This window comes from Piliocolobus tephrosceles, chromosome 11, assembly GCF_002776525.5.
Source record: "Piliocolobus tephrosceles isolate RC106 chromosome 11, ASM277652v3, whole genome shotgun sequence".
Taxonomy (NCBI): Eukaryota; Metazoa; Chordata; class Mammalia; order Primates; family Cercopithecidae; genus Piliocolobus; species Piliocolobus tephrosceles.
In genome coordinates, this window is record NC_045444.1 from 68,830,784 (window position 1) to 68,902,493 (window position 71,710).

The window sequence follows — 71,710 nt, forward strand, 5'->3', positions numbered from 1 at the left end:
TCTATCTACATTCACTTGTTTCCACATTCACTCAGTCTTCAGTATCTCAGTGATATGCCTTTACAGTGCTCTTGTCAAAATCCTAAAAGTAATCTCAGATTCCTTTATTTGCCTCACTCTCCATAACCAGCTCATCAGCAAGTCCTATAGATGCCACCTCCAAAATATATCCTGACTTTTCCTCCTCCCTCCAGCTCCCCCAGCACTACCCTGTTTGTAGCCCTCACCCTCTCTTGCCTGTTTTACTGCACAGTCTCCTAGCTGGACACTGTAGTTGCACACTTCCTTTTCCACAATTATTCACAGAGCAAAAGTGAGCTTTATATATAAATTCAATGTCACTCTCCAGATGAACAGTCCCTCAGTGGCATCCCATTGTACTTAGAATAACATGAAGCCTTCCCCATGATCGCCAGCAGTCTTAATGATGTAACCCCTGCAGATTCCTCAGGCTCATCTGGGATTGCTCCTCTCTGCCTGCTACCACCAGCCACACTGACTGGTCTTTTTCTTCTGTTGACTACTCAAAATCACTCTTCACATCTGGGCCTTTGTACTTTCTGTTCCATCTGCCAAAAATACTGTCACATATGTGACTGGCTCTTTCTTGTCATTGAAATCTCAGTTCAAATCTTCCCTATATAAGCCAGTTCTTGAAAATCTTGCTGCTCTTATTTACCACAGTCTCATTTGGGTGATTACGTGCATGGTGGTTCTCAAAAATAAGATGGCAAACACACAAAGAAGAACCAGTGTTGGAGAAAATGTGTTCAGCTCAGGACCTGTGTGAGTTGGAAATGGAATGCCCACCAGGCAGCTGAATAGATGGAACTGATCGCCAGGAAAGATAAATGGTTGGATATGCAGTTATCAGTGCCCAGGTAGTAGCTGAAAACATGAAAATAGCTAGATTTGCCTCAGGAAATGAGAGGTGAAAAATTATAAAAGAGCTCAGAATAGGACACTATGAAATGTTGCCCATTTATTTTATTTATTTATTTGTTTGTTTATTTATTTATTTATATTTTTTTGAGACAGAGTCTCACTCTGTTACCCAGGCTGGAGTGCAATAGTGCGATCTCAGCTCACTACAACCTCTGCCTCCCGGGTTCAAGCGATTCTCCTGCCTCAGCCTCCCGAGTAGCTGGAATTACAGGCCCACACCACCATGCCTGGTTAATTTTTGTATTTTTAGTAGAGATGGGGTTTCACCATGTTTGTCAGGCTGGTCTCAATCCCCTGACCTTGTGATCCGCCCACCTAAGCCTCCCAAAGTGCTGCGATTACAAGCATGAGCCACTGCACCCAGCCAAAATGTTTCCCATTTAATTGATGGGTATAGGAAAAGAAACCACAAGAGCCCGGGAAATAAAATGGAATAAAAAAACCAGTGAAGAAGAATGAAGACAGAAAGCAAGGAAAAAGAAGTTTCCAGAAGAATGAAGTGATAAACTCCAATAGGAATTTTTAAATGTGGAAAAAAATGAAAGTGTTCATTGCTTTTGGAACTGAGAGGTCACTGATGACTTGGGCTAGAGCTTCAAGGCCAATTGCAACAAATTGAAGAGAAGAAGAAATGACAGTCCATGGTATATTTATCAAATGCCTGTCTTCACCAGATTATAATCCCCACAAGGACACAGCCCGATCTTTCCAGTATTTCATGTTTCCCTGAGCTCAGGAAAGTGCTGGACGGATGGTGGGCACTCCTGTCCGCAATGTTTTTGACCAATGAATGAATGAATGGGAGAGGGTGGTGAGGTAGAGGGAAAAAGAAGAGGGGAGATGAGAAAGAAAAAAAAAGGAGATGAAGAAAGAAAGGGAAGAAAGAAAAGAAAGGGAAACAAAGATACAGCAGTATCTAATTGTATCAAACATACAGGAGGACCTAATTATTTTCAGGGTGGGAACATCTTGAGCACAAGTACACCTAGAGGCAGAAGTAATCCAATGGGGAGGGTTTTAAGACACAGAAAAGAGAAAGACAAATAGAATGAGAAACTTCTGTGAGAGGGTAGGAGATGGAATCAGGAACTAGTAGAAGGATGAATTTCATATTGGTAGTTCAATGGAAATTTAGTTTCAGTAAGCCTGAATGCCACTGATAAGCCACAAATAATCTACAAAGGTGATTTAAATTAATTCTGATACTATCATTTGATTATTAATTGATTTAATAATGAAATTATATAAAATGGCTGTTTATATCCAATTTTATATTCTTGACTGCATCCTTAAAAGTTATAATATAACCATTCCGTGGTTATAATTTGTAATTTTTCCATCAGAATTTTCAGAACAACTTTCCACTTTTGCCATAAAACTTTACTTCTGAAGGTCAGGTAGAAATGAGATAAAGAATAAGGAAAAATATGCTTAATTTTCACATAGCATAAATGGCTGAATCTCATGTATTTTTTAAAAAGGTTGTTCTGGTTTGTCAATATCAAAACCAATAGAGGGTGAAAGGAGAAACAGAAATAAGATCTGTTGTTTGTTATAAAAACGATTCCAGGCTAAGTTTTAATCCATGGCTATATTTTAATCCATGTCCTGTGAGGAAGGTAAATCTCTCTCCACCTCCAAAAGAGAAAAAAAATAACAACGGAATAGTCATTAAACTCTATTGCAGTGCTGTACTGCTGTTGCCAAATTTCTTGTTTACTAAAATTGAACTGTCATAACATTTGTCCTGTACACTCCTACCTTGAGATCTTGAGGACAAGGCTCTACTGATTTCTTTGTGCTTTTTTAAGCTTAATTTTGGCCTCAGCCCCAAACCCAAGGAAACAAATTTGAGTTTTACCTAATTTGAAGCTTTGTTGAAGATAGGCAGTATTATGTTTCAAAAATTAGGTTCCTAACTAGGACCTAACATCAGATTCTTCACCTCTGTTTCTTAGGATGTTTGTCAGATCTGACCTTAGAGATAATCATTTTGTAAGAGGACATTTGCAGCTCAGGAAATAGGGATAGCTGGACTACACACCACTAGTCATGGATAAAGCTAGACAAATTATCCATGAGGTGACTTTTTAAAGTGGCTGATGACCAAAAAAATTAGGGAGTCCCATTTGATTCTTCTAAAATAAGTTTGAGTCTAGCTTCTTCTCTGTCTCAATTGTACCCACTTTCCCTAATTCAAAAGATAGCTATCGTGGCCATTGATAACCAGAACCCATGTTTCCATCTTGCTTTGGGGTCTTTGTATTGCTCATTAAAGTCTCTTACACTGAAGATAGGCATTATAACCAAAAGGGAAGTTTGCTTTGGTCTACTTGGTTAATTTGCAGAGCTAGTAAAAAGGTATAACTAGAGACAACTTTGAAACACGTGCCTTAGATAGGATTTTGGGGCTGTTTGGGGTGGTTTTTTTTTTAAGGGTAGATTCCTGTCATGAGCAATTGAAAGTTCTGTAGTAAACACTGTTGGCCATTCCACCAGTACCCATGTCCCCTCCTCCTTGACCGAATCACACTCCTCTCTGCACCACCTTAGAGCCCCTCAGTGCCCACCGTGTCCTGTCCTAGCACTGTGTGGTGCTTACAGCTCCATGCAGGGGCAGCCTGCTATGCCTCTGCCTGATGCACCTGCCAAGGGGGGGCGCTGCTGCACATCTCTTCACTCCTATCCTCCCTCCCTGCCCTGCAATACAACTGAAGTGCAGGAGGCTTCCACACCCTAGGATTCCTTTGGGCCAAGAGAGATGGGAGCCATTGGATGAATGTTTCACGTTTCACTCCACCCTCAACATAGCCCTGAACTCAGTCTCTCCTAGACTCAGGCAAATTCTTTTTTTCCTCTACCCCAAGAATTCTGTCTTTTGAATCTTTGAAACCTCATTTTTTTTTTTTTTTTTTTTTGAAGATGGAGTTTTGCTCTTGTTGCCCAGGCTGGAGTGCAATGGCGCGACCTTGGCTCACTGCAACCTCTATCTCCCAGGTTCAAACAATTCTCTGCCTCAGCCTCCCAAGTAGCTAGGGTTACAGGCACCCACCACCATGCCTAATTTTTTTGTATTTTTAGTAGGGATAGGGTTTCACCACGTTGGCCAGGCTGGTCTCAAACTCCTGACCTCAGGTGATTTGCCTGCCTCGGCCTCCCAAAGTGCTGGGATTTCAGGCATGAGCCACCGTACCTGGCCAAAACCCCATTTTTCTCTAATTCTTTTTTCTTAGTGAGTTTTCCTAGTTAGGTTGTTGTGGTTTTTCTAGGGAGGAGAAAAATGAAGGAAAAAAAAAAGTGAGGAATGCTTACAAAAGCTTGATTCCTGTGGTTAATTCCAGAAAGGTGTGGCACTGATAATGAGTGACACAATCAAAAACTACATTCATTCATTCATTCATTCATTCATTCATTTAGAGACCAGGTCTCACTCTGTCACCCAGGCTGGAGTGCAGTGGTGCAATTCTATTTCACTGCAGCCTCGAACTCCCAGGCTCAAGCAATCTTCTCACCTAGCCTCCCAAGTAGCAGGGACTACAGGCAGGAACCATTACACCAGACTATTTTTTTTGTAGAGATTGGGTCTCACTGTGTTACCCAGGCTATTAAGCAATCCTCCCATCTGAGTTTCCAAAAGTGCTGAGATTACGGGCATGAGGTGCCACAGTGGGCCCAAACCATCTTTTAATTATACTTGTTTAATACATTGAAGGAAACAGAGACCTGCAACAATACTTCTTTAAAATATCCTTTAAATTCTTTTACATTCTTAAAGTGCCTCCTAGTATTCTCTCCTTCAACTTCTCTGCCCAGCCTGTACTTTCAAAATTCAAAACCTCCTCTCTTCAGTCTTTGTAACATTCTCATGTTAACTTTTTTCTTAAAGTCCCTTTCCTCCACTTTCTGCCCTCATGGCACTGACTCTATGCCCCTTCTCCAGATCTCAACCATAAACAACAATAACACTTCTGGAAGTTTTCTAGGAGTGAAAATGCCTTAGGAGGTGTCAAATGACTCAGGATTCGTATTATAGCAGTGGTTCTCGAAGTGTGGTCCCAGAGCAGCATCCATAAGCACTAGAACTTAGCAGTAGAAATTCTAGGGCCCTGCCTCAGACTCCTGAATCAGAAACTCTAGGAGTGGAGCCCAGCTCTCTGGTTTCACAAGCCCTTCAGGTGATCCTGAAGTAGTAACCATTATAGTAACCATTGCCACGTGGTTCTCATTCAGCCCTCACTGTATATCAGAATCACCGGAGGAGCATTTAGCCTTACAGATTCTTGAGCCCTAACCCCAGGGATTCCATTTCTATTGGACTGTGCTGGGGCCCAGTGTTCCAAGGTGATTTTGCTCCTCCGCCAGGGTGATGAAACACTGCACTATCCTTAAATAAGAACTACATAAAACCAACATTTTCTCTATTGTGGAGGGTTAGGGAGAGGGGTAGAAGATGGTGTGGGTTTCCTGGTTTTCCTGGTTTGGATTATTTAGATATCTTTATAACCTTAATTCTAAAATAGTCATTACCCTGCGTATAAAGCAAGACTGCATGTCCAATTTTTAAAAATTTGGTTCATTAAAATATATAAATGGTCTTTAGAATTTTGGAGCCACACGTGGTAGAACTGCTTAAAGTAAGCAGAACTATTCCAAGCATCATGGACACCGAGATTGGCGACTGGGTACCTGAGGTTCGTTGATGGCTGGCTGGGTGCCTTCCACCCTTCACAAATTTAGCAACCCTTTAGGCTGGTGCCCTGGGCAACTGGCCTTCTCACACCTTCCCCTCTGCCCCCAGTCCTTTGGAACACGACTACAATTCTGCTAATGTCTTCAGACAAAGGCATCATTTTATTTAGCTTTTATTAATAGCAGCAAGTGTTAGAGACTCTGTAGACTGAATCCTGTGGGGAGAAAAGTTAGAGACCGGGTGTGGATTTAAGCATCACCACCACCTCATCAGGCCACGTTTCCATGTTCTTTCCATAAGAACCAAAATAGACAATGGAAAATGCACCAATTACAATTTTCCAAATGGAAATGAGACACTGCTTTGGGGGTTCATAGTGAAGTTTATATTTAAATAACATGCACAATCACACAAACCTCTCTTTTTTGGCTTAATCGGCCTCCATTTACCACCAGCTGATTTGACTCAGGGATTTTTCTTTCAATTTAATTCATCATATGGCGTGTGGTTGTAAGTAGTACAACCTTCCTCTGTTAAGAAAATTAAGGTTGACCAATATATTCAAGTTTCAATATTTCCATCTTGTTTGCATGAACTACCTTGATTTTCTCCTAACAATAAAATTAGCCAAAAATCCAGTGTTATCTGGTTACCACAGGAACAATCACCAAGCTCCAGTTCAGCAAAAATTACCAAAAGCATATGGTATTTATAAGACACTTGAGTGCCAGCTTGTCTCCATGCCCAGCAACAATAAAATGTGAATATCTATTCTGTGCTTGCAGAATGGTAAGTGAGCATAAAGGAAAGACACAAGACAGGCACTATGATTCTCCTCCAAGTAACAGTGCATCTGTTCTTTTGCTCATGATATTCTAAACTGTGCTGGGAATGGCTACTCACTGTGAAAAAACTACCGAGAATTCCACAATATCTTGAATCTTGTCTGAAGTTATCTGCAAAATTCAGACAAAATAAAAGTTGAAGGAAATACAAGAGACAATTTGAGGACTCGTCCAAGTCAGACACTACTATTGTATTTCCTAATGTGTAGGTGTCATTAAGTTGTGTTATTAGACATTCAGTAGTGGAGTGCTCAAGGAGGTGAAACCTGGACTTTTCTCTCACAAACTATTGATGTGCAGAGTCTGAAGCAGCTGGAGAGATAAATTTGCATGAGGACATCCCAACCTCTTCTGAGCTTTGAAGTGATTGACACCTATCAGAGGAAGAGGACTGGACTGAAGGACCAGGAACAGGAAAGGACAAAGCTCCTGACATTAAAACACACACGGTGGTGGTAGAAAAGCCGGGCGAGGAACGTAGCCTCTGCACCTCAGAGGCTCACCAAATGGAGAGGGGGCGTCTGGGCCACGGTGGTGGGCAGATCCCAATCCCTGGCCTGGCCCAAAGATGCAACTTTGTGAGAAGGCATCTTGGCTAGGATAGTACCCAAGGTGGATATTTTTAGCCCTCACACATGCAGGAACCACCACAGTTAGGGCAGGGGCATTCATTAGGCTTGGTAAGAACCATGCAGGATGTTTAGCACTTAGACCACCTTCTAAAGCACAACCAAAGGACCTGCAAACTCTAAGCGAGCACTTACAGCTTCCCAAGTATCTGCTGGGACCCTATCTCTGATGTGGGCATGCAGTGGCCCTCTGAGGTGATTCCAGCCTGTGTAGGTGCCCCTTGGACCCTACTCATGCAGTGAGTCCAGAGCCACCTGGACTGACTCTTTGGACTGGAGCAAACAACCAGGGGATGGAAGCACATTCTTTTGATAGACAAACTGAGAGCTTAAGCTACTTAATTGACTTTTAAAAGGAGTCTCTATTAAGCAATAATTTTGTTTGGTTTTCTCAAATGGACCAAAAGTACATAGGAAACTCAAAGATTTAGTGCCCACTTACTCCCTTTTTGAGCCAGTATCATTAATGAAATTACAACTAGGAGGAGTCACGAGGTAGTAAAATTTGAGGTTTAAAATATAATGGGCTTTTAAAGATTCTCTCTTGAAGACAGATGAGAACACTCCTAGAACGTGAAACAAGAACTTTAGCCTCAGCCCTTCACCATTTTCTGATTAGTCTGTGAATTAGTCAGATAAATTAAGCCAAAGTTAAAACTAGACTTTATGCTTAAAAATTACATTAAAAAAGAAACATTACATGAAGGTTCTCAAGGAAATGATGTCAATTTTAGTGGAATTTAACTGCAAAAAGCAGAACCCAGAGGAGACGATGCTTGAGTCCATCTTAAAAGTTATATGTAAACCAGCCAGTTTAAGAAAGGGCAGAATTGCTAGACCCTGCTGGGCAGCTCAAGAGAATGCCCTGGAATTTTTATCACAGACAATCAGAAATATTGTGGGCCCACAAAAAGATCTTAGAAATGTTGATTATGTATTTTATTATAAAAATAAAACCTATGGATTGTAGTTGATAGCTTAAAAGATATGAAGTATAGGCATAGCAAAACTCACACAAACAGGAAACTGATGGAACTGTTACCAGTGGCCAGGTGGTGTGTTCAGTGCTCTCACTTGACTGTAGTGGTTCTGGTTAGGCAGGTAATGACTCCCCTTAAAGATGGGAAAGCTGAGATCTGACATATTTGATGCTGGATTTATGACTAGCACCTGAGGTTGCTCTCCCACCATAAAGTGATTATATGCCCCATCTTTGTTACCCCTTCCAAAGATAAGCATATTTAGGTCCCCAGGAATGTTCATGGGATATTCATGTATGTAGTATGGGAATTAATTTATTGGCACAAGTTGTGAAATTGGATGCTGGGCTCTCAGATCCCTCTATTTTTTACTGTTTTTTGTTCAGTTGAGTTTTTTTTTTTTTTTTTTTTTTGGTTCTTACAATTTTTGATTCTTTTTCATTTTTGAGGCAGGGACTTGCTCCGTCACCCAGGCTGGAGTGCACAGCTCACTGCAGCCTTGTCCTCCTGGGCACCATCAATCCTCCCACCTCAGCCTCCCCAGCTAGCTGTGACTACAGGTGTGTGCCATCACACTGGCTAATTTTTTTTGTAGAGCTGGGGTTTCACCATATTGCCCAGGCCATTCTCGAACTTCTGGGCTCGAGCAATCTGCCCACTTTAACTCTCAAAGTGCTGGGATTAGAAGTATGAGCCACTGCACTCGGCATTTTTTATTCTTTTGATACATTTTCTCCCTCTATATCCTCAAATCATATGCAGACTACCAAATGTACTTTTTGAAACAGTTGGTTGCAAAAAAGATATTTTCATGTTTTAGCATTTTTGACCTCAGATTTTTTATGCAATTGTGATCATTATATACACAACTTTGAGTTCTCCTTTATTCTACTGTAGGCATTTTTTACATCTTTAAACACTCTTCACAAAAATACTTACTAGTTGATGCTATTTTATCAAGTGGCTAAGTCACTTAACCAATCCTGTCATGTGATATGAAGCTAAATTTAAGTATAAAAGTTAACCTTACTTTAGCCCTTGAGGTCTAGAAACTAATCAGCAGATACCACTCTCAGAGTTAGTACCTAAAAGGCTATTGCAATCAGTAAATTACATAGCATGTCACACTTGATCAATTTTTTACCATATTAACAGTGATTACACGTTTCTCAAGTTTCACAAGGAAATCAAATAATTGACCACAGCTGGCAGTATTTTATTTTACATGGAACACTACAGCTGGAGGAATTCCAGCCTAACCTTGAACAGGGCTTTAATTGACTGCAAGCATTTAAGGGCGATGTCTTGTGCTGACTGATTTTCTCTTCTTTGCTAACCTTTCATTTTGTATCTGAATATTTTCAGGAGTACTCACAGGAGTTACACAGCTTTCATTGAGGCCCACGGAAAACCCAGGAGCCCAGCAAGCTTTGTTCCAAGAATGAAAATAATAATAATAATAATAATAATAATAATAATAATAACCTCCTAAACATGTAGGATCTAACATAGACATTTCTACTCAGCAATGTTTTGAAACTCACTTGATCCCCTCAGTTTCACAGCTGTTTCAAATCGATAAGCAGTAACAGTAACTTAGAGAACATGTTCTGAATACCAGTCATTCTTGCCACAGGATTTTTATAAGCAAGGATGAAATAAAGAGAAGAGCAAAAGAGAAATAAAAACTTTTCCTGCCACTTAGGTTTACAACCTCTTACTGACAATCACCACATTTTACCCGAATCAATTGATTAAACACAGAAGTGCTCTATGAGTATGTGATCATGTGATATGCAGCTTTATCAGTATCTTGTTATCCATTCTGCAGGAATGTCACTATGTAGTTGCAACAGTTTTGACATTTGAAAGAGATGTAAAATCCATTCACAAAATTTGTATCAGTATGTGTGATTTAGACTTTAATTTTCCTAAAGATGTTTCCTTTTCATTGAGTACTGTTAGAAAAAGGAAGAAAAATGGCCAGAGAAGCATTTTCTAGGATTGTCCTTGACTAAAAATAGAAACACAGAAGCAAAGAATCGAATCTTATTACAGCTGCATTTTGCTTGGCAGGACAAAGAATGCTGCTGTCTACAGTGAAAGCACTTTAAGGTTGACACTTGAAATAACAAAAATAATCCTTAAAAAATTAAATAGCTACAATATGTCATATCCCAATCTTAAAAATACAATTAAGGATCAATTGGAATCACCTGGAAGAAAATGTTTTCCCTTCTAATAAATAGCTGTGTGTATATAATGTACACTTCCTGTAAGCGCTGGTGTTCTACAGTATAATGTTAATTTTAAAACTTTGGTCAACATTTTAAAGTTTGCATACATTTTAATAACATCATAATGACTATAAATTATTTTGAATTTTAAGATGTAGACTTAAAAGGTCTTTTCTTGGGGAACAACTTTTTAAATTATTCTATTTTTAGCAACATTCAAGTTTTTACTTTCAGTATTTTCAAAATCTTACTTTTAAGAAAACATTGACCAGCAACTTTAAATACATTTCCAGCTTCTATGAGCCATTTTCCATGGCCTTTCCTGGGTGAACGCAGACATTACTGTTGCACACACTATGCCACCGGAGATCAACTTTAGGGGTATAAAATGTCCCATAGGTATATTATCCCACAAATTATTTCAATAACGTCTAGAACCAAGATGTCATTTGGAGCTTAGAAGAGTTTATACATTGTTTTAGTGGCAAAGCACATGTCAAAATTGTAAGCTATTAGTAACAAGAGAATAACTCTACACAATTTTAAAAGCAAGTAACTTAAGGTTATGTTACCACGGCACATCTAACCGTCAACAAATACAGCCTTTATTTTATTTTTTTAACTCGGCCTAAATGCTTCCAGTCCTTTCCTTCCACGGGTGTCAAATGGAGCTGTTGTGTAGGCAAAGTGTCTTTTGTCCCATCACGTGTGGGAATTTAGTAACCTTTTCACCATGACAATTAGGAATAACAAAGAGGTATCTATTCATTCTGTATAAATTCTTAGCATTAATAGTTGGCCCAGGACTGGTAAAATTATTAGACTGGTTCATATCTGGTTTATTGTGTTTCTGCCTTGGTAAAATAAGCATTCAGCTAGGGTTCTCATGCTTAAGGCTAGACACCAATTAATAGGGCAAAAGGTAACAGGGCAATTTAACTTTTAGTTAAGTGTTTTTCCATTAATTGGGCCACACATTCTTACAAGCACAAGTGCACACAGTTTGGTCCTGAGAAGATTTGCAAGCATTTTGTGTGTCTTTTGTTAGTTCCAATATACAGCTTATCCTTGATTTAGCAGACTACAGTTATACAAGACTTTCCTTAATTGCTTTTCAAGTATAGTTGGGAGAAACAGCAGGCAGCCTTTAAGCAAAGGTTTTGTGGCCCAAAATGGTAGCTTCAAGTGCCTCCTTCCCAGTGTTTATTGTTGACAATTCAATTAGCATGCCAAAGCAGCTGTGTGCTGTAGCAGGCAGGGTCAACCAGACTGCACAGAAACTAATTTTACTAACAGAGGGGCAAAATTAGCTGTGCTGCATTTATCTTATGCATTTACTAAAGAGCACAACAGACAGGAGAAATCTAGCCAGTTCTCCCTAATTTAAATTAATCCTGTGGAAAGTCACACATGTAAGGCATTTTTGTTCCGTGAGTGGCCGATGAAAAGCTATTCATTTTCTCACTCTTCAAGCTTTAATAAAAGCCACACTTGGCAACAGTGAGATAAAGACCTCATATTCATGGGAAGTTTTATTTTAGTGAAAAGTGATTTGTTTTTGACATGGAGTCTCGCTCTGTCACCCAGGCTGGGTGCAGTGGCACAATCTCGGCTCACTGCAACCTCCGCCTCCCGGGTCAAGTAATTCTCCTGTCCTAGCCTTCCCAGTAGCTGGGACTACAGGTGCGTGCTACCAGGCCCAGTTAATTTTTGTATTTTTTGGTAGAGACAGGGTTTCATAATGTTGGCCAGGCTGGTTTCGAACTCCTGGCCTCAAGCCATCCGCCCACCTTGGCCTCCCAAAATGCTGGGATTACAGGCATGAACCACTGCGCCCAGCCTAAAAGTGTATTTCTTAACCAAAGAAAGCCAAACAGAATAAGGCTCATATAAGGGTATTTTATGAATAATGCAGTCAACAAAGATATTTTGGGGAACCCCAAGCATACTGAATGATTTAGTCTCTCCTGGTAGTTCAAATGTGATTGGTGAGTGACAACCCGTGGTACAGTGACATGTAGGTAAGCTGAAGGGACTCAAGGGCCAGATGGGAGAAGCTCCTTAGGGTCAGATCTGGCTCTGTGGGTGATTTGGGGGCAGCTCTCAAGCAGATGCTCCACGTTCTGCTGATGCAGCTATGCTCACTCTGGAGCCACGTGCCACTGGTTCCTGGGGTACGTGTTAGAGCTCTGAGGTGACTACTGGTTCTCCAAGTGTTCAGCCATGAGATTGACCACAGCAGCATGCATGACGACCGGACCCTTAGAAGTGGGGAGGGAAGGCACTTCTGATTCCCTTTTCAACACTGTTGACTTCTCAGGTGCTAACATTTAATATATATATTTTTTGAGACGGGGTCTCACTCTGTCACCCAGGCTGGAGTGGAATGATGTAATCAATAGTTCACTGTAGCCCTGACCTCCCAGGTTCAAGCCATCCCTGCACCTCAGCCTCCTGAGTAGCTGGGACTACAGTTATGCACCATCATGCCTGTTTGTTTTGTTTTGTTTTGATTTTTGTAGAAATGGGATCTCACTATGTTGCCCAGGCTGTTCTTGAACTCTTGGCCTCAAGTGATCCTCTCATCTCCGCCTCCAAAAATGCTGAGATTACAGGCATGAGCCACCATACCAGGTCTAACACTTACTTTTTAATAACTAAGGTTAGATTTTGGACATCATCTTTGGCTGATGGCTACAGAAATTCTGAGTTGGAGGCAGAGACGATAAAGGATGTAACCTCACAAGGAAATAGCTTGAGGTGGCTATCTACCTGACCTATTCAATTTTCATGCCTAAAATTCTATAAACAGGCAGAATTTGAAAATTGCTTTATTTTTCTATTGTAGCACTATTGGCAAGGTTTCCTGAATCATTTTAACAGGTTCAACTTGCCTGCTGCCTAGAGAGAGGCAACTTATTAAAACAGGGGAATTGCAGCCGGGCACGGTGGCTCACACCTGTAATCCCAGCACTTTGGGAGGCCAAGGCAGGAGGATCACAAGGTCAAGAGATCAAGACCATCCTGGCCAACATGATGAAACCCCATCTCTACTAAAAATACAAAAATTAGCTAGGTGTGGTGGTGTACGCCTGTAATCCCAGCTACTCAGGAGGCAGGAGAATCGCTTGAACCTGGGAGGCAGAGGTTGCAGTGAGCTGAGATCATGCCACTGCACTCCAGCCTGGGGACAGAGCGAGACTCCGTCTCAAAAAAAAAAAAAAAAAAAAAAAAAACCCAGGGGAATTGCAATAGAGAAAGAGTTTAAATCATGCAGAGCTGGCTGTGTGGGAGATGGAGTTTTATTATTACTCAAATCAATTTCCCCGAAAAATTGGGGATTGGGGTTTTAAAGAATAATTTGGTGGGTAGGGAGTTGGAAAGTGCAAAGTGCTGATTGGTCAGGTTAGAGATGAAATCAGGGAGTTGAAGCTGTCCTCTTGTGATGAGTCAATTCCTGGGTGGGGACCATAAGATCAGATGAGCCAGCTTATCCCTCTAAGTGGTATCAGCTGATCCATCAAGTACAGGGTCTCCAAAATATCTCAAGCACTGATCTTAATATTTACAATAGTGATATTATCCTCAGTAGCAATTTGGGGAAGTTTCGATGCTTGCAGCCTCTAGCTGCATGACTCCTAAACCATAATTTCTAATCTTGTGGCTAATTTGTTAGTCCTGCTACGGCAATCTAGTCCCCAGGCAGAAAGGGGGGTTGTTTTGGGAAAGGGCTGTTATAATCTTTGTTTCAAAGTTAAACTATAAACTAAGTTCCTCCTAAAGTTAGTTCGGCCTAGGCCCAGGAATGAACAAGGACAGCTTGGAGGTTAGAAGCAAGATGGAGTTGGTTAGGTCAGATCTCTTTCACTGTCATAATTTTCTCAGTTATAATTTTTGCAAAGGCAGTTTCATCATCATCCTTGCCCCTTTTCCAACCTTTCTTTAAAATGTTTTTATCTTACCATTAATTTGTACTTCTTTAGGGTTTAGCATTCTAGTGCTAAGCAACCCAAAATTGTTATTTTCACCCCTAAATTTCTTATGTTGGCTTGCCTGTTGGGCTTATATTTTTATTATTTTCTGTACATTTCTCACTCCTACCTTTTTTTTTTTTTTTCTTTTTTTCTGGATTAGACTTCTAGTCAAATACTACCAGACTTCAAAATAAACATTTCAGGAATTTTGCATATGAGAGGGTAGAGGACAGAAGTCCCACGCAAAGATGAACTCCCCAAACTTTTAGATTAGCAGCTCTCATAAAGAAAACAGAGAATTAGAAGAAATGAGTTCTGAAATAAGATGGAAACTCGGTTATACAAAATCCACTCATGGAAAACTTCATATAGAGTTGAATGTTGAGATGACTGGCCTTCTTCATGTTGCAAAGTGACAGATGACATCTCCTAAGAAGCTTTGCAGCCTCATGATCTCCTTCTTAATTCCAAATTACTTAAATACCATGTATTCTCTAAAAGCCTAATGAAAACTTTGTTTTACAATAACACAATTTTTACTGTGTTTTTCTCTACTCATTACGTATAGTGATTGGTATATTCCCTAGGAAAAGGCAAGAATTTTTTGGAATATTAGCATAACAAATGACTTCTTTCTTATGGTATGTTATCTCTATTTCACAGCTTTTCAAAATGGTCTCTAATGCTTACACCATACACACGTAAGGATTTGTCAGGATCCCATATCCCCAGATCATGCTTAATTATAGCTGACACTTAGAAATTTGGTATACTTGAAAGAAATGAAAACACCCGATTAGCCAAGACTTCTCTTACTTGCTTATTTGCAAAAATATATTTTTAACTCTGGGAAAACATCTCCTAACTGAAACCTCTTAAAGTCAAGGTCTGAATCCACAGGCAAACATAATGTTGGCCATATTTCATATATGCTTTAAAAGTCTGGTGTCTTCATCAATTAGAATGATTCAGTGGTGGTCATTTAATTATTTCTCCCAGGCCACTGAGAAATGTAAACAAAGTCAGATAACAAAGTTAAAGTCTGATTTATTAAGATGGTATACATATTTCACATACCTAACTCATTCCTGCACACTTGAGCGGGATTAAGTGATGCAGAATCATGGCTAAATCCATAATCTTGCTTTTACATCACCTTCAAGCAGAGGTCAACACTGACATATTTACACATATATAAAGCCATATCCATTATATTATTAAATGCCCTCCTAAATATTCCTAATAGAACTTTTTATGGTGATTGCAACTCCCTGGAGACACTTCTACCCAGCCCTCAATATATTTTTACTAAGAATCCTGTAGTTCCACATGAAAGTAACTTTTCAATTTAGCACTTCTACTTAATCCAATTTAAAGGCTTTGTCCTGTCTCAATTAACTTACGGAATGGGAGACCAGTAATAAGAACAGCAATAGGAACTTTATATAGTTTTAAAATATGTTACATTTACCAAATACATGTTGGTGACTCTCAAATTTTTACATACAGCTCTCCCCTAAGTTACAGACTCATATCTACTCAACATTTTCCTGCTGAGTAACTAGCAAGTATCTCAAACATATCACAACCAAATTAGACTTTCTTATCCACTCCTGACCCAATTTTTCCCTTTTTCTAGGCTTTCCTCCCCCTAGATGATAGTGGCACTACCATCAACCCAGTGGCTCAAGTCTGAAAAGTTGCTCAAGTCATCTTTGAATCTTTTCCCAGTTCCCTACATCCAATTCATCAGCTAGTCCAATGATTTCAAAGTCTAATAGGTATCTTAAATCTGTCCACTTTGCTCTATAACACGCTGCCACCAGCCTGACCCAAACCACCATCTTCTCTCACCTTTACTACAAGAGCCTCCTTTCTCTGATCATGACTTAACCCCAGATCAATTCTTCCTATGGAGCCTGAGTAATCTTTTAATAACATAAATCTGAGCATGTCATTCTCTTGCTTAGAACACTCCAATGGTTTTACATAGAACTTTGCTATAACCCAACTCCCTAATATGGCTACATGGCCCTCCACTTTTGTTCCCGCTAATTTCTACACCTTTACCTCCTATCTCTCTCTCTGCATTCCCCAACTACTCCATGCTCAATCCTCTGATTGGCAAGGCAATTTCCAGCTTCAGAATTTTCAAATGGTCCTTCAACCCACCTGAACTGCTGTCCCCACATCAAGCATGGCAGGCTCCTTCTTATCCTGTGAAAATCAGCTGAAATCTTCCTCCTCCTAGAAGTCTTCCCCACCTACTAAGTGTGAATCCAGATTTTGTGAACCCTGAAGCCTATACAACTTGGTAGAAACATTTTTATAGAAAAATAATGTATAAAGGCCTTAAATGTGCACATTTTGCAAAAACACATAATCATGGAAATACTCAGGGCCTTACAAGAGATCGGTACAAGTGAAGAACCCTTAAGCTTTGCCTCATGAAATTTACAATGATTCTAACTCTGCAACTACCCTTATTAAGCAGGTTTTCTCCTCCTCCCACCTCTATCTCTGATATTCTTTATTGTATCTTATTAAGAGTAATGGCAAAAACTGCAATTGCTGTTGCACCAACCTAATATTTATCTTTCTTAGCACTTCTCACAGTTTGTCACCTGTGTGCCATCTGCCTCTTGTATTTGTCACCTGTGTGCTGTTTGGCTCTGCCTTTGTGTACATTGCAGCAGGGTAGATACTGCCAATCCACCCACCACCATAGCTGGCATTTGACACAGTAGCATTCAGTTAAGACTTGTCATTGAATGAATAACAACGTGTCCTTTGAGATTAATTGTGCTAGATAAATGCAATTAACTAACATTTTAAAGTTCTCGCATCATTCAAAGCAGCTTTTTGTCTTTCCCTTTCTATGTTAAGCAGCTGACAAGGTGACACAATTTTTGGTGCAGGGGAAACTATTGTTATACCCTACCTACTCCAAGCCTCAGGAATTTTTAAAGCCACAACCTAATTTCAGAGACAAATAAGCAGTTGTTCATGAGGGTTCAGCCTAGTTACCTGGTCAAAATCACCATGCTCAGTGTTTAGACGAAGAGCTCTGCTTCAACCTGGCTTCTGGCCGTGGTGACGCTAGACTGGGGCTAGGGTGCCAGCATCCACCCCGGAGCCCAAGACGTTTCCTGGGCTCAGGCCTGCCCTCTCTGGATATATTAGTGCACCTGTTCCCTCTTATCTGATTTTTTTTAGTCAGCCTTTTCTCATCACTGCAAGATGTTTCCCCCACTTTCTGGGCTGTGGCTCTGAAAAGCGGATCAGGCAAGGGGTCTGTAGTTTGTCTAACCTCCCAAGGAGAGCTAACACCTGCACACAGACAGATGAGCTGTTATTTGACGCTAATTCCTTTCTTCCTGAACCTGAAGGAGAAAACTGGGATGATATTTTAGGAAGACTTGCTAGGATGACATTCAATCTAAATGTGAAGTACTTTCAAACTTGGCTCTTTAAGATAAAGGGCTGAACAAATACTTGGGGAAAATTATAACATCTATAATTGTAGCTAAATATTTCACATAATTTGACATCTTGTGCTAAAATCTGCACTGTAAATGGCCAATAGTAGAAATTATTAAATTCTAGAACTATCTACAAATGGAGATTATTAAATGTCTTCAAGTGCGCTTTAAAAAAATGGGATAGTTGGAGGGCCAAGGTGGGCGGACCACTTGAGGCCAGGAGTTCAAGATCAGTGTGGCCAACATAGCAGAACCCCGCCTCTACTAAAAATACAAAAATTAGCCAGGCCTGGTGGCATGCACCTGTAGTCCCAGCTACTCAGGAAGCTGAGGCAGGAGAATCACTTGAACCTGGGAGGTAGAGGTTGCAGTGAGCTGAGACCAGGCTACAGAACTCCAGCCTGGGCAACACAGCAAGACTCTACCTCAAAAAAAAAAAAAAAAAAAAAAAAAAAGGAGGCAGGGTGGAATGAATAAGCCACTATCTTACATGGTTTGTATTTGTTTTTACTTGGACTATTGGACTAGATAAGACTTAGTCAGGTATCAGGTCGAGAATGCTGCAAAAATCCTGTTTGCCTTCAACTGAAAATCCCTTAAAATCCTCAAAAAAAAAAGAAAAAAGAAAAAAGCTTTAGAAATGAACAAATTTGTAAATGAACTCAAGTTTCTTTTGTATTTATATGAAAAACCGCATTTCATTTATTGAGTGGCTCAGGATCTATACCGTTCATTTATTTGGGACAGGTTAAACAGTCAGTCAGAGTGTATAGTTTATGGCTAAATGAACCTAAGCTAGGTTAATTATGGTAGCAACTGACTCTCGATCCTATTCTTTGCGTATTTGTATGGCAATATTTAACTCCAACCTACAGTATATCAAACACAAACTTCTGATTGGAAGCAGTTTCAGAATCAATTTGCATTCAAATAAAAAGCCACTTCAGTGAGAGGCACATTAAGATGTTTAAATTATGAGGCATGTGGGATTCATCAAGCAAAGAAAGCAGTTGTAAATCAAGCTTATGGTGACTAGGTTAAACATACAAGAGGGTTTTAGTGCTACAGCAACACTTCCTAAGACCTTTTTTAGTTTTAGCAACTAAAATGAAAATTTTTAAGAAAACAGCGAAGGGTAAATAGGTTTTCAAAAAATGACATCTACCAACCATATTTATAATTTTTCACTGTCTCTGGCATGCCAGCCTTTAAAATGCGATAATTAGCACTAGGACTACATTTCAATACATCATACTAGAATGAATGGGAGGGTGGGCAAGACAGAAATGAGACCAGCAGTTTGAGGAATTTTTTTTTAAAAGAATGGCCCTTTGTTCTTCTTTCTTTTGTAGACTCCCCCCCCATCTTGTATTACATGCGGATTTTTCCCTGCTGGATTATCTTGTTTTATTTTTTACTTTCAATTCCTAGCACCGAGTCTTGCAGCAAAATAGGTGTTTATTGAATGGGTGTGCAAGAACCAAGTGGGTACTCTCTGCCTGGACATGAGTGCTCATTCATGCAGGACTTTATTCCTAAAGAATGAGCCTGTGCAGAAACAAAATAACATTACTGGGAGCCCATTGGGTCCTATGAATAATTGTTTCAATTGGGAGGGTCAGGGGAAGGCTAAAGTCTCTCTCTTATGCGTCTTTCTCCCCTTTCAGTCACCATTTCCCTCCTCTAGGCCCTCTGTTCTCTTGGGCAGCTTCTAGAGCCCCTTTCAGCCCCAGTTACTTAATAAGCTAATTGTTACTAAGGAATAGGGACTGATATATTTCATATGCCCTTGCATTTTAAGTGGATTCATGAAGACAACAATGATTGATCCAAAAGACTGAATCTTTAATGGTGAGATTTCAGGTAACCTTTGTTAGTAGTTAAGTTTCTATTGCTACCAAACCACCAATTTCATTAAGTTCCAAGAATGATAAAATAATTCAAGCTAGTTAGGAAGCATTTTATTAGGCACATACAAGAGTAGGCAAACCACAACCCAACAGCCAAATTCAGGCCTCTGCCTGCTTTTATGAATAAAGTTTTATTGGAACATAGCCATGCCCATTCAAATATATAATATGGTCTATGTCTGTTTTTGAGCCTCAGTGGCAGAGCTGAGTAGCTACAACAGAAACTGCATGGCCTGGAAAATCTTAAATATTTACTATGGGACCCTTTACAGAAAAGTTGGTCAATCCCTGGATTAGTTTCTTCCTTTTGAAGCTGGGTTTTTGGTTATCGTCTGTTTTTCTAATATGGACTAGTCCAAGGCCTTTATGAGTTGTCCTTACTTCCCAGTCTCAGTAAAAGCTGCCTCTGTTTTGAGAACCCCCAGTGTGTAGCCTGGAATGCAGAGCCTGCACTTTTGAAACATAAACACTTTGTCTCGATATAATTTTAGTACTTCTGGAACTCCCTAGGAAATGAAAAACACCAAGAAGATCCTCTGACAAAAATTCAGCTTTTATTGAGAACACATATCTTTCCAAGGGGTCTCTCCTTGCTGACCTAAACTATGAATAATAACCTTTTTGGGGAGCCAAACTTTTATAAATAACATTCAGAGAAAATTTTTTTCTTTACTTTGCTCTTTTATATAAAGTAACCTATTACTTTAATGAATAGTAAAGTATAAAAACATGATTCCACTTGAAAGTTCAAAGAATAAATGAATTAATCTGGAAGTTAACATCTCCATAGAAATAACCAGCATGAAGACATTAAAATTCCTATGGGTTGACCATTCTCTATATTTAAAAATGGTTGGAGGCTGGTCCTAGTGCCTTGGTGTTTTCAGATCATTGATCACAACCAGTTACAGACTTTTTTCTTCCTTCTTCACCCCCACCATTGCTTGACTAGCCTTAAAAAATAATTATTATTAAAAAAACATGGTTGCAGAAGTCTTGGCTCTTTGATTGCCAAAATAAATCATAATATTTGGAATGAAACATAAATTTGTATTAGTGATATATTTGTAGATTTGAGTACTTATATGGTTTTTCCAGAATCTTTTGTCCAGTCTCTTGATCGTGCTGCATTTTAAGCAAACCTGCCTCACTGGAGGGAAAGGAAAAGAACTTGAATCTTCAATCTGAGAAAAACTTGAGAATTTTTTGAGTCCGGCATCTTAAAGATGGAGAAGAGAGAACAGGCAGGAAGTGTGATCTCTTGAAAGCCATTTTTCTTCTGGGCTTAGTGAGCACTCACTAGAACCCTGTTAGAGAAGTGTGTACTTCATAGAGAGGATCCGGGAGTAAGAGGTGGAATGATTCTGATTCCTGTTAAGCACCTATCATGCTCCAGGCACTGCCCAAGAGAATCGATCCAGCTCATCTCTCCTAATCTTGAAGCTTGGAAATAAGGCTAAACAGCCAATGAGTTGCAAAGTGAGAATTTGAATCCAAGTGCCCTAACTCCAAAGCTCTTCTCAAGGTATGGTGAGGGGGCCATTTTGAATGATTGAATGTCTCCAAATATTGTCCCTAAGGAAGAAGGAGGGTGGGCAGCTGTGGTTCCAGGTATCGTGTAGGCAAGAAAACCTCAGGACAAGACGGCCTGAGCTGATGACCTGAAAGAAATCGAAATGAGCTTCATGGATATTGATCAATGAATTTAAAGAATATCAGATAGTTCTATTTGCATCATGCCTGATCTTCTAGCAATTCTGAAAATATTCCTGTGGGTATGGGTTTGATTTAATTAGCCAAGCAATACGAGGAAAAGCAGAATAGGCGAGAATGGCCAGGAGGGAAAGAGATGAATGTGAGCAGACAGGACAATTCAGTATTTGTGGGTATAACATTTTCATGGTTATTTTTTGTTTTTGTTTTTTTGTTTTTGGTTTGTTTGTTTTGTTTTTCTTCTCTTAGGCCATGTTTTATTAGAAAGAGCTGGCTGGTTAGATCACTTACAAAACACCATACCTTGACTTTTCAAAGAAAGAGAAACCTTCACAGAGCAAGGGACTCATGGCAATTCCAGTAATTAATGAGAGGGAAAGAAAAAGGCAAATTTAAACATGTTGTTTTTTTAGCAGAAGACTTCACCTGGAGCGTCATGCATCTTTTAAAGCTTTGACATATTACTTGAGTTTTAGGTCCTAGAGAAAGTTTTCCAATAGGAATTCTGTTCATAATGATCTCTCCTTTTGCCTAGTTTTCCCAGAGTTCAACTCAAATTCTGCTTTTCAGTGCTAGGACAGGGATACCATCTCTGGGAAGCCATGATTCCCTCAGAATCACCAACACAATGTAGAAATAAAGACATTAGAGTGAACTGGATTTGCTTTATTTATTAGGTTTACCACCCAGTATAAACAAGAAATCCTTTGTTCCCTGTTTCGTTGACTTCTTAACATCTCAGAACTAACCTATATTTCAGACATCACCCGACCCATCCTTGCTGAGGTCCCAGGCTAGCCTAAGTCCAACCCTGCAATCATAACATCAATCTCACATCATGATGTTAAGTGTGTGGGGAGGGAGGTGGTGGCTATTTGCCAGAGTGGCCGCAGTACCACTGTGTAATGAGTGGGGTCATTCCCCTCCACATCCCCGTGGTTAGTAGGAAATTCTTTTCTGCATTTTCTTTCATTTCTGTGTCAGTTTCCTCAACAGTCCACAAATCCTTTTTTTTTTTTTTTTGGACAAACGTCCCTGAGCACAACCTTTCTTTCTTCATGGGACAACTCCTCAAGTTCTCGACAACCACCTAAGTAAAAACATGACAAATGTTTGCATTTCATCCAAAGAAAAACATGTTTGTTGTCTTGCATTAACATGTTGAATTCCTGTCATAGTGAAAATACTTATGAATGAAAAGCAGGGGGAATTAGGTCAGGTAGAACAGATTTTCTAGATTATGGAGGACTCTGGTGGTGGGAAAAATAGGGGGCATAATCTAAAAAGGAGAAATGAGAGTTCCTAATGGAAGTAGTCATTCTGGTTTTATTTGTAATAATTATCAACTTTTAATTTCAACTTTCTTCCAGGTGTTGTTAAATAAGATTAACTGTTTACTTTTCTCCAAATTCAAGGAAAAACAGAAACTTTGAAAAATGCTTTTTAAACTGAGAGTCACATTTTTTAAACAATTAATGCCCCCAAAATTACTTAATTCACCTACCCATCCTGTATGGAAATAATTCTACTGAAATTCTGATTTAATAAGGGAGGAAACCTGAAGAGGTGAAGTGACAGTATCTTGGATTAGAGTTGGGACTCTTATAAAGGTTTTCTGACATAGTTGGTAGACCTCAGTTTAAGAAATATTAGCTACTGGCCGGGTGCGGTGGCTCAAGCCTGTAATCCCAGCACTTTGGGAGGCCGAGACGGGCGGATCATGAGGTCAGGAGATCGAGACCATCCTGGCTAACCCGGTGAAACCCCGTCTCTACTAAAAAGTACAAAAAACTAGCCAGGCGTGGTGGCGGGGGCCTGTAGTCCCAGCTACTTGGGAGGCTGAGGCAGGAGAATGGCATAAACCCAGGAGGCGGAGCTTGCAGTGAGCCGAGATCATGCCACTGCACTCCAGCCTGGGTGACAGAGCAAGACTCCGTCTCAAAAAAAAAAGAAAAAAAAAAAGAAATATTAGCTACCATGCCTGACACTATGCTTTTTCTTTTTTTTACAATGCTAGGATGCATTTACCTTTTTATCAGAAATTCCAATGGTGGAAAACACATAATTTGGGAAGTAAGATTATGAGGATCTAAAGCCCAGCTCTGCTACTTACAGAACTCTGAAGTTCTAAATCCTCATTAAAAAAAAAAAATCTCTTATATGGGAATAAAACATCTACTTCAACAACTTTCAAGGAATAAGTGAGGTAACATATGCACAAGTGTTTCGTAGAGTTCTCGCCACTGTTAGATGTTATTACCCCAAACAGACAATTATGAAAGGTATGACTATACTGTTTTTTTTTTTTTTTATTATACTTTAAGTTCTAGGGTACATGTGCATAACGTGCAGGTTTGTTACATATGTATACATGTGCCATGTTGGTGTGCTGCACCCATCAACTCGTCAGTACCCATCAATTCATCATTTATATCAGGTATAACTCCCCAATGCAATCCCTCCCCCCTCCCCCCTCCCCATGATAGGCCCCAGTGTGTGATGTTCCCCTTCCCGAGTCCAAGTGAGCTCATTGTTCAGTTCCCACCTATGAGTGAGAACATGCGGTGTTTGGTTTTCTCTTCTGTTTTTGTTAATATTAATACATCTGGGAACCATACTTTTACATTTTATAGGCTGGATTTCAGTAACACCATATTAGAAGTCTCTGCTTTATTTTTACCATCTTCTTGAATTTTTGTGTATTAAAATATGTTAAAACTCAGTGCTAAATATCGATCTTGAAATACTTTTAGTCATTTTACTTGTTGAAATGTAATAGCAAATAATTTTTTGCAGAAGGTAATAGGGAGTGCGATTTGCTCACAGTGACTATCACTTTTGTATTTGCCTTCTTAATGTGTGACAGATGTGGAAAGACAGAGTTTGTCTCACCCCATCCCTGAACACTGGGTGCAACATATGGCACTGAATCAGATTACATCGTATGCGACACAGTAAAATACGTATCCATGAAAAGGGAATCCATGTTTGCTGCTATTTAAATATTTGCTACTTTATTCAGCATGCATCTGACTTTTATTTGGCTAAGAAAATTAAAATCCTAAAGGTGAATACAATTTTCTAAAGAAATATATATTTTATCAATCTCAAGGTTCCTGACAAAGTTGCATGTATATTAAATTTTTAGTGGCTTTAAAAGTTAGTATCTGCACGAAAACCCTGTAGAGAGGCATTAACGGATGTCTTTGTACTATGGCAACTAGAGTAGAAATGGTTTTGCAGTCTGATGAGAAACATGACCATCATGATAAATCATGCCATCCTCCCAAAAGAGGTCTGCACTGTTTATTAATGAAGATATTGTAGCTATCAAACTGAAAAACCAAATGTACTTTATTCTTGAACTTTATACCATTAGAAATGTTGGAACAGCTGACAGAAGCCTCATACAGATGAGCAAAATCAAACATTGCCACTATAGATGGTAGTGGTAAAACAGTAGGTTGTAAAATGGCACCAAATGGAAGGTGGTTTAAAAAAAAAAAAAACTGCTGAATCTAAGAATCTGGCCATCTTTTGTTTATATTAAGCATAAAGTGTGTCAAATTCCTACACAGAAACTGATCATACCCCCTCTACCCAACCCTCACCCACACAAAAAAACTGCAGAAGCTGGAAACATCTGCAGCTTTTATACATCAAAAGAGTCCCTTAACATTGCTTACTGTGCTTTGAGATAGTTGATGTTGTGAATTTGAGATAACAGTTTCTTTAAACCTCTCCTGTAGTCAATTCTTGTCCTTCTTTTCAGAGTTAACGTGAGAAGGCCTGAGGAAAATAGTCTGAGGCACCAGCACTGCTTTCTACCCCTCTGTCCTCAGGCTCAAGTTGAGGTTTACATACCAGGAAGAGAGATTCTCAGGGGCAGTCCCTCCACAGTAGTGCTTCATTACTCCCCAGTGACACCCAACTCACCTTTTAAGGCTATGACATCAGCACCTCAAAAGAGATGTCCTTGTCATCTGAGAATACAGCAACAATGAGCAGATGGCAAGCCCTTCGGAAGTGGTTTTTGGAAGCACAAAAGACAATGCAGTCCTATAGGCAAAGGTGGGAATGTTTTCTTCTGGGGCTGGGGAAATTGTTGGCGTTAGAGAGTCAATCAGAAGGCAGGAATGTTCCCTTACTCTGTCACCTTTAAATGTAGAGAGATCAATCTCCAAGTAAAGGGTTTATCTGGGAATATAAGAATTACAATTGTAATTCTGGGCACACAAACTAGTGTAGCCTCTAGGTGTGTTCAAAGAACAAAGAGAAAGGACTAGGGTTTTATTGGGGAAGAGAGGAAGGTGATCTAAATGGTTTTGAATGAAAGTTCACTGGAGCTAGGAGTGTCTTGTAGGATTTAGCAAGTTCTGATTGGTGAGTGGCAGCAGCTACTAGGTAACTTTATCTTAAGGTGAGAGTTAAGTCTTCATGGCTTTTCTGTTGTACTGCAAAATCAGTTCCTTGAACAGGACCCGGGTGCCTTTCCCCATGGCCTCCTGACTCCATTTTAGTTGGGTATGACATGAATGACTCATTTGTAGAATCAACTTTCACATTTTTGTTGTTGTTACAGAGACAGAGTCATGCTCTATCACCTACACTGGAGTGCAGTGGCCACAATCGTAGCTTACTGCAGCTTCAACCTCATGGGCTCTCGCCATCTTCCTTCCTCAGCCTCCCAAGTAGTGGGGATTACAGGTGCACCCACCACACCCAACTCACACTTTTAAAAGAGAACATTTGGATAGATGATTATTTACCATTTTAGGAAACTTTTGTTCACTAATGAATTTCATCCTTGCTTCATTATCCTTGTAGAAGGAAACATAGCACCATTTTTGCTTCATAAGCATTTTAATTTCAGCACACCACAGCTTAGAAATTTGGTTCTACTAATAACACACATGTAAATGGCAGAGAATGAAACTTTCAAGTAATTGGCACAGGCTCTAAGGAACTCTGCTGGAAGAAGGAAGTACAGATGCTCTTCCATTTACGATGGGGTTACATCTGAATAAACCCATTCTAAATTGAAAATATCGTAAGTTGAAATTGGGTTACATCCTGATAAGCTCACTGTAAGTCAAAAAATTGTTAAATTGAAGCATTGTAAATTGAATCGTTGTAAGCTAGGGACCATGTATAAAAGCATCATTTGTTCACCCCGGCCCCTGGGAACTCACTGCAGCTTCGGTAATGAGAAATGTGCAATTGGTTCAAAAGTCAAATAACCTCTCTCCTGACAACCATAATTCATTTTACTAGACATTTTTCACTGAGCATTAAGCAGCACAAATCCAAATGATAACGTGCAGGCCAGTTTGCAGGCCTGTATTTTAATCCACCTTGGGTGTGAGTGCACAGACACACATGTACACAAATACAGATACACACACACCAGAAAAAAAACAAAACCACACCCTGCACATTTCATCATTTAAATCTACAGCATTTTATAGAGCTATGTACTTTTAAAAACTAACACCCTGGTGCATGTCCGTACGTAATCTTTTCCTGGTCAATACGGCAATTCTGATTTCTTTTAAAAGACGAGAAAAAAATAAAGACTTTCACCAATGGGTTTATTTAAAAGGAAGCAAATTAACAAAACTATGGTGATAACAGCAGATATCTAGTTATAATTCATTTCCCTAATGCTGATTAATATATTCATGAACAAATCAAATGTATTGCCAAAAGAAGAATGCTACCGTTAACACCCCAGCGGCTACTGGTTTCAGTTGTGCTTCTCCATCAGGCAAAATGTGTTTTCTTAAGCGCCTATTTATTTTGCTTCCTGCCAATCTCAAAAATAATTCACCTTGTGTGTTGTTTCCTCATAAACGCTTCCTGGAGCTTGATTGCTTTGCCTATGTCACATTTGATTTCAAACTGCCATTTTACCTTTATAAACATTTGGAAGTCTAAGCAGGAGAATGGCCAAAAGGCATACAAAAATAAGGCTGTAATTAAATCGCAGAGTATGTTTTACGGCATATCTAGCTTTCTGTGTATACCAGAAACCTCTCTTTGCATCCAATATTGCATTCCCAAGTAGGGTGCAGAAAGTAAATTAACATCTGGGGACTCCAGCAAAGAGCCTTTGGTATCAGCATGTTTAATTTATTATTATTGCAAAAGAACAGTTTTTCTTATGATTAGTGAAATAGAAAACTCACAATATATTTAAGAGTCTGCCCCCAAACCATTACAAAGGGGTTGGGGGAAGAGAAAAGCAGAAACCAAAAGAGAAATAGAAGTAATAATCAGTTATCACATGATTTTTGTAGTAAACAATAGAATATGATGTGCAATAGTGCAATTTTCCTTTGCTAGTCCAGCAATGCAAGTAAGTCTTAATAGGAAGTTCACTGATGTTACTTTTTGTGTTTCGGGATTTAGTTGCGTGCTTGCCGGGGGTTCGAGTTCCTGCCAGACTTCTGACTCTGAGTGGAATCACTATTGCTAGAATCACTTTTACTGAGTCCAAGATGACGAAGCTTCATATCCCAGCGCTGTGAAATTTAAAATAGAAAATAGTCACAAGTACATATCACCAGGGTCATCATTGCCACGATTCTAACAACTGGGTCAGACTGAAGGTCAAATCTCTGAAACATTTTGCCACTTTTCCAAAAGTATAAATCTATCTCCCAGGGTAACAAGAAAACTGATGCAATATGAACATTATTCTCTGATTTTAATGAGCGCAAAGTTGCCCATCTGTAATATATTTAGTAATGCTTTCATATCAAACCTTAAACTTAAAATGTCCATGTCTGTAAATGATGACAGAAATATCTCCCTATATCTCTGGGTATTTCCTGAGGTAATAGCCAGCAGGCTAATGCTTCACAGGTACTCAACAAATGGAAGATTTACACACAGAATTTGAAGGGAAGGCTATTTTTCAACATCCTCTCTTAATACACGTAAGAACATAGCCTTTTAAAATCTATGTGATTTGAGCAATGAAAAAAAATGGAAATTTTTTTGAGGGATGGGGAGGTCTCAAAAATATTTTTCTAAGTAATATCCACCAAGTACAATGAATAAAACAGACAAGGTCCTGCCCTCATTCTAAGTGTTACAAAGCAGGCATTAACAATGTTTTTAATAAACACAATCAAGTTTAGTAACATTTCATACTAATGTCAATAATGTTTTTATGTAATTTAAGTAAAATGGAAGTTATATTACATGAGGATAGGTAGGAAATACAAACTATAGCTGTACTTCCCAAACTTCAGACATGGATATCATATGGGGAATTTGTTAAAATTGCAATTTCATTCAGTAGGTCTGAGACAGGGCCCAAGATTTTTCATTACTAACAAGCTCCCAGGTGATACCTATGTTGCTGGTCCTGGGACCACACTTTAAACAGCAAGGACCATCAGATCCTTGGGTCAGATGGCCCAAGTTCAAATTCTAACTCCACCACTTACTGTGTGAAGTTTCTTGAACTTACTAGACCTCATTTTCATCATGTATATATTGGAACTGATAATAGAATCTACTTATAAGTAGAAGATACATCTGAAGATTGATAAAAATATAAAGTGCTTAGCACATAGTAAATTTGTTAGTGTTTTTCCATTATTGAAAGTAATTCTTCATTTTAGTATACTTTACTCCACAATCTTGTCTTCATATTTTAAAAACAGTCTGATTCTCATCTTCCCAAGGAAGTCCAAACATCTTGAATAGTCTGCTATAAGAGACTTAGGTAAACAACCATTTGCATGAAAAAAACATAATAATAAGGTTTCTCATAAACCTTATTCTTGATTTATCCACTGAGAGCAAAACTCAGCAAAGAGCAAATTTGATTGGAAAAAATAACACCCTTCATAAAGCTCTTTTTACACATCTTCAAATCGACTGGAAAACTAAAATAGGAATCTCAATAATTCTGGCCAAAGGAGATTTTCAACCCAAACTCTTTAGCCCTCAATATCTGCATATGAATTTAAAATTGTTCAAATCATTGGTTTCTTTCCTTTAGAATATTTAAATCCAGTCTAAGAATATAAATGACTTTACAATAAAAACTCTGCAAGTCCCCTGCAGAAAACAATGGGAAATATTGCAGAAAGCAATGGGAAACAGGACAAACAAGCCATGTTTCCTGTCAACAACCCAGTGATATTGTTTTGGTACCAAAAGAGGAGCAGTAAGCCTTGTTACATGCTTTGCAGCAGGGATATTGAAAGCTCTTCCAACTGGTACAGGAATTTAGGACAAATTCCTGTTCTGCATTAGCAAGCAGAAAACCAAATTAAAAAGACAGTAAGAGATTCCAACATACTGAACAAGAGCCACTTTTTTCTTTAATAAACACCAAACTAATTGAAGAGAGATGCAGAGAGAATGCCCACAAGTCTGAACTTGAAATGCATCTCACTTTTCACAAATCTACTGAAGGGGGGAAGAACTTACTGGAGGGTAGCTTCTCCTTACAGAATAATGCCCTCTGCATTTTCGTAGGTCACTTAAACCCAAACGTGTCTGCCGTGTCAAGTGCCAGATGTATAAGATAAACCGCCCAGGGGTGTTTAACTTACCATGTAAATGTTTCCCAAGCCTTCAGACTTGCAGAAGGAAGAGGATGTATTACGTTTGCTACAGTTCCCACTCCCCTCATCCACCCACACATCCTTTGAGATTTTTTTGTCCCCCTGTGCATTCCCCCACCCTATTCTTTTCTTTAAAACAGATTTGCTTAGTGCAGTAAGAAGAAACAAACCTTCTATAATACAGTAATGTACTATGTGATTTTAAAAAACGTATCAACTCCACAATCTAAGAGTTATTGGCTTAAAAATAAGGCTACATTACTGCTCTAAGGACCTAATTCGTTCAGATCTTTTATATAGAGATGAATGTAGCTACACTTTGTACATAGGAATTGGTGTTTATTCATTGGACATCATTGTTTATTTTCCTTCCCATCATTTATTCTCCCCTTCTCACAAACTGCAGTTTGTTCAAAGAAGCAATATCCCCAGGTTTAAAAAGGACTACATTTCCTAGCCTGTTTTGCAGCTAAGTAAAAGTTGCTTGATGAGGCTCTTGGAAATCCCTTTTACCTCCTCTTTTTCCTGCCTGAAATGTAGACGTGAGATTAGAGGCAGAGCAGCAATCGTGTGACCTCCGGGTGAACATGAGTATGAAAGCGATGCCTTTAAAAATGGTAGAGCCATAAGCTACAAGGAGCCTGACACCATGGAACCATCTGACCAGGACTGGACTACAGCTAGACTCCTTGTGAAGAGACATTAGGGCAACTGTAGTTAGATCTCTGATGCACATACAGGAAACTCATTCCTTAAATAAAATAGACATGAAAGACACATTCAGCTCTAGGAGTATATAAATATATGCATACTAAATTTTAATATTTCTCCTATGGTTGAAGGCAGCTATTTCATTTCAATGACAGATGGCTGGTTTTCTACTTTTGTTTTCCGTGTATTACTTCAAACATAAAATACAGACTTACCTTAACTTTTTTACCAAGTCGATCCTTCCATTTCTCAGCTATAGAGCCTTCCACCAAGAGTAATCTGATTTTTAAAAGAAGCAACCATTTTTGAAAAATTAAAACCTGTTACTGAAAAGTACAAGAAAACAGTGCCAAGAAAGACTTATATGTTTATTCTTGAATAGGACAGCTAAGATTTAGAACAGTACTTATTAACCATTTGTGAGTCACAGACTCCTTTAAGAAACAAAGGAAGTCATGGTCCCTCACCCAAGAAAAATGTAAACCTATAAACTACACACATACACCCATTCCATATATGAAATCAAGAAACCCAAGTAAAACTTATTTGTAATCCTCAAGAAGGTAGACAGATCCCAGTGTAAAAATGCGAGGGTAAGATCTCTAGAGAGAAATGCAATGAGGGTAGGATAAGCAAAGTAGTTATTCTGTATCCTTAAAGAGTGAATTACCTGGAACGTTCCTCATCTTCATAGCCCATGATGATATATTCCTCATTAACATTAAGTGGAGGGCAGAGACAGCCAGAGCTGGTATAGAGGTTGACAGTATCCCGTGGAATGTTTACCAGAGAAGACTTTAGAATCTCCTTCACCTCCACTACTGCAGTCACATCATGGCACTTAGTCTTTATCTCTTTAACTTTAGCCCGGATGACTGGGATAAAAGACAAGAAAAACTGATAATAATATGACACATAATAGGTGCCCTATTCAAAAAAAGCCAAAGTAGGCTTCACTTTGGTTAATTCTTATCCACTTGATATTCAATGAACGGAACAGAAAAGTCAGCCAGATATTTTCACCTTAGACTGTAGTGTGTGACATAAAACAACACACCTGACCTCCTAATGCCCAGCCCTTCTCCCTTTCCAATTTGTGGCTATGTATATATTCACATGTATTTATGCATGTGTGTGCATGTGCTTTTGAGAAATTCATTTAGAGAATCAAAAATTGAGTCAATAATCTGATCTAATTTTTCTCTAAAATTCCATTTTGGAAGTGTATATATGCATGTGCTGTTCCAATTGCTGCCAACAGGAATTTAAACTATGTTAAGTTTACTGTATGAAAAGACCTAGTACTTAAATACGCTTTATTCCTTGTTGACATTCTCTTATCAGGTCTATTAACAGGTTTTCTCAAGTGGTGGCCTCTTTAGTGTTATAAAATTGTCCTGCTCAATAGTGTTCCCAAACTGGTCCTCCAATCTTTTCACCTTCCTCATCTCGGCTCCCTGTTCAGATATTAGCTCTTTCTCTGTGGTCAGTACAGATTATCTTTTATATTCTCCTTTAGGTGGGCTACATTTTCTTCTTTGTTCAGATATTAGGTCCTTTTTTCCTTTGTGCTCAGCACAGATTATCTTTTATATTCTCCTCTAAGCGGGCTATATTTACTTCTTGAATAAAAATTGTCACCACTAGATCTTATTTCCTCCATCTGCTTTGAAGTCAGACACTCCAACATTCCTTTCCCTCATGTGCTATGGAATATATTCTCAAATGTCAGTGGCACTATTCTACCTCTCTTGATGGATATATTGGCACCCAATTTATCTCACAAGAGTTGCTTTACTTATCAATGTAACAACAAATTGCCTTCAGTTGCAAAGTTAAAGTATGTGACTCAGAATCTAGAAAGTACAGATCTGCTTCTTTTCTGTATCTCTCCCTTTTAAAAGAGTCAAGTTGTTTAGATTCCTGCTTCTAGTAAATGAGCTTTTAAAAAGAGAAGTTTTAAAACACGAAGAAAGAAGTAAAAATGTCAATTAGTGAAAAGCCAATGGCATTTCTCCCAGTGCCCTTATTGCTCCTGTTCACTATCCATGGACATTATATAGAGGAAAACATGGTTTATCCAAATGAGTCAACGTTTCAAAACTTCTTAGGCACATAATTGCAAACCACTTTAATCTGAGTACCTTCCCACATATTTTAGAAGAAAGTAATCTGTGAAAAATATAAAACCAGCTGATCAACCATTCCCCCCATTAATGCTCCAATTTCATCACACAAACTTATTCTACCAGTAAAACACACACGACAGAAATTAAATTACTAATGAATTCTAAAAGCTGCACATTTCAGTTTTCAGAGAATTAGTTGCCTCAAATATGAGAACGTGTAGCAAACAAACTGTAACTACCCAACTGTCCTCGCTTGGTTTGATTGGCAAGTGGAACCCCTTTCTATTCATGTTCTCCCTATTCTGTATTTAACAAAAGCTAAGATTGCCCTTTTTGAAATGCCATTTGGGAGAATCAGATGAGACATTCTCAACCCCAGCTAGCGGGCATTTTTGTGTGTCCTGGCTTAAGTGAACGTGCTTCATAGCATCCATCAGCTATTAGAGATTAGTGAACTGTGCAAATGTTCTCAAACTAATGATTTATTTACCCAGTGTCTACTATTTTCATTAGAAATTTTTAGCACATGTACCCACTCCAAAATAAATATCTTTCTACAAGACCTACTTTTTCACTCAAGTAATTTTGTTAACACTTAAGGAGTTTTTCCCAGAATTAATCTAAATGAAATAGAGGTTTTGTCTGAATTTCCAACTGCTCCCACCTTGACTTGTTTTCTCAATGGACACATGCAGAAGATAAAAATATTTTGGAAGTAAAATATACTTCCTTTTCAGAGTTCTTCCTTCTATTTAATCATTTGAGTACCTCCCTTTCCCAAAGAAACTGTAAGTAAAGCCCAAATGACAATCCTGAAACTATGATCAACTTAGCTATTACTTGGCTACAAAAAAGAAATTATCTGCTCCTTTCCATTAATTATAATCCATATCCCATTTTATTTTATGACATTCATTCAGCTACCTTCTCTACGATCTTCATTTTCCATGACTTGTCATTCAACTTTTAACAAAAATAACAGCAACAACCATTGCAGCACTAAAGAAGCTAGATAAAATAAAACTTGATAATAGGATACACAAAATAAATATAAATAATTACATTTCCCTGATATAAAATGTATATGTTTTTATTCTTAGTGTTACAGTATATAAAAGTTCATATAGCATTTTTCAATCTTAACAAGCTAATCTCCTAGAAATTAAGGCCTCCCTTTTCCCTAGTGTTCTTCACATCAATCTGTAAAGAAGCGGATTCTTAGATAAGCAGCCAGGCATTTGACTTCTTACATAAACATAACCTTACAAACTTAGAAAGAGCATCCATCATTGACTAAGAAAAGCTACATTCCTCTTAAGAGGAGTAGCAAGCAAAACATAAAAATTAATTCCATTGAAGAAAAACTTGGGAAACAAGGTGGATTTGTTTTAAAGAGATTTAACTAAACCAAAAATTTTCAACTTTATATTTCTTAATACACTGCATTTTGAAAGATATTGAAGGTAACTCTTACAGTCTTATTCATTTCTCTCCTTTCAATTCCCAAAAGTATAGAAAAAATAAATCTGCTCTATATATCCTATATACTTTAAAATAGTGCACATAAATGCAATAATAAAACCCTTATTTTAATAAGGTTCATTGTAAAATTCTGTTTAATCTCCATGCTTACTCATTGACTCAACATCAATAGTCTTATGCAGAGATAGTAACATATCTTTTATTAATACCATAGATATTAGAAAAAATCAAAATGCCTATGGAATACAGTAAATATCAGTCCCTTATGTATCAACCGGAAAGCTCTGTTAATTGCTCTTTCTAAATATAATGACTGTATAAATGAATTTATGACTCTAAAATATGCACCAGCATCCAAAAGTACATTGTGAACAATCAAAGAAGGGACAACTTAGGTTCAATAATCATTGATAAAATCGGGACGGTAATATATCTCATGGGGCAGTTGAGAAAATTAAAGGTAATGTATGGAAATCACTTAGCACAGTCCCTGGCGCAAAAATGGCAGGCTTTTTAATCCTTCAGTTAAGTTTGTCAGCTACATTTGGATTGGTGGCTCTTCAATTAATATTTAGTTTATTAGAATGTCAGATTTTAAGTCAAGCTAGATAACAACACATTTCCTTAGCTGAATACCAACAACTTCTACCAGTGTTACTTTCCAAATTTGTCAGTGTTTTTCATGGGATAGGCTGACTGAAGAAATCAAGTTTGAGTCTTTTAACAGTTCCTTATACATCAAAGTGCTCTGCTGTTCACCCAGTGAAGCACAACTGATGGCCTATGCAACCCAACTTGAGCTCAAATCCTCCTTCAGCCTCCAGGTAGGGAAGAGTCCCATCTATCTTGATCTCTGTGTACTTAAGTGTATGGCTGTAGGATGACAATACTGCCTGATGTGCTTCAGCATCAACCAAGTGTTAAGCATTTTGCCCATGTGAGACATTTTAATTGGTTGGGGCAGAGGGAGGGACTATGCTCCTAAAAGTTGTCCTTCTGTTTTTAAGCCTTATTCTTAAATGGCTCCACTCATTTACATGTGCACATACTCATGGATGCACCCACACACCTTTCTTAACACAGCAGTTTATACATCAACCATAAAGTTTTCCTTACCATAGTTGTAATTATTCCGGAAATAAGTCTTCTGTGTAGCTCTAATAGGCTTACATTTACAGCGCTCTGGAAAACACATTTTAGTTATAAGCACATTTCCAATATTAGCTTTCTTTTGTTTACTCACATTTTTTGCTGAGACTAGATCTCAATTTGGTGGTGAGAAAGTTCTTGTCAATTCTGTGTGTCTGGCCTTTTTCTCCTGAAACTACATTCATGTTTATTCTATCTACACGTCCTCTTATTCAATGTCAGTATGCTCATGAGAATGAGTTTCCATTCTCAACAAACCACCCAAATCCTGAGGAAATGCTATTCACCCCCATGCATGAGAAGAGCATGACCCCTTAATCCTGAAAGAGATATGCTTCATGCTTATGGAAATGTTAATATTATGAATGCCAACTGGCAGGCAATTTTCTGCCTATGCTCAGGTAGCTGGTTTACCCTGTGGACTACCACCTAATGTTCACATACTTTTTTTTTTTTTTTTTTTTAGACGGAGTCTCGCTCTGTCACCCAGGCTGGAGTGCAGTGGCCGGATCTCAGCTCACTGCAAGCTCCGCCTCCCGGGTTCACGCCATTCTCCTGCCTCAGCCTCCCGAGTAGCTGGGACTACAGGCGCCCGCCACCAAGCCCGGCTAATTTTTGTATTTTTAGTAGAGACAAGTTTTCACCGTGTTAACCAGGATGGTCTCGATCTCCTGACCTCGTGATCCGTCCGCCTCGGCCTCCCAAAGTGCTGGGATTACAGGCTTGAGCCACCGCGCCCGGCCATGTTCACATACTTTTAACAGGCGACACAGCACTCCTCCTACTATTAGTTCCTAGATCTGAAAACAACTCAAAGAGATAAGCAAGTGTTATTACAACCCAGTGAACTTGGTGAAGTTCTTAAGAGGGTCAGTGAGCCTCTTCTATAGGTAAAATAGCTACGATTCAACTCAATGGTGTTTTGGAGCTTGTTGGAGGAAACTATGCATGTATTTTGAGAAGCGAAATTTCATGTTTTAAAAATATTTGGTGAGTAGTGACCAGAATGCATATTTTATGTATATATTAGGTTGGTACAAAAGTAGTTGTGGTTTTGGCCATCATAATAATAACAATTCTAATTATCTCAAAATGTTTCATCTACAGGGTAGATTCATTTGACATCTTGGAGAGTAGATTGTTATGCCTTTTATAGAAGAGCAACACAGTTAAGATTACTTAGCTAAGAAATATACATCATAAGCATGGCAAATTGTCAGGAATTAATGTCAATATAAAAGTAGAAAATAATACACAATTATCTTAAAATATTTAATTATATATGAAGACTTCTTTAAATAATGCCCCCTGAGAAAGCTTTATTAAAAATTAAATGGTATGTGCTTCTCTTTTGACACAGAAAGGAAATAAGAACACATAAATTAGAGAAAGGACATCAACAAAAAAAAGTTTCGCTTAAAAGGCATTTTATGGCTGGGCACGAGGGCTCACTCCTGTGATCCCAGCACTCACTTTGGGACGCCAGCAGGGTGGGGCGGTAGATGGGGGGAAGAAAAATCGCTTGAGCCCAGGAGTTCAAGACCAGTCTGGACAACATGGCAAAACCCCGGTCTCTACCAAAAAAAATGCAAAAATCAGCGGGTGTGGTGGTGCGTGCCTGTAGTTTCAGCTATTCAGGAGACTGAGTTGGGAGGATCACTTGAGCCCTGGAAGTCAAAGCTGCAGTGAGCCAAGATCACGCCATTGCACTCCAGACTGGATGACAGAGTGAGACCCTGTCTCAAAAAAAAAAAAAGTTGTTTTATGTTAACATGGGGAACAATAAAAGGCAGGAGCTTCTGTTGACCACTGGTATTTTCTAAAGAAAATTAATTTTATTTCCAGTTGAACTTGTTGATAATACACTTAAAGTAGCAGTCCCGAAAAGAGTACCACCTTTCCTGCCAGAGAAATAAGTATCTTTATGGGGGAGAGGTAGCAGCAGCAACTGTTACTCTTGCCCATGACGGAAATGAGAATTCCTCAGTACCACACACAGCTCCTTCCCTTGTTCTCCTGATAATTTTTAGCACACAATTTCTGTGAAGATCTCAGCCAATAAACAATGAGTAGCATTAGTGCTTGTTGCTATTTTGACAAAAACTATTCCAAAAATAACGTTATTAGCACAATGATTGTATTCTCATTTAGAAGAGAACAAAAAGTTACCCAGTTTTTGGCTTTCTGTACAGTATTTTATTCTGTACTAAAATGTTATTTGTATTTTCAAAGAGATATTCTTTAGATGAGAATATTTCTGAAGACATAAATTCTATGGTATTAGTTTATAAATTATCTTCATCCATATTATATATAGACTTGTGATGTTTCTATTAAAAATAAATATCCACCAAAAATAATGCATGTCAATAAATTACACATTTGTAATTCTTCAGAAATTTGCATAGGTTAAAATAAAAATTACTGGCAAAAACCATAGCAACTGTTACTGAATTGAGTCTAATTTGATGTTGTTACTTACATGCCTTTGCTTGGAGCATAAACAAATGGATTCCATAAAACTTTTCAGGCAGGGATTTTTAAAAATTATATTATAAAATGATTTAGTAATATTTCAAGTAGGCATTTACAAAGCTATGCATACAACTACATATACATAGCTAGACTATTACCTAATAGCTAATGAGCTAAGTGAATATTCTCAGGACTAAATTTTGCTCATCTGCAATATGCTTCTTATTTCTGCTGGTCTCCAAGGTGACAATGCCATACTAAACATATATTTTAAATATTTATATGGGATAATATGTCCCAATCCCTAGCTCTTGACATAAGCAAATTATTTGTCTAGTTCAAGTAGCTTGAAAAAATAACAGTAATAAGGAGAAGCTGAGTTTATATCCACAAAGCTCAAATATGAAAGAACCTCCTCTCATTTATGCTTGTTCAACCCAAACATTCTTATCTTAGGTTATTCATGAAAAGTGTACCTTAGATCAATAGATCTGAAACATAATCCTCATCTAAACTATGTTTACACACATCAACATATACATCCCCACAAGCCCAAGAGCTGCGAAATTGTGAAGAATCATAGAGGTATGTTGCATCCATTAGCTGTTACCTTTCTTGCGCCTGCTACTGTAAATCAGATATAACAGTTTATTTTTATTATCAATAGTTGATTTCTTGATACTCTTTTTGGGGGGCCTGTAGCATTACCATCATTTCTAGTTTAATTGCTAGTAATCTTTGGCAAAACCTAATGGCACAAGCTTTTTAAGTTTTGGCTTTTAGAATGAAAAAATGAAATCTATTATTTACTGAGCTTTGCACAAACGCCATTAGATACTGATTTTTCTGTATTTCAATGTTGAGAAGAAAAGCTTATAAATGAATTAGAATCTGCCTTGGTGCTTTATCTAAGGAAAGAAATATTTTAAAAGTTAAAGGAGTTGGTTTTGACAAAACAGGCTAAGAGGTGACAAAGAGATCTTCAAACACAGGCAGTTTTAACATTAGCAATTCATTTACTTCAAAGCCTGGAATTAATACAATACCTTCAATTGTGGGACAGAGTGCAGTGCTACATCTTAGGAGCAGCCATGGAAAGGACAGAAAACTGTTTTCAGCTTAGTTCTTCCTCACATTCCCTCCACTCCTCTTGCTTGATGTTTCTGGTGACTCTCCTAATATTAATGATCTCCTACATATCTGCTAATGAACCTGGAGACTGTTTATTACCTAGTAGAAACGTAAGTTCATCACTCTTGTAGAGATCTGAGTTTGCAAAGTTAACATTCCCAGTACTTTGCAGAACTTGGTCTGCAATGCAAGGGAAATGCCCCATGATACACATGGTGCCCAAGCGGTGAACAGCCTCGGGGCCTCACAGTGGCTTCTTATGAAAATCAAAATAGTTCAGAGGAGACAGGAATCTTAGCCTTCTTTATTCTGTTTTGCTCATACGAATATGCTCATTTATTTTTAAAAAAAACATAAGGATACTCGTATTTTTGATATGATCTTAGAAGAGCTAAAGAAGTCTAAGTACCTGATACAGCTATGAAATATGATACTCACTGGACCGTCACTGTTCAATGCAACCTTGTTTGAGTTCAAGCTTAAAAGTGTGATAAAACTTTCTAACTATCCCTGACCTTTCTTTGAAATTGAATGCTTCTGGGTCTTATCCAGAGCTGTAAGACTATAATTAACTTCATCAGATCCCCAAACTCTCATAACCTTTCAAGTACCATGACTTTGGAGGACTACTATGTTTGAGTGGATATTTTTCTGTTTTCTCTAGGAAAAAAACCCTTAGATCTGTGCTCAGGATTTATTGTCAAGAAGTATGGGGAAGGAGAGAAGAAAATACAATTGTATTTGTGTTACAATTTCCTTTATAACTTTCTCAAGACTGATCCTTCCTAATCAGATCAGACTTTAAATCATTTTAATTTTTACCAGATGCACTGTATGTCTCACATCCTGGCATTTGACCCCTGAAACCCAGTTGTCCTCTTTTCCTCCATTTTAAAACACATAGGGGCAAAACACAACACATTTTAAAAGATATAAAAAATAAAATTTTAAATTTGAAGATCCAGGTCCTTAACTATGACTTTTTTCTGAGCTCTAGATCTGTATTTCCAACTGCCTGTACGAGGTGTCTGTGAGCAGTTCCAACATTTTTAACAGTTTCATAATTTTTAACATCTGGTAACATCCATAATACCATGAATTTGTCTTTCTTCTATAGAAATGATAGTAGTATCTTCTGACTCCACAACTCTGGTATAGCCATGCTTCTGTAAATATGAGATGAGAAAGGGAAAGAGAACTAACATTTGTTGAACCCTTTCAGTCACTTACATATGAATTCATTCATTCTGCAAATATTGGGCATCTGCTACATTCTAGGCTCTATAATAGGCATGTAGGACACATGATGGGCACTACAGACAATCCAGAAGAGGATAAAGACATTGAACAAAGAAATTATACACAAAATAATTTGTCATATGTGATACATGATATGAAACTAAAACACAATGAGTATGTGTAACAAGAACATATAACTTAATGACCTAAACTAGTCTGGCCTCCAATATACTGTAAGAAAATTATATTAAAGCTTGAAACCTGAAAGTTGCCTTGTAGTTCTCTAGGCAGGAACTACATCTTTATATATAAGATAGAGAACATGGGCCGGGCGCGGTGGCTCAAGCCTTTAATCCCAGCACTTTGGGAGGCCGAGACGGGCGGATCACGAGGTCAGGAGATGGAGACCATCCTGGCTAACACGGTGAAACCCCGTCTCTACTAAAAAATACAAAAATCTATTGTGAATAGTGCCGCAATAAACATACGTGTGCATGTGTCTTTGTAGTAGAATAATTTATAATCCTTTGCATATATACCCAGTAGTGGTATGGCTGGGTCATATGGTCCATCTAGTTCTAGATCCTTGAGGAATTGCCATACTGTTTTCCATAATGGTTGAACTAGTTTACAATCCCACCAACAGTGTAAAAGTGTTCCTATTTCTCCACATCCTCTCCAACACCTGTTGTTTCCTGATTTTTTAATGATTGCCATTCTAACTGGTGTGAGATGGTATCTCATTGTGGTTTTGATTTGCATTTCTCTGATGGCGAGTGATGATGAGCATTTTGACTTAGAATCAACCCAAATGTCCATCTGTGACAGACTGGATTAAGAAAATGTGGCACATATACACCATGGAATACTATGCAGCCATTAAAAAGGATGAGTTTGCGTCCTTGTAGGGACATGGATGCAGCTGGAAACCATCATTCTTAGCAAACTATCACAAGAAGAGAAAACCAAACACCGCATGTTCTCACTCATAGGTGGCAACTGAACAATGAGATCACTTGGACTCGGGAAGGGGAACATCACACACTGGGGCCTATCATGGGGAGGGGGGAGGGATTGCATTGGGGAGTTATACATGATATAAATGATGAATTGATGGGTGCTGACGAGTTGATGGGTGCAGCACACCAACATGGCACAAGTATACATATGTAACAAACCTGCACGTTATGCACATGTACCCTAGAACTTAAAGTATAATAAAAATAATAATAATAATAATAATAAAATAAAATAAATAAATTTAAAAAACACAGATTAATTGTAAACAAACAAACAAACAAATACAAAAATCTAGCCGGGCGAGGTGGCGGGCGCCTGTAGTCCCAGCTACTCTGGAGGTTGAGGCAGGAGAATGGCTGTAAACCCGGGAGGCGGAGCTTGCAGTGAGCTGAGATCCGGCCACTGCACTCCAGCCCTGGCAACAGAGCGAGACTCCGTCTCAAAAAATAATAATAATAAATAAGATAGAGAACATGAAGTCCATAAGGGAGACTGAGAAGGAGCGTCCAATGATGTGGACGGAAATATAGGAGAGTGTGGAATTGAAAAAGGGTCTTCCAAAATAAAAGCAAGGTAGTCCTCTGTGTCAAATGACCCTCAGAGCTAAAATGAGTTCGGAGAGAAAAGGTTCCACTAAATTCAACTGGCAAGGTGATGACTGAACCCTGAGCAAAAGAGAGAATAGGACTTTGAAAACCAGAAGACTTTATCCATTACACAAGAAGGAAAATGAGAGAAAGGTACTGATATTTACAAGTTTATAAATTAGTTGGTGGAATAATGAGGGAGTTCTTTCCAATGGCTTTTACCTTCTCACTGAAGAATGAAGTGAAGTCATCAGCTATGGGGAATGAGGGGCTAGGAACAGCAGGACATGGGCATGTAAGTATAGAAAGTATAAAGCAGTTATTTCATCAAGTAGAAAGGCAAACTTTTATAGCAGGTAAGAATGCATGGCAATCTTGATTGTCTATTTGAATTTTCTACCTTGAACTTAAAGTGAAACCAGTCACCTCAGTTGAGTAATTTTCTCAAATAACTGGAGCTGGGATTTGCCAGATGAGTATAGAAAAGGAAGAGAAAGCAAAGAAGTTGAGGGTATTTTCAAGGGTATCAGTATTGCAGTAGACCATGATATCTGACATAGACAAGAAAGGCCAGAGGCTTAGCAGATAGTAAGTGGCAGCTGATGGATAGGTAATCTCAACATGGTAGGGGGTGGAAAAAAAGGCAGCAGTGATGATACTGCAACAAATCATCTGGAATGAAATGAGGCAGCAGGCAAAGAGTGGGATTCTTAGAATTACTATTACAATGCTAGCACCCCTGCAGCATTAGAATTAATATTACAATGCTAGCACCGCTGCTAGCAGCACTGCAAGGCCCAGAACTGCTCATGGAAGTGAGTGGCTGGGGTAGAACAGACAAGCAGGTTAGTAAAGCAAAGAAATCAGTGCACTAGATGGATCATCTGCCTTATCATCGCAGCTATCAAAACAGCAGCAGGAATGGAGGCCATTATGGAACTTGTTCAGATAGCCCTTAAACAGAAGATGGGCAATATACCACTTGGCCATTCAGAAGGTCAATTCCACTATCCTTCTAGAAACAAGGCGATGGTAAAACATCCCTAGATTCCACCCCAAGGAACACATTCCCTCTTCTCAAAATTGCAAGTCATCAAATGGACACTTAATGGAAAATCGACAGGGTCTCATTGTTCCTAGGACATTAACAAACAAACAAAACACCAGAACCTTAGAGTCCTGATGTCAATGATGAAAGGGAAAAAAGTGAACAACAACAACACAACTCCTGCAGATTCAGAAATCAACTATATTAAACTGGGAACCATATTAAGGAGGTTTGAATTTAGAAGTCATATTGGTATTATGCTCATACAAGGGTGTACCTTTACACAATTAGAAATAAAGTAAAATAACGCACAGAACTCAAAGTCTCAAAAATGCCATGGTATGCCAAAGCAGCCAGGCCTGAGTGGGTAGAGTATGCTTCCATTCACATGAAGCTGAATAACGACACCTATCTATGGCAATGAAAATCAGAACTGTGCTTGCCTCAGGACAGAATGGATGATTGGACACCAGGCAATTTAAAGAAATGTTCTTTATCTTGATCTGGATGATGGTTACATAAGTATATACATTTGTCAAAATTTAAATGCAGCATACACTGAAGATTTGTAGTATTTTACTGTAATTATTCCTTAATAAAGTCCTATTAACATACAAATAAGACATTTCTTTCATTTTTTTATAAAACAAAATGTGTCTTAGCAACCATTCATTACGTATTTAAAACAATATTTACTTCCTAAACCTATACACAGGGCAAAGAATATCATATTAAATTTTATTTTGGATTACACCGGTATATGGAAAATGTGATGGAGTTGACTGGTGAACCTAGGTGACATAATAAGGCTTTAAAAAGTAAAAGTAACATTTGCTCAACTTAGCTGTAAAAACAAACCTCAAATATTGTAATAAAGGACTCAATTCATAGTAATTTGCACTTTGTAAAAGAAATTGCTTAAGACTGACAGAACTAACACTGTATTAATAAGAAAAGGAAATTCAGTTTATTCCTTTTTGTCTTCAGAAAATTTCAAGTAAACTGCCTTTCACAAGTTTTCTGGATCCAAGAGTTATTCAGAATATCCAAAATATAGAAAGAGTCAATACAATTATGCTTGGTTTCCCTCATGACTTCTGAAGTGTTGTTTTGTGATAGACTCTAAAGAAGTCAATTAATAAAAAGAAAAGGGGGCTTCACAGCCTTTAGAAGATTACGTGTCCACTCAATGCCAAGTACATTGAAAAGAGGTGAAAGAAAAGGGTGTGCCAGTCACGTATTTGCTCTTTCATTCCATGTCCTTGGCACATATTGTGCCTGATACAAGTAAGTGTCCCTTACATTTTTTATTATAACATAATAGATGGACATATTTTCAAGGTACATTGATATTTTCGTACATTCACATAATGCGCAAAGATCAAGTTAGGGTAATATCCACCACATTAAACATTCCTTTTTATGTTATGAACATGTGAATTATTGTACATATTGAAATGTACAAATAGATTACTGTTAACTATAGTCTCCACACTGATCTATCAAACACTAGGTCTTCCTCCTAACTAACTGTATATTTGTCCTCATTAATCATCCTCTCTTCATTCCCTCCTCCATGTTACCCTTCCCAGCTTCTGGTAACCACAAATCTACTCTCTAGCTCCGTAAGATTCACTTTTCTTTTCTAGCTCCCACATATGAATGAGAACGTGTGGTATTTGTCTTTCTGGGCTTGGCTTATTTCACTTAACATAATGATCTCCGGTTCCATTTTCCTTCGAATGACAGGATTTCATTTTTTTTATACCTGAATAATATGTCATTGTGTATATATATCACATTTTCTTTATTCATTCATCCACTAATAAGCACTTACATTGATCCCACATTTTGGCTATTGTGAACAGCGTGGCAGTAAACATTGGAGTACAGATATTCTTCAATGTATTAATTCCCTTTCTTTTGGATATACACCCAGTAATGAAACCGCTAGATCATATGGTAGTTCTATTTTTAGATTTTGAAAAACTCCCTATTGTTTTCCATAGTGGCTGTACTAGTTTATATTAATATATATATTAATTGGGATATATTTATATCCCACCAACAGTGTACTAGAGGAATTCCCCTTTTTCCACATCCTCGCTACCATCCATTATTCCATCTTTTTGATAAAAGTCATCCAAACTGGGGTGAGATATCTCATTGTGGTTTTGATTTGCCTTTATCTAATTAGTGATGTTGAAAATTTTTTCATATACCTGTTGGTCATTTGTATGTCTTCTTTTGAGAAATTTCTACTCAGATCTTTTGCCCATTTTTAGATTATTTTTTGTTTTTTGTTTTGTTTTTGCTATTGAATTGTCTGAGTTGCTTATATATTCTGGTTACTAAGCTCTTGCCAGATAGTTTGCAAATATTTTCCCTCATTCTATGGATTGTCTCTTCACTTTGTTGATTGTTCTGTTTGATGTGCAGAATCTTTTCAGCGGGACTGGTCATTACATTTCTAATGAATGGTGACATCGATGGACTAAAACCAAATAAAGTTTCAGTACTAGGGACTTAGAAAAGCAATGATGTCACATACTTAAATGAGAAAGTTACAAAAGAGAAAGTTTTAATTAAAAGATTACTTCAGGGCTAGGCATGGTGGCTCATGTCTGTAATCCCTGGCAGCACTCTGGGAGGCTGAGGCAGGTGGGTCACCTGAGATCAGGAGTTCGAGACCAGCCTGGCCAACATGGCGAAACCCTGTCTCCACTAAAAATACAAAAATTAGCCAGGTGTGGTGGTGGGTGCCTGTAATCCACAGCTACTCGGGAGGCTAAGACAGAATTGCTTGAACCCAGGAGGCAGAGTTTGCAGTGAGCTGAGATCATGTTATTGCACTCCAGCCTGAGCAACAGAGTGAGACTCCATCTCAAAAAAAAAAAAAAAAAAAATTACTTCAGTAATTAAATACATTATTTTTGAAGTACCCAAAGAGTACCCAGGTAGAAGTGTTATTGGAGGGAAACGTGGTCGAAGAGAGTAATCACAACTGGAGTCATAAAAGTGACAATTCAGCCTGTGTAGCTTGATGAACTCCAACAGGATGAATCCCTATGAGGAGAGAGGAACAGAAGCCAAGCACAGAGCCTCAGTGACTGTCTACAGCTGAGGGACAGGCGGAGAACTAGGACAACTGGGGTAATAGCTCAAGGAGAGGAATGCTTAGGAAAGAGAACTGGTCAAAAGTATCAGTTGTTGCAAAAGTAATGGGGGAAAAATCCTATAGTTTTAAGCTACTGTATAATCACAAAAATACTATTTGTCCATCATATTTTTTTTCCATTAAGGTGTAGAAGTTGGCTCTACAGTCAGTAAACATTTGTACCAAAGAAAAAAACTGAATTCCTTCCCAAAATTGGTAGTAAGCCAAAAGGGAGGAAAGAAGTTTAAGAGAAAGAAGGCGAGGGAATGGGTCTATACTACCCAAGCTAAGCATAAATCATGTCAGCAAAAGAGGGAGTGGCCAGGCAGGCCTGGTAGCTACAGTCACCAGGAATCTCCAGTTGCTCAGTGGCCACCAGGCAGCTACCCAGAGGAGCTTCTCCGGAGCACCTTTGGAACACGGCCAAGAAGAGGTTAGTGAAAACTCTGGGAGAGCATCTGACTTACACTAATTTTCCCCTAATTTAAGATAAATCAGAAGGGAACTCAGAGATCAATACAATCTGATTTTATATTAGGAAACAGGCCCCAAGATATAATTTGGTCACACTTGTATATTTAGTGTCAGAATTTACCAACTCTATCTCCGCTCTGGAGAAATTTGTGTTTTTCGAATGTAAACGTTCATAAATTGGTCACATCACAAAGCAGAAAATCGGAAGAATTACTTTTTGGAATTATTTTAATTTAAAAACAAAACCCTTTACATTGGACCACTTGAATATCTGCCTTCATTTTCCGTGTGCTGATTTGATAGATCAAGTGACTAGGTCAACTAGAACAAAAATTGTTTTCCTCCATATTCCATGCTGTGGAAATAAAGAGCATCTATTCCTTATTACAATAGTGGATTTGCAACAGTAAAACTACAATTGGATGGTGTTCAGATCATTATCTCAAAAAAAAGAAAAAGAAAAAATTGTTAAGCTTTGAGACAAAGAATAAATTAACTAGAGTGAAAGAATTTCTTTTCCAAATTCCAGACAGAAACAGCTTGACACTTTGGAAAGAGGTCCTTATATGGGTTACAGTGTTTTTATGCCTTCCTCATTTCCTGTTTTATCATGATCAACCTCAGCTGTTACATTTCTCCAAAGCATAAATTTTTGAGTGTGAACAAATTATATTTTCTTTTCAGAACATGTGAATATGTTAGTGTTTTTTTCACAAACAGAATGAGCTTTGGTTTTGCCTATTTGTTTTCATCACTCTCATTATACAGAGAACTGGAAAATATTTTTAAAAGAGGAACAGTAAACAGTGACTCTGAGAACACCACATTGGTTCTAGGTAGTTTTACATGTTGAACTGTTTTTTGTATATTGTTGAGAGTGTTGTTGACATGTTTCCTTTCTTTCACACATTGAAGTGCTATATTACTCTAACCATAACTTTGGAACAAATTGGAAACATATACACGTCCTTGACCAGAAATTTTGACTCACCAATTGCAGTTTTATACAAATGAGCTTTTCAGTTTGGGTTGAGAAAACACAATAGAAGGAGTGACCCTTCAAATAGCAACATTACTGGACACCAATGATTTCCAACTGATATGATACTGAAAAACATGACCAATTACATAAAGTAAAAAAACAATTCTAAAATAATTTTAATTTACTTATGTTTTTAATGGGATAAATATTTGTTGGAACACTTTTGGTAGACATTCCCTCAGATCAAGCACGCCACCCTGGTAAGATTCAGTGGAAGTCAACAGAGAAAACTGTCCCAATGTAATGAAAGTTGATATTTCAAACTTATTTACAACTTAAGAAACTAAATGTTTCATTTCCACAGATAAGACACCTTATAAGGCCGGACTTACTGACCAAAATCAGTGTGAAATACTAGAGGAAAGTGGAATGGAATACATGGTACTCATCGCAGCTATCATATTGTAGAAACAAATGCAGCATTAGTCATAGTAACAAAAACTGAAAACAACCCAAATATCCAGAAACGTTAGAATGAATAAAGTGTACCACATTCAATGACAGAATACAATATAGCAATTAAAGTGAAAAACTACTACTATACACAGCCTAATGAAAAGCAAAGGAAGTCACATGCATACACAAAAATACATAGTGTAGAATTCCATTTATATAAAGTTCAAGATCAGGCAAAATGAATCTGTAGTACTAGAATTCCTGGTAGTAGTTAGCTTTGAAAAGAAGGGTGGGGGTAGTGACTTGGAGGCTTCTGGAGTGCTGGTAATGTTATATATCTTGGTTGCAGAGAGTAGTTACTTTGTGAAAATGCACATTTATGATTTGTGCACTTTTCTGCATGCATGTTATACTTTAATGGTTTATTTTATGGTAAGATGGAATAAGTAGATTCCATCTTGTTTCTCCCACTGAAAGCAGATCTGAAACCTGAACAGAGTGCACGAAGCAGCAACATAAGAACTCTAAAAGGTAATACAAGCATAATAGGAAGACTGGGGGGAAAGATAATACCATAAAACTAATAGTGGGCTCATCATTTTTTCCCTCCAGTATCCACCAGTCTGGTGTCAACACAGCCTGTATCCTAGAGGTGAGCATTGTGCAGACAGAGTACACTCTAGGAGAAGCCCTCTAGTTCTAGCTCAAGAAGTGGAAAGGATCTCTAACATTATCGGCCTCTTGCATTCCATTCCTCAAGGCATCCTGGGACTGTGGTAACAGCAACAATTGCAACAAGGGAGACCCTCAGGAGCCCAAACCTCTGATGAAGGAGAGAACCTTACTATCTGATTGGAGGACTTGTAGTTCCAAAAGACTGGGGCAAAGGCCCATTGCTTTCTGTCTTTCTCTGTCTCTCTCTCTCTCTCTGTCCTCCCACCACTTGGCCCCATGTGAAGGAGCAGTCACAAGAAGCAAATCACAGAGTGGGATAAAGCTCCAGCTTTCTAGCCAAAGGACCAAAACGGAGGAATTCCAAGGAACTGAAAAGTGCTAGGGAGATCAGAGAGAGAAAGAAGCCTGGGAAAGGATTTTGTAAAGTTGTTTATGAACTACTGAACTCACCCCTGGGCATGTGTGACTCTGGCATAAAACAGTATATCACAGAATTCAAAAACTGTACTGTGGGATAAAGTATTGCTCTGACCTCATACTGGCCACTGAGTGGTGTACACATGGGATAGATATGGAAGGTACTTCAAAGGCTTTGAAAATGGAACTGACATTGAAATCATAACCCACAGAAGACTAGTCAGAATTTGCAGACTAATCATAACTAGGTTAACTGTTGCTAAAATTGAAAAAAAAACAACAAAATCAAAATTTTCCATATAACTTTAAGTAAACAAGACCCAAAGCTCTACTGCATGATATTAAAAATATCCAGGATTCAACCCAAAATTACTCTACACATGAAGAATTAGGGGGAAAAAAAAAAGTTGACTTGAGTGGGACAAGACAATTAGATGACACAGATGACTTTACAGTAGCTATCATTAAAATCCCTGACAAATTAAGGGTGAATACCCTTGAAATAAATGGAAAGATAGAAAATCTTACCAAAGAAATACAAAGCATAATGAAGAATCAAATGGAACTTTTAACTTTGAAAAAGCTACTAACAAATAAAAAACTAACTGGATGTGCTTCGGACAGTAGGAGATTGAACATGACCAACGAAAGAGTCAATGAACTTGTAGCTAGGCCAATAGAAGTTACCTAACCTAAACAAGAGAGAAAAAAGATTAGAAGAAAAAATTAACAGAGCCTCTAGAGTCTGTGGAACAATACCAGAAGATATAACATTCATATCATCATAGAAGAGATTATTGTGTAAAAAGCAAGTATTTGAAGAAATAATTCCTAAGCACTTCTCAAATTTGGCTAATATTATAAATTTATAGATTCAAGAAGCTCAGTTAACCCTAAACAGGGTAAACTCAAGGAATCAATGCTCAGACATGTAATAATTAAAGTGCTAAAAACTAAAGACACAGAAAAAAAATATCAAATGCAACCAAAGAAAACTGATGTATTATTTACAGGGGAACACTTATTTGCAAGACTGCCAATTTCCCATGAAAAACATTGAAGACAGAAGGAAGTGGAATATTTTTTATGTGCTAAATGTACTGCAAACCTAGAATTCTGTCTGCAGTGAAAATATCCTTTAGGAATGAAGGCGAAATGAGGATATTTTCAGGTAAAGGAAAAAAGAAGTTTTGGCCAGCAGAACTGCTTTAAAACAAGTACAAAAAATACTTAAGAAAGTTCTTTAGATAGAACTTCTGTCTGAAGAACAGAAGAGAAAGAATACCAGAAGGAAGCATGGAATGTTGGAAAAGAAGGAAGAATAATAGAAATTAAAACATCCATATAAATACAGTAGGCTACTGTTCTCAAGTTGTTTAAAAGATAAGTAAGGGTTGAAAGAAAAAATACAAAATTATCTCCTGAGGATATATATGTATCTCTCATACATGCGTGTGTGTGTGTGTGTGTGAGAGAGAGAGACTCAATCCAAAAAAAGAAGGGAATGTGAATAAAAAGGAGAGGGCACAAACAGAAAATAAAACAGTAGAAAAGGTTAATTTTACTACATGCTAATTTTAAAAATAAAATTAATATAAATAAGGAAATTTTTTAAAGTTTATATTTACAAAAAGTTTACTTGTAAAATACAGGGCACAAGCTTCCCCAAGAATGACTTGAGTATCTAGATTACATCAATGACTAATCTGACCACAAATGAAAACCAGGAAGATAATGATATACTCACCACTGCTTGCCCCTCTACAGTTTCCATTACTAGAATCCATAGGAAAATCTGAAAAGAAGTGACAGAACAAAGAACCATAACATATTTGTTTTATTTCAAGAATTCCTAAAGATAAAAATCTAACTCAGCTCCAAGTTTGATTTGGGTAAGAATCCAATTGTCTGAAGGAAGTAGACTCTTATTAATGTCATGAGGTTGGCATTCTTATCATTTGTGGGCTTTGAGTATGTATGAATGAGATCTAATTTTTCATGTGGTTATAAGGAAATACTCTTCTGAATACTCATCAACTGTGCATAAAATTTTAGAATTAATAATTTATTTGAATTTCACAAAATCTATAAATTATAAGCATCCTATCACAATCAAACCTATGCAAATAGTAGGCACTCATCCAACACTTATGACTTGATGACAAAAAGAACCAAACACATCTTCAATAAATAGATATATCACACTGAACTGGTATATATTTAAATCCTTAGTTCCTAAACGAACACTCAGAAATCATTCTCACGTCCTTTAACTGCAGGCTAAATAGTTCTTCAGTCGAAAAGAAACCTACTATTTAGGGACTATTCAAGCCAGTGCAATTAACAGATGCGACAATAATTAGAAATTGCTATTGATTCTTTCTATGATGCCATAATCCCAGAAAATGGTAATGATAAAGGTTTTCTGTGTTCTAATTAAGAAAGCAGCCTCTAATGAATAACATTTAGTGCATCAGCAGAGCACCATGCTGAGAGATGCTGTACCTAGCAATATATCTTTATCGACACTCCAATTCAGTACTTTTATGAGTTTTACATTTGTAGTAACACTTTATGCTAAACTAGTTTAATGCCTCTATTTATTCTCAGAGAAAATAGTATTCTTCCTTTGTCCTTTTTGTTTATAGGTCCTATCAGGAATAAATTAAACGAGGGGTTAATACTATTTTAGGACAATAACACCGACAATTACAATTAATGAATTACTTTCCCAGGTTTAGTAATCATCCGCAAGTATTTAAAAAGCAACATCCAAGAAAAGATAGCAGTCAGCAAACAAACAGATAAGCAGATAACAAACACTAATTCTAAAACATTTGCCTCAACTTGGGTATAAACTATTAATTACTAATACTTTCATTATATTCAAACATTCATTCATGATAAATGTACCCAAGTATTACAGTAACGTGCCAGTGGTTCTTCTATTTCTGAATAATCATGTGATAAAATACATACAAAAATAATGTCTTTATAAAGGAAGAAATTATGTTGGCCCACATTTGAAATGTTTATTATTCAAAGGTAGAAATAAGAGTGAAAAATAAAACTTTGCTTGGTAAAAGGGAATCACTTCAAAATAGCTAAGCCAAGGAGAGTGTTTTACTTCTTTCATTCTTCAAAGGAAAATGTTTCTACACTTTTACAAATGCTAGAACTGAAAGACAGAAAACAAAAAGTTTCTAATAATTGATCAAAAAATATGATCAGAAAGTTAAACTTAGGAATTCTAACAACAAATTACCTTAAATGAAAATAGATATTATTAGTAAGTTTTATGCCCTAGGATTTCTAGTGGAGGTCACAGAGGTTTCCAGAGGAGTCCTAAGGAGTTAGGAAATGTAGGGAGAACTTTCCAGATAGAGAATAGCATTGCAAAGGTACTGGGGTGAGATGCCTGCAAATGTGGCTGAAACGAGAGCAGTGTAAGCAGAGAGAAACAAGCTAGAGGAGTCAGAAGGGTGAAATCACGCAGGCCAGAGGAAGACACCCAAGGATTTTAAGCAAGAGATTTGCATTTCAGAAAAAATATCTATTGGAATATGGAGGGGAAACACTGGAGATAAGAGAGACCATTATCATCCTATGGCCATAATCCCAGTGAGAAACGGTGAGGTCCAAACTAAGAAAGTAGCATTAGAGAGGGAGGGAAGAGAATTTGAGTTAGAGTAGACCCAACAGCATGTGGTATCTATTGAGTGAGGGGAATGAGGAAAAAGGTAGAATCAAAACTGCTTCCCACAGCCAGGTGCGGTGGTTCACACCTGTAATCTCAGCACTGTGAGGCCAAGGCGGGCAGATCACCTGAGGTCAGGAGTTCGAGACCAGCCTGGTCAACATGGCGAAAACCCGTCTCTAACAGAAATACAAAAATTAACTGGGCGTGGTGGCATGCCCCTGTAGTCCCAGCTATTCAGGAGGCTGAGGCAGGAGAATTGCTTGAACCTGGGAGGCGGAGGTTGCAGTGAGCCGAGATCATGCCACTGCACTCCAGCCTGGGTGACAGAGTGAGACTCTGTCTCAAAAAAAAAAAAAAAAAAGACTGCCTCCCAGGCCTGGACTACTAAGGTATGGTGGTACCTTTCAACAATATAGAAAATACTAGAAAGAAACAAGTGTATGACGATGGGGAAATGATGAGTTCACTCTGGGACATGCCAAGACTGAGAGAATAGGGACATGAGAATCTGGAATGTGTAATCTCTACTATCTCAAAATTGCAGTGAAGTCAGAATCTCTTCTCTCTTTGAATCCATTGTCTAGAAGCCACCTTTTATTCTCTTAAGCAGTATATAAGCTGGCTTCAAAATACAATGAGAAAACCTTTGTTCCTTTAACTGCAATCTGCTAGGCAAAGAATAACAGATTCTCTAGAAAGTTAGGAATTACATTTCTTAAGGGAGGAAGTGTAGTGTAGAACAGCCTCTGCTTTGAATTCTCTTTTTCTTACTAGCTCTGCTAACTCGGACAGTCACTTCGCTTCTCTATATGCCTTGGTTTCCTTTTCTCCAAAATGGGAATAATAGCCCCTACCATGTGGTCATGAGAATTAAGTGAATGTGCAAAATGCACTCAGGACAGCACCTAGAACATAAGTGTTGGTTGCTTTTATTGTGATTCTAATGGTTCCTGTCCTCAGGATGACACGTCCCCTCCCCAATGATGTTGTTGTTGAACATTTACATTGTACTTTACCATTTATCAGTAATTTCATGTTAATATTTCTTTTGTTCTTCACAATCCCCAATCAATGTCAATGTCAAGTGACTAGTTCAATGTACAAAATTAATGGCAAATCTAGAATTCCAACTAAGGGCCTGTAACTCTAAAACTGTGGTTTTTCCTAAATTGAGGAGAGGTAGCCAATTCTTAATTATTCAAAACTATGTCTATCTGTTGGCTCTTGGTCTCCTCATTCTAGACTCAAAGTAGAACCAGAAGAGCCAAATATAACCTAATCAGTTTCGCAATTTGTAGCAACAACTATCTGAAGGTTTAGTGGGAATGAGATAAACAGTAAATTATTAAAATAAGATTTGGAGATGACATAAGATTACTCCCGATAATGGAGGTTGCTCTAAATAAAGTTAAACACTATTAATATAACACTGAGACACCCTTCCGTAATCCATCCAGAGTGCCTTTCAGTATTTTACACAATGAAGGATCCTCAGAAGCGTGTTTGCCCTTTCATTCTAATCTAAAATTTCCATTTCTCCTTTCCATTTTCCTCCTCATATCACACTAAATAATTCTTCCTTCTTGGTACTTGGCCCCTCAAATATTTGTAGACCAGGGCTAAAGAAAAGACTGCCTGTTTCTCTGGGAGTAGAGAAATGATTAAATGGCAGCTCCTGCATATGAAAGTTGGCACGGCTCTGCCAGGAGAGAGAAGGCCTGCAGAAACGCGTTCGTTGAGCAAGAGGTGGGGAGAAAAGTTAACACTGCCACAGAAGCCAGCACTGACTGAGGAATGATTATGAAGCCCTTGGCACGGCAAACTGTAGGTGTTGTGGAAATAGCTGTGAAATATCATACCATGAATTTTCTTAACTGCTTGATTCCTGGGTTTCTGAGATAAATATTTGTAATTAACTCATCCACCAGACTCATTCTTTTTTCTGTCACTCCCAAAGGGACTGCTCTTGAGCCTGAGGTCTAGGTCAATTTGTGTCAAATGCAATACTACCTTTATATTTTCAGAAGAAATCAGATTTGCTTTTCCAGTTAGGTCCCAGTGTAAAGCTTTTTTGTTTTGTTCTTCCCCAGAGATGAACTAATAAAAGTTCTAGGCTGCATCTGCATTTACCAACATAACCATTTCAAAAACAAAATAGAAAGTGTTAGTCAATTTGTTATAACAGTGATAATAGTAAAAGAGCAGCAGCAATTTTTTCAGTGCTTACTAGGTACTAAAGCAATGCTTTATATGCTGTTTAATTTCTTTTCTTTTCTTTTCTTTTTTTTGAAACAGAGTCTGGCTCTGTCACTCAATCTGGAGTACAGTGGCGCCATCTCAGGTCACTGCAACCTCTGCCTCCCGAGTTCAAGTGAGTCTCCTGCCTCAGCTTCTTACAGTACCTGGGACTATAGGCGTGCACCACCATCCCAGGCTAATTTTTTTATTTTCAGTAGAGACAGGGTTTCACCATGTTGGCCAGGCTGGTCTCCACTCCTGACCTCAAGTGATCCACACGCCTTGGCCTCCCAAAGTGCTGAGATTACAGGAGTGAGCCACTGCACCAGCTTTAATTTCATCTTTACCATGCCCTTGGGATATAGATAGTTTTGTCCTGATTTTATAGATAAGAAAACTTTGAATTACAGAGGTCATGTAAATTTCCTAAAACAATAGTTGATATGGGGGCAGAATCATTCAACACCTGGTTTGCCCCACTCCAAGCCTATCCTCTTTACTCACCATACAATATTAAAGATTTGACTGAATGTCATCACTAACTTGCTGAATGACTAAATTGAGCTGAGTTTTCAGATAATCAGTTGTACATGTAGTTGCACTATAGCAAATACAAAATGTGTAAGATGAATAATAATGGCCAGGATGGAACCCGTTCTTTTCAAAAATATGTTTACCGTGAGTATTTTGAAAGGAAAAAAGTAGTTTCAAGCATTACTCCATTTCAATAAGACTGCTTTGGAAAAGGTCCTAAGCTTGTTTGTGGAGTCATGATATACTATGAGATCTCCATGAATGGGTAGGATTTGAAAATCCTCTTGGCATAGAAAGAATTTGAAATATTGTCCTATTTTATTCAGGGAGACCTCATTTTTATATCTAGTTGGACATATACTAGTCAAAAGACATAGGGATTCTGTTTATACCCAAATGAACAAGAAAAAAACCTTGCTTTGTGAACTATCACTTCCCATTGAATCAAAGAGTATACTGGATATTGCATCATAAATTACACTGGCCACATGTGGTCATTCCTAAGTAATTCCAGGTGTCTGACAGTTTGACTCAGCATAGGGAATGTAATTTTCAACAAGCTGGCCCTGGAAGCCAGGAGACCCTTCAGGCTACAGTCTACCCACTTCATTCCCAATTCCCACCTCCCCACACCTTTCAGCTCCCCCTGCCACCACAGCCTCTGGTTCACACTGAAGCTTATGGAAAGGAGCAGGAACGCCATCACTAACTATGATTCCAACTACCACCTATTTTTCTAGCAAGGATGCTGTCAGTAAAGCAAATATTCTGGCATTTTAAAGAAGCTTAGAAATCAGGTCCCATGAACTGACAAATTGTTTCCATGCATGTCCTATTTGAGTGCTTCAGTGAGGCAACTGTTTCTATGTTTGTTCCACAATGATGGGTAACTCAGGGACACTTAATGAAACTGCTTCCCATCCATATTGACTATGGCTTTTTGAGAGCCATTAACCTTGCCAAACCTCACTCACTCTAGGTCCACCTCTAAGGGAAGTTTAAGAGCAAGTTTTGTGCTTTACGGGGAGGAATGCATTTCAGCCTGAACCACTGCCACCTCATTCCTAGCCCTTGGCCTGAGAGGAGCACTTGCATTTAACTGATTCTAAGTGTCTGGCAAACCAGAGCAGCAACTGCACTGGGCACTTACAGACTTTGCAGTCTGTGACTTCAGTGAGTACGAAGTCTCAAGCATGCTCTTTTAGCAAAGATTAATGAGGAATACATTTCTGTGATGATTTTACACAACCAGCTTTTGGTTCTTGATTAAAATCAAGAATACAATAGGTATATTCAAAAAGTGATAAATTAAGTGAGGTCACCATTAAAAAGTTCTTGAAATTTTTCTGTTCACTTTTTTTCCTTCGGCTATTTTTACAATTACTTCTCCTTCTCTCACTTTGTTAAACGAGTCAATGTGCACAGAAAGTACTTTTTCCAAATCAATACCCTGATAACTAAGAATTACTACCTAGAAATGGACTGGGGACATGTGCCTAGACTGTGCAAGTTGAAAGAGAAGGAAAGTTGATGCCCAAGAAATAAACAGATGGAGGCAACCAAGTAACCAAGTCAACACACCTAAGAACAGAGTTGTTGGGGCGGGGTATGAAAGAGGACTGCTAATGAAAAAAGTTGCCTTCTTTGTAAAATATATGAAGGGTAAAAATTTGAGGTTTGGGTTAGTTGGTAGAAGTAATACTGAGTTAGAATTAAATGAACCATAATGAAGTAGGTTTAGTTGGGGTCTTAAAGTTACAAATGTCTTAATTAGACTAAACACTAGTGAGAAAACAACTTGTGATTGACTCCATTAAATTTAGAGCTGCAATAAAGTTTTATGGTAGAGAAAGATTGAAATGACTGTGGTGGGTGCACACATGGAAAAGGAGCATGAAATAAGGTATAAAAGACAATTTTTTTTTGCCAAATATGAGAGTGGAATAAGGGGTGAGATTTAAAATAACATTACGTGAGTGTATGATAACACACCTTAAATGTAATTCCTTTCATCTGTGTGCCACTTATAAAATGACTTGAAGGCATGTGGGCAAGTGAAAAGAGCCCAGTAATTTCAGTCTGCCAGCTCTATGGCAAGCACAGAAGCTAATTAACAGTGCATAGCAATGTTTCACAGTTGTTTCATTCTGGAATGGAAGAACAATTTATCTCATTGAAAGGAGGGGGAAATTTAAGGTGAAGGTAATTGCTCAAATTGAATCTTGAGCAAACACATACCCCTAACATCTGTCGGTTAGAGTAAGGTTATTGAAATTATCTTGGCATTTTTAATTAGAAGAAAATGGGGCTTCAATTGAACTGAACTGTTTCATCCATACAATCTTAACAAGCATCTAAGACACTGAAGATACAGAAACCTGATGACTGAGATTGCCTGAGAATCAGCAAAGAAAACCCAATGATTATAGACAAATTTTAAAAGAAAAAGAGCATCACTTTACAAAATGTGGCTACTTCCACATGTAAAGAGTTGAAGTGAAGGATTCCTGTGGAGTACAAGTGTGATGGGTTTGGAATGCATGGATTGTTTTAAAAGGATCACTTATTGGAACAGAGTGCAAGAATGCATCAGTGTGGAAGGTGACAAGGTAAGGGCTTTTTTTGTTTTTGTAAAAAGAAAGAAGAAAGAAGAAGAAGGGTGTTTGATAGAGGAGCAGTTAAGGGAGAGATTAAGATAAGTGATCCGAAGAGAAAAGAATTAGAGTAAAGGCTAGTAACAAGAAGTGAGGAGGTGTAGGGTAAGGGAAGGCTGGGCCGTGTCAAAACTCACCAGTTCCGTCCGCAGTAACGATGGCCTCGGGAGAGATGCACACGCCCCGGTCGTACACCGGGAGCTCCTCGCAGGCCAGGCTCTCCGGCCACGAGTGGCGGTACTTGATGAGGATGGGCTCGCAGCCCTGCCGGGCCCGCTCGCACACAGACTTACAGGGCTTGATGGGCTCGTGCTGGAAGTCAATGGTGCAGATGGGCGCGTACATGGCACAGAGGAAGAAGAGCAGATCTGGGCTGCAGTGGGTGCCCAGCAGACCTTCGAACTGCTCGATGGCCAGGATGGCGTTGGCCTGAGTGCTGTGGTGCAGGTGGTTGGGCATCTTGGTCATGTTCCAGGGCAAGGACTTGCACAGGGGGATGCGGACGGGCTCACAGGCTGCAGCCCGAGCCCCGGGCACCCGGAGTAGGCAGAGAGCAGCCAGGGCAAGCAGCCCGGCCCGCAGCAGCAGCATCCCTCCCGGGCTGCCGCAGACCATGATCCCGGCAGGATGGGGCAGGGTGCAGCCGCGCAGTGGACGCCGAGAGGCCCGCTCTGCCGTCTCCGCCTCGCCCCCTGCAAGTGGACACAAGGATCTGGGAGTTTCTCCTCCCCCGGCAATCACCGCTTCCTTGGATCAAATTCCCCCAATGAGGTCCCACGAGCTTTACCGAGCTCCAGCCGCCGCCCCTGCCGCCCAGGCTGCTCTTTCCCAACTTCTAAGCCTTCGGAGGCAGCAGCATCTATTTATTCCTCTCCCTCTGGCAGAAGCATCAGACTTCGCAGATCAGTCAGATAAGAGGGACACGAGAGGAGGCGAAGAAGACATAAAAATAAAAGTAGAATTCAGCTGAGAGATAGTTGGAACTCTGGGGTGTCACGTCCGCTAGATCAAGCACACAAAAAGATGCTAAAGAAAGCATTAAATTCCCCAAAGTGAGGAGGACAGAGGGGTTGGGGAGAAGGAGGGAGGAAAAGCTCCTAATGGGAGAGAAGGGTGCAGTAAGAGTTTGCAAATCCTGTGGGCTAAGAGCTGCGGCCGCCGCTGCAACTGCGACCCTGGCTGGCAAGAGGGACGCTCGGGAGGAGCCTTTCCGGGAGGTCTGTGCCTCGGCCCCGGCAGCTCTGCACTTTCCTACCTCCGGCCCGAGAGGGAGCTCCGCCCCTGGGGCAGTCTCTGCCCTCCAGCACCGGCTGCTCTTCCCAAGAAAGGAGTGGGCGCCCGGGGGAAGAGAAGGCCTGGGGGTCGCAGGCGGTGGGGCGCGAAGCCGTGCGAAGCGGTGAGAGTGCGAGACCCCAAGACAGCGCCGAGTCGATCCGCGCCCTCACACGAGGGAACCCGTCTTTGACCCCAGAGACGAGCCCCTAGCCCCTCACTCAAGAGCCCACCCCAACTCCCTACGGAAAAGTCCCCCTAGTTCCCCACTTGGGATCTCACCCGAGACCCTCCTTCCTGGAGGTATTTCCCTTAAGCAAACTGCAGCTTTTCCTCTGCAATCACTGGCTCTGCAGAGAGTCATACCTGGTGGGGGGAAAAGCTTAAGCAATGTCACTTTGTCCAAGTAGCGGAAAACACAGACCCCTGCGAGCAGCCGTGGAGCCTTATCAACCCAGAGCTAGTGACTACAGAGCTCTCCATTTTCAATAACTACGCGGGAGAAGGGGGGGCGGGGGGGGCGGGGGGAGGATTGCCTTTCAAAAAAGAAAGAAAGCAGGAAATGCTGCGCATGATTACAAATAGGCCACCAGAAGCAAGCAACAGGGTTTTTTTTCTTCTATTTGTTTCCCCCAGTGGAATTAGAACTTCTGAGTTTTGCTCCTTAAGCATTAATGCGGAAACTAACAGCTCTAATGCACTTGGACTTTTTTTTTCTTCTGATTTTGCTCACGAATAATATGGCAGATATTATCTGTTAATAACTCTTCTCAGCAACAATTTTGCCCGACACTTAAAAAAAAACGTGTAGGAAAACGACATCACGCAGGTAATAATGATGATTATATCAACAATCAAACCCTTTCCATCCAGATGAGTTCAATCTGGAGGAGAAAATGGAAAACAGATCCCCTCCTGGTCTGCTCCTTCCACTAATGAGCACCCCTTCCCCTACCCCCGCCCCACCCTCCCCTTTCAGCTTATATTGTAAATGGAATGACCTGCAGAGGCCTTCACACTATGCCCTCTCAATGGGAAATCACTGAGCAAAAGGATTGCCGAATGTCAGAAAACACAGCCTTCATTGAGAGGAGAAGGAAACAAAACCTGAAGCAAAACAGGAAGTCACCTTTGCTCTGCATCACTGAAGTATTTCTCTGCTTTAATTTAGCCATGTCTCACCGTCCGTAACAAGCAGAGAAAATATGTCCCCACTTCAGAGCACGTAATGAGATGCTCGTTTCCATTCCCTAGAGCGACCTGACAGCACTTATAAATGTCAACGCTAACTTGAGTTATGGAATTTTATCTCTAAAATGACCATAAACAGCAGTTTGTGACTGCAGTAAATTTTTTTGGAAGGAAGTTTGTTGCGCTTATGGTGGCGGGGGCGGGTAACACCAGATGGTAGACAGGGAGTCAGTTAGTATACAAACTTTGCCTGGTCTGCAATTATCTAGTGTCATGTAAGAGAACAAATTCAAAAATTGTACAAACGAATTTAAAATGATTTACCAAGTAAAATTTAGAGGAAAAACAACTTTAGAAGACAGTCAACATTAGAACATTTGGGGGCTATTCTGTATAATAAAAACATAGCTGAGATTTTCAATAAATTCGAAGAAAAAACATCAGGAGTAGATGTAGTGAATTGTTTGCTAAATACATTTTTCTGTTCACCTTAAGTCTTACAGTGTAAGAAGAAATGTGCCAATAGTTTTAAAGGTTCTACAACTATTTGAAACAAAGTCTGTTTTCCTTCCCCTGCACAAAAGTCAGCTATCCTCTTTGTCTAATAGGTCTCCTTACAACTTTAATCCAAATTTGTTTTTTAAAAAGCCCAAAATATATGTCACTGTCTTGAGGAAGCCCTTTTGAGTACCTTGTCTAGTTGTGTTCATTTTTCTGGTTAGTTGTCCTGGAACAGTGTTTGTTTTTACAAATTATTCTTTTTTTTTTTTTTTTTTTTTTTTTTGGCACAGAGTTTTGCTCTTGTTGCCCAGGCTGGAGTGCAGTGGCACTATACTGGCTCACTGCAACCTCCACCTCCCGGGTTCAAGACATTCTCCTGCCTCAGTCTCCCTAGTAGACTCATAAGCTCTCCACTTGTAAGTCTTCAAAGTCTATTATACCACTCAAAGGTATGCCTTCGTGTACCCATAGCTTTGTTCTCATTTATAAGTGAGAACATATAGTATTTCATTTTCCATTCCTGAGTTACATCACCTAGTATAATGGCCTCTAGCTCCATCCAAACTGCTGCAAAATACATTATTTCATTCTTTTTTATGGGCTCCACACAATGCATATCCAGGTGAGGACACCTGGCTGTCTGAGAGCTGCAACATAGCGCCCTCTAGCACCTAGTTGGGACTATGGGTTAATTCTAGGCTCAACCACTGCTTAGGAAGTGCGCCCCGACCCAGTGATGGCCAGTCAAGCTTCTTAGGATGAGTGATGATACCATGATCACTGGCATTTGGTTTAACTTCCTGACAGGTAGGTGTTCCTGTGGCAATGTCAAGAAAAACATCATGCTAGAGTATATTACTTTGATATGGCCATATTACCAAAATTCAAATTTGGCTAATTTCCCCCTCCCTGCCCCAATTTTGCAATGTCTTTTTTTTTGTCAGTAATTTAAATATTCACGTTATTTTTTCATCTGTTTGAATAAACTGTAAACCTATGCCAGGTTTGTGTTAATAAGTCTACCCACATTTTTGCTATAAGAAAATGTGTTTGCAAAAAATACAAAAGAAAATATTCTTATATTTTTACAAGCAGAGCTAATATGTAAAACAATTAACAACTGGTACAGTTATACACCAGTGAGTCAGAATGGCTGTGGCCAGGCCTATTCTATACTATCAGGGTATCAAGGAGCAAGAAATTAGTGTTTATTGAGTATTTTATGTGAGGTACATAAAACACTTTTTAAGCACATAAACTGCACAAGGTATTAGTTCCAAAGATGAAGAAAATAAGGCTCCATAAGATGAAGTTTCCCAGAGTTATCACAGATGGATAAGGGCCTGGCAGAGTGAGATTTGAATCCATGCTCTTTTAACAATTCAAATTATCTGCTTCATAGGCAGAAAAGAGCCAGGGAAAGGGAAATACCAGGGATCTCTGGGAGCCTGGGTCTCAGCCTGCACCCTGACCACACCAACTGTCAGATATTGGCTCTATCTTCTTAAGAATAGAAAGATGTTGGCCGGTGCACTGGCTCACGCCTATAATCCCAGCACTTTAGGAGGCCAAGGCAGGTGTATCACGAGGTCAGGAGTTCAAGACCAGCCTGACCAACAACATGCTGAAACCCCATCTCTACTAAAAAAAAAAAAAATTAGCCAGGCATGGTGGCGCACACCTGTAATCCCAGCTACTCAGGAGGCTGAGGCAGGAGAATTGCTTGACCCCAAGAGGTAGAGGTTTTAGGGAGCAGAGATCAAGCTACTGTACTCCAGTCTGGGTGACAGAAAGAGACCCCATCTCAGAAAAAAAAAAAAAAAAAGAATAGAAAGATGTCAAGATGTCAAGCCCAACGAGAAGCTTTGGATTTCAGATGGGGAGACCTCCTTGCTCATAGCCTGTACATGAAGTATTCTGCAGACCTAGTAATTCCTTGAGTTCTGTCTTAGGAAGAAGATCTTACCCTTTCCCATCTCCACGCAAACCAATAAAATCTTCCCAACCGTTCGATGCAGCAACCTTAGGGCAATGATTCTCAAACTTAATCATGCAGCAGAATCCCCTGGAAGGCTTCTGAAAACATAGGTTGCTGGGCTTCATCCAGAATTTCTGATAAGGTAAGAATTTGCATTTCAAATAAGTTAGCAGGTGATCCTAATACTGCTGTCCAGGAACAACACTTTAAAATTACTCTTTTGAACTAGATAGTAAGCTTTGATTTACCCCGAGTAAATTCTTTTCATGCTATAAAGATTTCATGATTTGATCTCTTTTTATCTTTTCTCATAGGAAAATTAGAAACAAAATGTTAATAAAGCAGCCTAATAGCTAAATGACTCTCTAAAGTTTGTCTAGATACCTCTACCACTCAAAGGTCATAATAATAGCCCCAGTGAGACTTGGCCTTACAATCAACTGGCCCTCTGGCCTTCATGTACTGTCCTAAGGGTCACAGCATCACTCCACCCCCATTGCAGAAGACGAATGATAGATCCAGCTTCAAAGAAGTTCCAGAAGGAACCTTAATATCTTAGTGGTGGAATGAATCTCAGCAATCTAATCCACCCACCTCTTTCACCTCTGCAACCTCCTAGCCCTCCCCACCATACCTTAATTTGAAGAGAAGACTCGAGATAAAATCACTTACCCAAAATCATGAAGTTAATGGCACGTATGGCAGACGTACCTACCAATAGCAATAACTTAAGCATGCCCTGAGAATGACCCTATGGTCTAAAAACAAGGTGTATTCGGAGTTGTGAGCTAAGGAATTCAAAAGTGACCAATCCAGAGATTAATTCATTATTTATGAGGAACCTATGAACTCCCAGCCCATCCCATGGAACACAGGCCATACCGGGGATTGAGGCTGTTTGTTTCGGGTTAAATGAAGGTTGTCAGGTAGGGGTTCCTAAGGAGAGAGTGCCAAGTGAAAATTCTGTATAAACAGTGTGCTTTCTACAAATGGTAGTGGTTTTCCTGTCCAGCCCACTGCCACTGGACTACCCTGTATGCAAGTTCCCTCAATAAACTCCACGTCTCGTTTGCTGGCTCTGGGTCCCTTCTTCAGCTTCTTGAACATGGCACCATCCTTACTGAAGTCAATAGGTCCCTGGCATGACATGGCAACTCATATGGTTTGGCTGTGTCCCCTCTGTCCCCAGTAAATCTCACCATGAATTGTAATCCTCATAACCCCTATGTGTTAAGGGCAGAGAGGAAGTCAAATTGTCCCTCTTTGCAGATGACATGGTTGTATATTTAGAAAACCCCATCGTTTCAGCCCCAAATCTCCTTAAGCTGATAAGCAACTTCAGCAAAGTCTCAGGATACAAAATCAATGTGCCAAAATCACAAACATTCTTATACACCAATAATAGACAAACAGAGAGCCAAATCATGAGTGAACTCCCATTCACAATTGCTACCGAGAGAATAAAATACCTAGGAATACAATATACAAGGGATGTGAAGGAGAACTACAAACCACTGCTCTTCAAGGAGAACTACAAGGAGAACTACAAACCACTGCTCAACGAGAACTACAAACCACTGCTCAACGAAATAAAAAGAGAACTACAAACCACTGCTCTTCAAGGAGAACTACAAACCACTGCTCAACGAAATAAAAGAGGACACAAACAAATGGAAAAACATTCCATGCTTATGGATAGGAAGAATCAATATCATGAAAATGGCCATATTGCCCAAAGTTATTTATAGATTCAATGCTATCCCCATCAAGCTACCATTGACTTTCTTCACAGAATTAGAAAAACTACTCTAAAATTCATATGGAACCAAAAGAGAGCCCATATAGACAAGACAATCCTAAGGAAAAAGAACAAAGCTGGAGGCATGACGCTACCTGACTTCAAACTACACTATAAGGCTCCAGTAACCAAAACAGCATGGTACTGGTACCAAAACAGAGATATAGACCAATGGAACAGAAAAGAGGCCTCAGAAATAATGCCACACATCTACAACCATCTGATCTTTGACAAATCTGACAAAAGCAAGGAATGGGTAAAGGATTCCCTATTTAATAAATGGTGTTGGGAAAACTGGCTAGCCATATGCAGAAAACTGGAACTGGACCCCTTCCTTACACCTTATACAAAAATTAACTCAAGATGAATTAAAGAGTTAAACCTAAGACCTAAAACCATAAAAACCCTAGAAGAAAACCTAGGCAATACCATCCAGGACATAGGCATGGGCAAAGACTTCATGACTAAAACACCAAAAGTAATGGCAACGGAAGCCAAAATTGACTAATGGGATCTGATTAAACTAAAGAACTTCTGCACAGCTAAAGAAACTATCATCAGAGTGAACAAGCAACCTACAGAATGGGAGAAAATTTTTGCAATCTATCCATCTGACAAAGGGCTAATATGCAAATCTACAAGGAACTTAAACAAATTTACAAGAAAAAAACAACTCCATCAAAAAGTGGGTGAAGAATATGAACAGACACTTCTCAAAAGAAGACATTTATGTGGCCAAAAAACATATGAAGAAAAGTTCATCGTCACTGGTCATTAGAGAAATGCAAATCAAAACCACAATGAGGTACCATCTCATGTCAGTTAGAATGGCGATGAAAAAGTCAGGAAGCAACAGATGCTGGAGAGGATGTGGAGAAATAGGAACGCTTTTACACTGTTGGTGGGAGTGTAAATTAGTTCAACCATTGTGGAAGACAGTGTGGAAATTCCTCAAGGATCTAGAACCAGAAATACCATGTGACCCAGTAGTCCCATTACTGGGTATATACCCAAAGGATTATAAATCATTCTACTATGAAGACACAAGCACACATATGTTTATTGAGGCACTATTTACAATAGCAAAGACTTGGAACCAACACAAATGCCCGTCAATGATAGACTGGATAAAGAAAATGTGGCACATATACACCATGGAATACTATGCAGCCATAAAAAAGTATGACTTCATGTCCTTTGCAGGAACGTACATGAAGCTGGAAACCATTATTCTCAGCAAACTAACACAGGATCAGAAAACCAAACACCGCATGTTCTCACTCATAAGTGGGAGTTGAACAATGGGAACACATGGACACAGGGAGGGGAACATCACACACTGGGGCCTTTTGAGGGAGGTGGAGGGCTAGGGGAGGGATAGCATTAGGAGAAATACCTAAAGTAGATGACAGGTTGATGGGTGCAGCAAACCACTATGACACGTGTATATCTACGTAACAAACCTGCACGTTCTGCACATGTATCCCAGAACTTAAAGTATAATAAAAAAAAACTTACACTTTATTTAATGTGTACTAAAATATGAAGTTCATGTAAAACAAAAAGAAAAAGAAAATAAAAATTACCCAGCTTTGGGTATTTTTTTATAGCATGTGAGAACAGACTAAAACAGCAGTTAAGAGTGTTTGCTAGTTTGATCTATTTACACCATTCTCCTTCTCCATTGGTAGTGTGTGTTTTTCTTATACACCTGGAAACAGAAAATGACTATAGAAATATATCTGATAATTAACATAATGGTATTCAGTTTATGTAATACCTTAAAATAATCTAGACTTTTCAAGCAGTCCAAAAGGTTTTCAGGGTCTGGAAGGGTAAGTGTGGGGCACATCCAAGAGCCCACACTGTAGGCTCTCCCCATGTCGGTTGACACCCAGATGATTCTGAATTTCTTTCTAAGCTCCCTTTGACAAGACATAATTGCAGATAATTTCTAAAACACCCTTTCTACCATCTTACTCTAGAATAGACCTACATGTTTTGCCACATCTTTTGTATTATCATATCTTTTAAAGCCTTATTTTATTGCTCATTTCTCCTTATGGTAACAGAGGAGCAACCAAGTAGCATACAGGTCATTCCAACACGAGTTTCATGCCTCAGTTATAATGTAGACACCTAAACAATTCATTGTGACCAAGGCCAAATTAGAAACTGGCCTTAAAATGATCCCTCACAAGACTATAAATCCAACAGAACAATCAAAAGGGCTGGGCACAGTGGCTCACACCGGTAATCCCAACACTTTGGGAGACCAAGGCAGGCGGATTACTTGAGATCAGGAGTTCAAGACCAGCCTGGCCAACATGGTGAAGCCGCGTCTCCATAAAAATACAAAAATTAGCTGGGTGTGGTGGCATGCATCTGTTATCCCAGCTTCTTGGGAGACTGAGGCAGGAGAATCACTTGAACCCAGGAGGCAGAGGTTGCAGTGAGCTGAGATTGTACTGCTGCACTCCAGCCGGGGCAACAGACCAAGCCTTCACCTAAAAAAAAAAAAGCAATAACCAGGTTAATCCTCATTCATCTCTGATTTGTTAAATGTGAGTCATACACCTTATGTTTAATATGGAAGGCGAATCAGTCTCTTTCACTGATATATAAATAATGAGAAAACTAACCTGCCAACTTGGTAACCACATTAAATCCAACGCATTTTTTAAAATCTAAACTTTTGTCCTCAGTTTTGAAGAATAAATGTGAATCAGAATGTCAGAAGTGCCTATTGAAAGTTTTTTAGGGGTAAAGTGAGATATTTCAAAATAAATTTGCCAATGTAAAGGACCTACATCTTAAGATGGATCCTCCTAGTGCTCACAGAACCTTCCCTGCGAATAGGTTTAGTACTACTGTATCACCAGTCAACAAATTGGCCCCACCTGGGAATCCTGACCTGCTGCTCCTCTTGCTAACCCAAGAACATGAACCATCCTGTGAAATTTTTCCTCCAAGATCTTTTCTAATTGAGGACCTGATCCTCAAGGTGGCTCTCAGCTATCTATCTCACTCTTCCCATCACTGGGTAATAACTCTACCACTGGCTAATACTCATTCAATATTTCTGTCCATTCTTCCATCACAAGGAACTGAATTATTATAATGTAACTCAGGTCAGAAGAGTGGGATTCACGCAATGCTAACAACCTTAGTAACTCGATAGTTAATTTAGTAGCTAGAGAATTTCCTGATTATAAGTCCCAAAAGGTGAAAGCAGACAGCTTGCCTTTTTCTTGGGGTATATTTAATCACATTTCACAGATACAAGATACTAATTCTTAAAATGTAGCTGTGTGAGAAGACAAATACAAAGATTTTATTATTCCTCTGTATTTTATTATCTCTGAAATCTACTCCTTAGAAATCTATTTTTCCTTATTAAAATTTTGGCTCCTTTTTTCATGTGATTACTCACTCATTTGGAAACAGAGTTGGCATTTAGTCAGCTCCAGAGGGTTATGCTTTGAATTTGGTAACTGATATAATAATAGCAAATACTTATATATTTAGGTTGGTGCAAAAGTAATTGCAGTAAAAGTAATGAGGAAAAAAAAAAAAAAAACCACAACTACTTTTGCCCCAACCTAATAGCATTTACTATGATTTATTATGTACCAGACCCTATTAAAGCTTATATTTAATCACCACAACTCTAAAACATAGTACCATTATTATTATTCCCACTTTGTGAATGAGGACACTAGGTCACAGAATAATTTTCCCAAGATCCCATGACTTAATAAGAGGTCATGTCAGGATTAAAATCCAGACAATCTGGCTGCAGATTCCGTGCTCCCCGTCACAGCACTGCATTCCCTCTGCATGGAAATTTACTCCTTCAGTCTTAACTCAGTGCCCACTAGAAAAAGTCTAGCATGTTTTAATATAAATGCCTCACCTACTAAATTGATGCCAATCCCTCAGATATCTTTTTTTATAACAGCTGCATTGAGACACAATTTGATTTCCATAAACTTTACCCTTTTAAAGTATATGATTCAGTGGTTCTTTGTTTATTCACATAGTTGTGTAATCAACACCACAAACAATTTCAGAACATTTTTATCACCCCCCAAAATGAAACCTCATACCCATTAGCAGTCACTCCAATTTCTCCCTCGTACCTCCAGCCCTAGACAGCCATTAATCTATCTCTATGGTCTTGCCTATTCTGGACATATGTATGCCTATTTATATAAAGAGACTCATACAATTTGTTGTCTTTGTAAATAGCTTCTTTCACTTTACATAGTGCTTTTAGGTTGATCTATGTTGTAGCGTGTATCAGAACTTAATTTCTTTCTACTGCTAAATAGCTTCTACTGAATGGATGTATCTCATTTTGCTTATCCATTTATCAATTGATACACATTTGTATTGTTTTTACCTTTATGGCTATTATGAATAATGCTGGCATGAACACTTGTGTACAAGTTTTTGCATTAATATATACTTTCATTTCTCTTGGGTATATACCTAGGAGTGAAATTGCTGGATCACATGGTGACTCTATTTTAATATTTTTAGGAACTCTCAAACTGTTTTCAAAGTGTGCAATTTTGCAGTCCTACTAGCAAATATAAAAGTTCCAATTTCTCCACATCCTTGTCAACACTTACAGATACAACATTTATATAGTCTTTTTTATTATAGTCATCCTCGTGGGTGTAAAGTGGCATTTCATTGTGCTTTTAATTTGCAGTTTCTTAATGACTGATGGTGTTGAATATCTTTTCAAATGCTCATTGGCTATTTGTACAACTTCCCTGGGGAAATAGCTATTCAAATTCTTTGCCACTTTTTTTTCTTTTTGGTCTGTGTTATTGCGAATACATTTGCCACTTTTAAATTGAGTTACTTGTCTTGTTTTTGTGTTTTAAGAGTTCTTTATATATTCCACATACAAGTCCCTTATTAGATATGTGATTAGAAAATATGTTTTATCATTTTACGGGTTGTCTTTTCATTTTGTTAATGGTATCTTTTGAAGCACAAAAGTTTTTAATATTGATGAAGTTCAATTTATCTTTTTTTCTTTTGTCTCTTGTACTTTTAGTGTCATATCTAAGAAGCCAAGGTCACAAAGATTGGCTCCTTTGTTTTCTTCTAAGAATTTTTAATAGTTTCAGCTCTTATCTTTAGGTCTATAATCCATTTTGGATGAGTTTTTATGCATGATGTAAGGAAGTGGTTACACTTCATTCTTTTACATGCTACTATCTAGTTGTCTCAGCAATTACGTGTTCAAATATTATTTGTTTCCCTCATTTCATTGTCTTGGCCCCCTTGTCAAAAATCAGTTTACAAGCCAGGAATGGTGGCTCACACCTGTAATCCACGCACTTTGGGAGGCTGAAGCAGGCCGATCAATTGAGTCCAGGAGTTCAAGACCAGCCTAGGCAACATGGTGAAACCCTGTCTCTACAAAAATTACATAGAAACTGGCCAGGCATGGTGATGCATGCCTGAGGTCCCATATACTTAGGGGTCTGAGGTTGGAGGATTGCTTGAGCCCAGGAGGTGCAGGTTGCAATGAGCCAATATCATGCCACTGCACTCCAGCCTGGGTGACAGAGAGGGACCCTTTCTCAAAAAAAAATCAGTTGAACATATTTTTGGACTTTCGATTCCATTCCATTAATTCCCTAGATATCTTAATTCAATGTGAAGATATTTCGTAGAGACCTTAACAATAAGATTGGTTTGATCTTAGTAAATGTGTCTTGCAAAGCCTGTCACCCTTGAGCAATCTCTCAGGAAAGGAAAGATAGGAAGGTTGTAATTTCCAAATTCTACCTTGAACATATGACTGATATGAGATCAATACAATAGTATTAACTGAATGGAACAATAAATAATTTCTTGAGCCTAAAGGAAAAACATCTGGTCCAACTGCTTAATTACTACATTATGGAATACATCTAGGGAAGGATTATATCTTCTATCTTTGAATAAAAATCTGCTTTTACTTATTTCCTTCATAAGAGATAGTTTCCAAGGCTCTCTAGAAAATTATATCCATGACTATAATTTATAATAAATATTTGTTTTGATCCTCAATCTTGGCTGTCAATTGATTATTACAATGTTGAGTTTGACAGAATAAAGACAGTAAGAACAAGTGACAGTCTCAACAATTCTTTAATTGACTTGATGAGGCCTAGAATTTGATAAGACTTTGCACATAGGCCTTCTGAGAAACTTCCCCCTTCCCCTACAGTAACATGTCATGTAAAAGGCAACATAATGGGAGAGATTCCCAGAGAGAGGATCAGGAAAGATTGTTACCTGGAGTGACATCACTCAATTATTCTCTATGAGGTGGAAAGAGAGATGGGGACAGAACATCAGCCTTCCTTTCTCTTGGCCTGATAAAGATAGAACCTGGCAAAGCTTTGAAAATAACACCCACATGAAGATAAGTTAAGGCCACACAGATTCTTTCAAAGTGACTGTGCCATTTTGTAGTCCTACTAGCAACATATAAAAGTTCCAACTTCTCCACATCCTTGTCAACACTTAAAGATACAACATTTAGATAGTCTTTTTTATTATAGCCATCCTAGTGAGTGTAAAGTGGGATTTCATTGTGTTTTTGATTTGCATTTCTTTTGCACTTTGAAGGCCATATACAATTTTTCTTTCCTTCCTTCCTTCCTTCCTTCCTTCCTTCCTTCCTTCCTTCCTTCCTTCCTTCCTTC

At 38.7% G+C, this 71,710-nt stretch overlaps 1 protein-coding gene across 2 annotated transcripts; it reads right to left on the reverse strand.

Moving 5' to 3' along the window:
• Positions 1 to 27,515: 27,515 nt before the first annotated feature.
• On the reverse strand, positions 27,516 to 60,011 carry FRZB (frizzled related protein). 2 transcript variants are annotated; one of them, XM_023212383.2, is made up of 7 exons: positions 59,890 to 60,011; positions 58,389 to 58,943; positions 50,873 to 50,920; positions 35,432 to 35,497; positions 31,375 to 31,579; positions 30,920 to 30,983; positions 27,516 to 27,929 (listed from the first exon to the last, which is right to left on the reverse strand). In XM_023212383.2, the coding sequence occupies exons 2-7, from the start codon at positions 58,864 to 58,866 to the stop codon at positions 27,813 to 27,815; spliced, it is 978 nt and encodes a 325-aa protein (XP_023068151.1). In that variant the 5' UTR covers positions 58,867 to 58,943; positions 59,890 to 60,011; the 3' UTR covers positions 27,516 to 27,812. The 2 variants fall into 2 exon arrangements, with proteins under 2 accessions (XP_023068151.1, XP_023068150.1); XM_023212382.2 differs by having other exon boundaries at positions 59,806 to 60,005.
• Positions 60,012 to 71,710: the final 11,699 nt, after the last annotated feature.

Bases quoted from the DNA above. Each gene is read 5' to 3' on its own strand.
- FRZB (XM_023212382.2), bottom strand. From the start codon at position 59,887: ATGACTCTCTGCAGAGCCAGTGATTGCAGAGGAAAAGCTGCAGTTTGC. The intron at 50,921-58,388 runs GTGAGTTTTGAC...ACTTCTTTTCAG, and splicing joins CGTTACTGCGGACGGAACTG to ATTTTCCTATGGATTCTAGT. The intron at 31,580-35,431 runs GTAAGGAAAACT...CTTTTATCCCAG, and splicing joins CCGGAATAATTACAACTATG to TCATCCGGGCTAAAGTTAAA.